The 72,089-nt window shown below is 37.9% G+C and overlaps 1 long non-coding RNA gene across 1 annotated transcript; it reads right to left on the bottom strand.

The window, feature by feature from the left end:
- Positions 1 to 26,628: 26,628 nt before the first annotated feature.
- LOC132534069 (uncharacterized) lies at positions 26,629 to 52,792 on the bottom strand. The gene is made up of 3 exons (XR_009545770.1): positions 52,617 to 52,792; positions 27,253 to 27,323; positions 26,629 to 26,958 (listed from the first exon to the last, which is right to left on the bottom strand). It is a non-coding gene; the product is annotated as an uncharacterized LOC132534069 (long non-coding RNA).
- Between the last annotated feature and the right edge of the window lie 19,297 nt (positions 52,793 to 72,089).

Genomic DNA, 72,089 nt, shown 5'->3' with positions numbered 1-72,089 from the left:
CCACTCCAAAAGTAAGGAATGGAAAATTGGTTATCACTCACAAAATGTGTTTAATGAAATCCACATTTCTTTTTCCTTCTGACAGTTCTCCTCTCTAGAAAGTTTTAGAGTTACTATTGATTTGTATTTAGTTTACAAGAAAAGTGGTGAAAAGTTATCAATTGTTCCCTACTTTGTTAATCAGCATGGCTTCCCACTCAGAGTGTATGCATGTGAATTAGAGTCTAGATTACTATTGATTGAACAGGCAACTGTTACTAAGGAAAACAACTCATCTGCCTTGACTTGGTTGAGCTAGTGGCAGTCCTTCTGCCTTTGTCCACCATGACACACAGGATGTCACAGGGGCACTGTGTATGCATGGCACTAATAACTACCTTATACAGTTACTTTCCAAGTTCTAGATGCCACGGATATTTGACTTCAGCAATACACCCCAGAGTGTCTCTCAGCCATAGAAATGAGAAACCCCTTCCTAGAAGAGAAACTCTTAACATAATTAAATAATCAGAAGAACTATAAAATAAATTACATTCGCATCCTTCTTTTGATGGTAAAAACCAAGGGTCATTTGAAGGACTCAATCCAAATAAACCTTCCCTAGTTTTTCAGATATTAATGCTAGTATTTCACATTACTAGGCAGAACAAGACCTCTATGCTTACCTAATTATAAACACAATTATAGCAATTGCATAGCACACTCATTCTTAAAGTAGATATCATATCTATTTGTAGAAAGAGACTATTAAGATTCCAAACTGCTAAATAGCTGAATCAGAATTCACAACTATTAAGTGGTTTGGCCAAGTTAGGATCTGCATTTTTTTTTTTTTTTTTTGCCTCCAGTGTTATTGCTGGGGCTCAGTGCCTGCACCATGAATCTACTGCTCCTGGAAGCCATATTTTCCCCTCTTTTGTTACCCTTGTTGTTGTAGCTTTGTTGTGGTTATTATTGTTGTTATTGATGTCATCCATTGTTGGATAGGACAGAGAGAACTGGAGAGAGGAAGGGAGGGCATAGAGGGGATGAGAAAGACAGACACCTGCAGACCTGCTTCATCACCTGTGAAGAGACTTCCCTATAGGTGGGGAGCCGGGGGCTCGAACCAGGATCCTTATGCCTGTCCTTGCACTTGGCACCACATGTGCTTAACCCACTTCACTACCGCCCGATCCCCAAAATACGCATTTTTATATAAGGATGGGAATTAAAATTGTGATTGCAGGCAGAGGTTGATTATAAACCCCAACTTCTAAAAGTTAGTGTTTAGATTTTTACAAGTCTTTTTCTTTTTTATATATTTATTTATTTATTCCCTTTTGTTGCCCTTGTTGTTTCATTGTTGTAGTTATTATTGGATAGGACAGAGAGAAATGGAGAGAGGAGGGGAAGACAGAGAGGAGAAGAGAAAGATAAACACCTGTAGACCTGTTTCACCGCCTGTGAAGCGACTCCCCTGCAGGTGGGGAGCCAGGGGCTTGAACTGGGGTCTGTGCACTGGTCCTTGCGTTTTGTGCCACATGCACTTAAACCACTGTGCCACCGCCTGACTCCCTCTTTTCTTCTTTTTCTACTAGTGTAATGTCTCTTAACCACACCACTCAAGTCCATTAATAGGACTCTAGGAACTTGTGGAGGCTTCTGGGTGATGATATGAGAGGCAGGGACATCTTTGGGGTCATGATGGGGATATGAGTGATCCTCAGGGCATATACTGAGGGACTACCCAGAAAACAAGTCATTATTGGAGAGCTCATGAGGGACACCTCTGAGAGAGAAAGGTGCCTTTCTGAAGCCTCTTCTTTGCCTATCACACTGCTGGCTGATGCGTATTCGGACTTACTGGTTCATTACAGGATGTCCTTGACCCAGTTCATGCCTGACAATCTCTCCTCCATGGAGTCTCCCTGAGAGCACTCTTGTAGGTAGGTTTGCAGACTGGGCAGATGAAAGAATGTTCTTTGGTTGGAACAGGGTGGGAAAGAGTCATTGTGGCTCAGAGGATGGCTCAGTGATCTCCCGACAGGGTTTGCCTGTTTTGTGTCTTCCTGGCATGTGTGTATCAGTCATGGGTTCTTCTTGAAGCAAGTAGATATTTTTGGTAAAATCCGGGAATTTGAAATTCAGGCAGACTCTACGCACTTTCCTTGCAGCTAAGGCTCTTTTTGCAGCAGCCACTTTGTCCGGGTGTCCCAAGTCATCTCCTCAGGACCAAGGTGGGATTTAAGTTCTCTTCTGCCAAACTTACCCTGCATTTCCACATAACTTTGCTTGAACATTGTTATTTGCTCTGTAGCCAAAACCACCTTTTTCTTCTACAATTCACATTCATGTGCTTTTGCAGGGCCTCCTGGTGAACTGCACTCAGACTCTCTACTTCTTTCACTAATCCAGTTTGGGCAGATTTCAGAACCTTCCAAACAGTTTCTAATTTCTTTAAAAAAAATTTTTTTTGCATTATCTTTATTTATTTACTGGATAGAGACAGTCATAAATCGAGAGGGAAAGGGGTAACAGAGAGGGAGAGAGTCAGAGAGACACCTGCAGCACTGCTTCACCACTTGCAAAGCTTTTTCCCTGCAGGTGGGGACCAGGGGCTCAAACCTGAATCCTTGAGCACTATATCATGTTCTCAACTAGGTGCGCCACCAACCAGCCCCCAGTTTCCAATTTCCTTAATTTCATCTTCCACTGTAGAATTGGTGAAGAATATAGTTCTCAGTTTATACTGTCCAAATTTTAGGTCCTCTTCCAGAACTGGAGTCACAATTTTTTTGGTGGAGAATCACTTGCTTAGACTTTTCGTGTAGTGATTAAGGTCCCTTCTAAGTCTTCACTTGCTGATTCATCTGCCTCATTTCCTCCTATATTGGCATTTGCTCCATCAGATGCACACTTAAATCAAATCTATTCTACCATGAAGTTGGTACAAGCATTAATGTTGTCCTCCGTGCGAGTGAGAATTACTTTCAAGTCTTCTCGAAGCTTCTAAAGTGATTTGATCTGCTCATTCTGCTGGGAGTGTCATTTACCAAAGTCTTTGATTTTCTGCTACAACTTCTTGCTTTTATCCTGAGATTGTTTTGCAGTATCAGCATTGATCCTAGTACCTTTTTTCTTGTTTACTTGAGGATTTTTATTTTGGCATTTCTTCACCATTTTTTTTTTGAAAACACGACAATCTTCTATGAAATCATGCACTGTCATTTATGAAATTCTTCACCATATCATATTTGTCGATTTGATATATATGTATTATTATTGAAATTTATTATCTTTATTTATTTATTGTATATACACAGTAAGAAATCTAGAAGGAAGGGAGTGATTGAGAGTGCATGATAGAGACACCTGCCGACTTGCTTCACCACTCGCACAGCCTTCCTCCTGCAGGTGGGGTGGGTCTCGAACCTGAGTCTTCGTACGTTGTAACATGTGTGCTCAACCAGGGTTGCCCTACCTAGCCCCTGATATATATAATTAACAATAAGGCATGCTTTCCAGAGGTAAAATACAAAGTGAGAAATGTTGAAGAAAGCAACCACCAGTACAGGTATCCATGGAAGAAGTTCAGGAACTTCAGGACTAGGTTCAAAAACATAAAGCCAATATATCCGTAGCTCCAGCATCCAGGCTAGGAGGGTGAGGAACAGGGATCTAGTCATGGGAGTTTCAGAACCATGACAGCTATGGAGACAAAGGGTACCCTGACCTTCCTCAAGTCTATAGGAAGGGGAGCATGGGGCAGAAACCATACACCTGTCCTCCTCTTCCACAGCGTCCTCTTTCACACAGGTACCTTCTCAATCTGATGGAGGTATTCACAACTCTCAGTCTCTTTACATCCCACATGAATACACTTGTATGTATTGAGTATTTTACAACAAAATACAGTTACCTTAATATTGCATTTTCTCCACTTAATGGGTGTTTTAGCTTTTTTTTTTTTATTTGAAGAATTTTCTTTCTAAGTAATGTTGTAGACCACGAACTGTTGTTGGCAGAGTATGGTTTTACCTGAGAAGGCACAGATGATTTCCATTATGTAAAGGTGTCTTTTATGCTGGGTGTATGTTTATCTGATGTATGGTCTACTTGGGAGTTAGAACAAAAACATAGAAAAAATTCTAGGATTGTCAAGTAGAAAATAAAACAGTATAGTTGCAGAAGACAAAATAAAAATAGTTATTTAGTTGGTATCTTCTGTTGGTTATTAACTTGATGTGGAAAATGGAGATAGAGGGGGATCCAAAGCAACTCAGATCTGTTAAATGAAGCAAAATTAAAGATCTATGCGCTCATGGAAGGACAGTTAACTTCCTTTTGGGAGATTAACTTTGTGGTGATAATACTCAATTTAACAATCCTAGAAAAAAAGTCCATGCAAGATTCTGACTTTGAGGAGAGAGCTCTTGTCAAACAGTCGTTTTAAGACCATGTAAGTGAATCAGGTTGCTTAAGGAATGTTTAGAGTGTAGGAAAACCTAGAAAGTTGTTCTAGGAGAAAATACCAGTACTTAAAAGGATATTGAGACAATGTAAGAATAAAGCCATTACTTCATGATGCTTCTTGTTTGCATTTGAGAGGCCTTGATATAACAGCAAACTGTGATCCCTCCTCTTGAATAGTTCTTTTTGGTCAGGTCCATGTATTTTCAATAGAGTGACTTAATCTACTATTTTAAGTTTATTTATTTTAATTTTATTAGTGATTTAATAATGATTAATGAGATTGTAAGATAACACAGGCAAAATTCCATATAGTTCCCACCACCAGAGTTCCATGTCTCATCCCCACCATTGGGAACTTCCCTATTCTGTATCCCTCATAGAGTGTGGACCAAAGATTTTTATGGAGTGCAGAAGATGGGAGGTCTGGCTTCTGTAATTGCTTCTCCCCTGGACATGGGTGTTGGCAGGTTGATTCATACCCCTGGCTTGTTTGCATCTTTTCCTAGTGGGGTAGAGCTCTGAAGAGGTGGGGTTCTGGGCTACATTGATGATTATAAATCTCTTTTACTGGTAGTTAATAAATAAAGAAATATTTAAAAATCAATATGTTTAAAGAAAAATAAAGGAAGTGCACTCAGTGTAGTCATACATGTATTTGTGACTTAAAAATTAAGTGAAGCGGATCCCAGAAGTAGCTTACTGGGTTATGCTCACATAGTGCTAAGTGTAAGTTTCTGCACAAGGGTCCTGGTCCCAGCCCCCTGCTCCCCACCTGCAGGGGGGTCACTTCGCAAGCTGTGAAGCAGGTCTGCCCTTGTCTATATTTCTCTCTCTCTCTGTGTTTTCCCCTCCTCTCTCAATTTCTGTCTTATTCAATACCACCATGAACAACAGTAACAATAACAATAATAACAGCAACAATAACAATGGAAAAATGAATGCCACCAGGAGCAGTGGATTCTTAGTGAAGCACTGAGCCCCAACAACAGCCCTGGAGGCTAAAAAAATAAATAAGAAGGCAGACAGATAGAAAAAATGGACAAAATTACATATATATATATATATATATATATATATATATGTAAAAATATAAAGTCAACAAATATTTGTGTCCTTGGTATAATTATTACAGTTTCCAATGAAATGTCAAACTCGCCTAATTGTACAAAATAAATTTCAAGTATACAAGTGGTTCTGACAGTCATCTTATAGATGGAAAACAATACTAACAAATGAAGAAAGTAAATATCTTGTATTATAGAAGCCATAATATTTCCAAAGACCTTTAAATTTTATTTAAATTATCATGAAATATGATTTCTTTGCAATAGTAGTCATGTATATTATAAAGTATAGTAAAGCTATTACAAAGTATAATGCTGACTTGAAATGAGAAAAAAAAACAGAAAGTTAGCATGAGTCATTCTTAACTGGGTAGTTACAGGGTAGTCATTATTAACTGGTAGGTGGGGCTTCAGAATGTACAAGAAACCATGGTCAACACACATCTATGATTCTCATGTTCTCTCCTTCTTGTCTTCAACATTTTGTCTTCCTGGGAAGTGATCCTCTGTGTTTACGGAAGCATGATTTATAGACACTAAGCTAATTGCATAGCTTTCTTTTCCCTTTATCTTCTTGAAGTTGGGTGGAAGTTGCTGTCTGGACATCACAAATTCCTATCAGTTCTTGTGCTGTGCTGGCTGGTTATGAGCTGTGATGATTTATTGCTTAATCTTTTCGTAAGTGGGGGTGGGGGTTATGCAACAGGCTCCTATTTACACAGGAAGTGGCACATAAATATGTAAACAGAAAGACAAGTAGATAGGCTAAAAGATAAATCCGTTATAATAACACTGATTAAGATACAGTCTTACAAACAAGTCCTCTTGAGTTTTAGTTATCACCCTCTATGGTGGCTTTCTGAATATTTGGCTGTACCTACATAGACCAGAACGATCTATGACCTTTCACAGATAGACTCTATTTGCCAATGCAAGAATCTCTCAATTCATGCAAATGAACAGTCTTCACTGTTAATCCTGTAATGTCAATTTTACTGCAATCTGAAAGGCATCCAGAAAACCAACTGATGGCTGTCTTTGTATTACTTTTGCTTTACTTTTTGTAGTCTGTGTGGACCAGTTGGGAGAAGTGAGATCTGACAAAGCTTTCTAAAGTCAGATGTAATCTACTGAAACTGGAGAAAGTTCACAGTCAAAACTTGGCTATGAAAAACCTAGAGGAGGCAGAAGAAAACATAGGTGTATGTATCAGGGTAGGGTGGTGGGGTGGAGGGTAGCTTGTGAAGTGATTTCAAGCTGCAAATGGATGTGGTACTGACAGAAAAGGAAGGAGAGTGAACACACACAAGCCCAGGTGCCTGGCAAATGGAAGGCAAAGAGAGAGAGGAGATGCTATTACACAGTTGTGGTAAGTTTGGAGGCTGAAGTGAAGAACATAGCCTTGCCCTCACCACAGTGAAGGAACCTAAGTGCTGTGATATTTGTCTGTCTGTCTCTAAAAAGGATAAGGAGGAGAAGAAGAAAAAGAAAGAGGAGGGGAAGGAAAAACCGAGGGTCATAGATTTGAAAAGCAAGGATAGGGAAATAGCCTGACTGGTAGAGCACAGACTTTTATGTCTAAATTCCTACTTGGATGCCTGGCATCACTTAATTCAGAGTGATGCTAATGATCTCTCTCTCTCTCTCTCTCTCTCTCTCTCTCTCCTTCATGAAAGAGTTTGGGGGGAAATGTTAATGCATCTGGTTAATCACACACATTACAGTGTACAGGGACCTGGACTCAAGCCCCTGGTCCCCACTTGCAGAAAGCTTCACAAGTGATTAAGCTGAGCTGCAGATCTCTCTCTCTCTCTCTCTCTCTCTCTCTCTCTCTCTCTCTCTCTCTCTCTCTCATCTCCCCTCTCAATTGTTCTCAGTCTATATCCAATAATTTTAAAAAATAAGTAAAAACATTACAAAGATTAAAACAGAGAGTTTGAATAAAATAAGTCAAGAAGTTAATGTTTTGAGGAAACCCCCCCAAAAAATTGTGATGTTTCAGTAGATATAACAAATGCTTCATTTTACCATACTTTTGATATTTTGCAAGTACAATCTTTTTTTTTTTTTTTTCTCCAGGCACTCGGTGCCTGCACTATGAATCTACAGCTCCTGGAGGTTTTTTTCCCTTTTGTTGCCTTTGTTGTTTTATCATTGTTGTCATTATTGTTGTTATTGCTGTGGTTGTTGGGTAGAACAGAGAGAAATTGAGAGGATGGGAGGACAGAGAGGGGGAGAGAAAGATAGGCACCTGTAGACCTGCTTCACTGCTTGTGATGTAACCCCCCCTGCAGGTGGAGAGCCAGGGACTTGAATCCGAATCCTTATTCTGTATAAGTACTGCACACTAACCGATTGTGCTACTGGAGCCCCCCTGAATCTTTATTCTGGTCCCTGCTCTTTGTGCTATGCGTGCTTAACCTGCTGAGCTACTACCTGGCCCCCACAATCCAAAATTTTAAGTTATCATAGGAAAAGGCAAGCCATACTGGACCTTGACAGACACTGTACATCTGTAACTCCCACAAATTGTCCCTGATATTTTTAGCTTCTCTCATCCAAATACTAATCAAGTCTGACCCTGCTTGGCTTCTAAGATAAGCCAAGATAGGGCACATTTAATGTGGTTTGTATTTCTGACTGTGAAGAATTTTGTCCAGGAGGCAAGACTAGTTATGGTTGCCGAGTTCTGTTTCTACATCTTTGATTTAGACACAGTCATTCAAGTTTGATAAGTTTTGGTATCGTCATTAAATCTAAAGTTTCCTAACTGCCAAATATATCTACATATTCTTTTGACTAAATGACATGTCTAATACCTAAAATTTCCTAAGTATTTCATATTAGATGAACCACTGACTACTATCACTCATTTTTCTAACCTGAGAAGTGGTGATGGTGCTACCTGTTTTGATTAATGAGTACTTTGGTGAAGGATCTGCATGGAAATTAATAGATCTGAACATGGCCATTGCTATATAGACATAAAGCATCATTATAATAAATCAACACAGATTTCCTGGCTAAGGGTCTGCACAGTAAATGAAAGGAGTCAAGTTGCTAATTGAGAAGAAACAGGGGTAACAGCCTTTCTCATAGAGCATACTCCAGAATTTATGTTCTCTAAAGCTGTGGCTAATTGATTGGGGTTGGAGCTTGTGAGTAATTAAGTTTAGTAACAGTCTGCCAATAGAATTTTTTAAATTTTCTGTCACATTGAATCACTTATAATAAATTCTGATCCAGAAAGGTTATAAACTATTATATGACCAATAGCTACATAAAGAAGACATTGAATACTTAGCTAATCATGGAGGAGAAAAGCAAGCATTTAAATATTGTAAAAATAAAGAAAAAAAAAAGAAAACGTGGAACACAGATTTTGAAGATGGGTTAGCTACAGAGTTAAGTACTCTTTTTTCATTTATTGTATAGAGGTAACTCTTTTCTAATTTTCAACATGCAAAATGCATGAAATAGGTTCCTTTCTGTTCCCTCTTGGAGTTCTATTAATCTATACAGTTATAAGTATTTTTTTTTCTTTTTATCCTAATTCTCATTTGATCTGAACACTGATAAATTTAGAGTGATGGTGTGAAAAGAGTTGCAGGTGAGATTTCTAGGGCAAATAGAACAACTCAGATTTCTGGTAAAGAAAGGAGCATCACTATCTGAAGATGAGTGATTCTACATGGACAGCAGGAGAAGGAGGGGGAGAAGGAATCAAGCAGAAATGTTGCATGGCATTGCTAGTGGGCTCCACATTTGCAGTCACTTCAAATTCACATGGCATACATAAAAGATTTTTTTGGGACCTCTCAGGGATTGAGTTGCTCTAAAAAAAGGGGAAGACAGGGAGCTCTGGACTACCATGTAGAGCTGTAGAAGCCACAGGCTCCTTAGAAAATTCCAGGGAATTCCTCAGAGGTACCAAGAAATGGAACACAGCACTCTTGTGTCATCAAGAAAGCCTATTAAATTGTAATGTGTCCCAGCTGTCACAGAGAGCCTAGTGACTGGAGTCAGATTGCCCCACAGGAAAGAAAAGTAACTTTGACCTCACGACAAAGTTTCTAGTTTCAGCAATTATTCTGGGAACAGTAGGAGGATGTGATCATATCAATTGATGTTGAAAAGACATTTGACAAGATCCATCACCCACTTATAATAAAGATCCTAGGAATTAGATGAATTGTTACTCAGCGTAATAAAGGCCATATGACAAGCCTACAGCTAATACATATTTTTCTTTTTTTAAACTGTGATACTTTATTTATTTATTTATTTTTTAATTTTTTATTTAAGAAAGGATTAGTGAACAAAAGCATAAGGTAGGAGGGGTACAACTCCACACATTCCCACCACCCAATCCCCATAACCCACCCCCTCCCATGGTAGCTTTCCCATTCTCTATCCCTCTGGGAGCATGGACCCAGGGTCGTTGAGGGTTGCAGAAGGTAGAAGGTCTGGCTTCTGTAATTGCTTCCCCGCTGAACATGGGCGTTGACTGGTCGGTCCATACCCCCAGTCTGCCTCTCTCTTTCCCTAGTAGGGTGTGTCTCTGGGGAAGCTGAGCTCCAGGACACGTTGGTGGGGTCTTCAATCCAGGGAAGCCTAGCCAGCATCCTGGTGGCATCTGGAACCTGGTGATTGAAAAGAGAGTTAACATACGAAGCCAAACAATTTGTTGAGCAATCATGGATCCCAAGCTTGGAATAGTGGAGAGGAAGTGTTAGGGAGGTACTCACTGCAAACTCTAGTGTACTTCTGCTTTCAGGTATATATTTTGCAGTAGTTTATGGATACGTGTGCACATAAGCTCTCTCTCACAGAAAATGGTGTATATCTAGGTTATGGGACTTTGTTAGAAAGTGAACTACCTGAGATGAAATTAGAGTGTACTATTAAAGGAAAGGTCTCACCCGAGTAATGAAGCTGAAGGGTTGTCATTCCACACATGAAGTCTCTGGATACAGTCTGAGGTGAAGCATGTTGAGATGGCAATCGTTGCTTTGGTTAGGTTGTGATCGGCGGATGCAATATTATTTGGTTTGGATTGGGAGATGCATACGGGAAAGTGGGCCCTATCCAAGGGTGCCAGGACTGGGGGAAGTAGGGGCTCTATAGTGAAGATGTGAGGTTCCTGCTGTCTTAGGGTTCAAAAAGACAATCAATAGTTAATATTATCATCACATTATTTGTTAATTGGGTTAACTTTGAAAAGTCCCTTTGTTATGGTTTGCTGTACAGTACCCAGTATCTTGTATATAGCTGTGCTATTGGAAGCTTCTAATCTACTTGGTCTAGGCTTTTGAGAGAGTCTGCATATCAAATACATAGCCTATATATTGAAGAGATTCAGTTTGTCTTTTGAGAAACTTTGAGACATACAATTGATTTCCCCCTCTCATATTAATTAACTACTCATGTATATGTCTACATTTTGCTAGGAGTGTACATAAACACCATTCCCACCACCAAAGGACTGTGACCCATCCCTCCCGCCCACTCCCACCCCCCACTGGCCCAGGAAGCTACATGTCTACCCCTCACCAATGGGTTTTTACTTTGGTGCCCTACTTACTTTATTTATTTTTAACATTTAAAAATTTCTTTATTGGAGGCTAATGGTTTACCATTAACAGTAAAATGCAGGCTTAACATACAGTAAAATACAAACATTTGTTTGTACAGGCTTAACATTTCCCAGTTTTCCACATAACAATTCATCCCCTACTAGGTCCTCCTCTGCCATCATGTTCTAGGACATGAAATCTCTCCCCTCCACTTATACCCCAGGGTCTTTTACTTTGGTGCAACACAACAACTGCAGTCCAACTTTTGCTTAGAGTCTTCCCTTCTGGTCTTGTTTTTCAACATCATTTTCAGTGGGGAAAATTTGGAAGATTTCCCCCATAAAATCAGAATCCAGACTGTTATCCAACTCTCTCCACTGTTATTCAACATAGTTATTAAGGTCCTGGCAACTGCAGTCAGTCTAGAAAGAGATATCAGATGCACACAGACTGGAAAAGAAGAAATCAAACTATATTTGATCAAATTTGTGTTGAATCACAAAAGACCATGAATTACCAAAACACTTATGAGAAAAAAGGAAACATATAGAGGTATCATGCTTCCCAACTTCGGCTTATACTACAAAGCAATAGATATTAAAACAGCATGGTACTAGACTAAAACTGGACACTTAGATCAATGGAGCAGAATCACAAACCCAGAAGAGAGCCCACACATATGCAACCACCATATGACAAGAGGGCCAAAACCACTCAACAGGACAAAGAAGTTTTCTTCAACAGATGATGCTGGAAAAATTGGAGTGAGATGTAGAAAAGTGAAACAAAGTCAAATTAAAGTGAATCAAAGATCTATATATTAGGCCAGAAACTCTATAATTCAGGTGAAACTTGTAGGACATTCACATCAAAAGTGTGTTTGGAGACTCAGCGGCCCTGGGCATGGGAAATGAAAATAAGAGTAAATAAATGGGATTACTTGAAATGAAAATATTTCTACATTTTAGAAACTACTCATCAAAAAACAAAGTGAAGGGGAGAAGATATTTGCACATCACAAATAATATAAGAGACTGATATCAAGTGTATATTCAGAATTGATACAGATCTACAAACAAAGCAAAAATTATCCAAAAAAGTGGGCCAAAGAATTAAACAGACAGTTTTCTAAAGAAGAGATGCACATGACCCATATATACATGAAAACAGGTTTCACTTCACTTATTATTAGGGAAATGCAAAATAAAACTGTACTGAGAGACTATCTCACACCTGAGAGAATGGCTTACATCAACAGACCAGGAAATGGCAGGTATTGGAGAGACTGTGGACAAAAAGGGAGCTCTACTTCATTAATGCATATTGGTGTAGCCTCTTTGGAAGACTGTATGGACAGTACTTAAACAAGTAAAAATGGAATTAACTTATGATCCAGCAGCTCCATTCTTAGGCATTTATCCAGTGAACACTCAAACACTTAATCAGAAGGGACATATGCACCCCTATGTTTATAGCCTCATTATTCACAATAGCCAAAGATTGGAAGCTGCCTGAATGTCCAACAACAGATGATGGGCTAAAGAAGTTATGGAATATATATTCCATGGAATATTACTCTGCCACCAAAATAGATGACATTGTGTCCTTAGAAACAAAGTGGATGAAACTAGAGATAATTATGCTTAGCAAAATAATAAAGAGATGAAAAACAACTACCAGATGGTTTAACTCATATGTGGGACCTAGAAATTTGATTTACATGAACTTGCCAAAAAAAAAATCCAAACATAATAGAAGCAAGGAAACTTTGTAAGTCATGTGAAAAGTATAATGTTTTTCTTTGGCAGGTGAGAGTTTGGGGATACAGTACTTTGGTGATGGGTGTGGTGTGGAAATTTGCATTGTAATCTTATGATCTTGTAAGAAAGTATTAATAACAAAAATTATTTAAAAAGAGGAAATAGTAGAGTATGAAAGGGGAAAAATAAATGGAGAGATATTCAAGTAAGGAATGATGATAAAAAGAACAGTTTCAGAAAGACTTTTTTAGATGTTTTTATAAAGGATATATTTATATGTAGAGTACATATATAATACTCCTGTATATAAACATATTTTATTTTGTTATTTTATTGGGTGAAATACAGAAAGAAAGATACAAGAAGAGGGAGAATGAGAGTGACCAGAGCACTTTCCAGTTTATGGTAGTGCTGGGGATTGAAACTGGGACCTCGGAGCCTCAGACATGAAAGACATTTTTAGCATGACCATTACATTCTCTTCCTAGCTCCTGTATAATACATTTGCATGGCTATACTTTTCTATATCTCGTTAAAAGTGGCTATTTTCTCTTTATGGCTTTTCTATCTTTCTTACAAAATGTTTTTGTTTGTTTTGCTCATTTTTATGTTTACTATATTGAGGTTCTTTAATTTGGTGTTTGCATTCAATAATGTTTGTTGTTATCGTTTATATCTGCTACCAAATGACCTGCATTTCTCTGAAATACAACTACTATGTGGTTTCACTCATGAGCAATATGAAGAACTAAAACACAGGAACTTGTTTTAAAATGTCCAGCTGTCATTAAGACTTGGTAAAACTACTCCCCTGCAACCTTGATCTATAAACCATTATTAAATCACTAATAAAATATTTTTAAATGCTTTTATTATTTTTATTTATTGGATAGAGACAGCCAGAAATTGAGAAGAGGTGGAGAAGTGAGAGACACCTGCAGCCCTACTTCACCACTCTCAAAACGTTACCCCTGCAGGTGGGGGCCGGGTCTTGAACCCAGGTCCTTGAGGACTGTAACGTGCATTTAACCAGGTGCTCCACCACCTAATAAAATAAATTGTAAAAAAAATGTAAAAACCAGTTGCAGGTAGGCCTGGAAGTTGACTCAGTGAATAGAAGCATTGAATCCCAAATCCCATTCCTTTGTATCTTATGTGCAATAATTGCTCAGATTTCTTTCTCTGTCCATATTGTGTTAGTAAATAATTTTAATAAAGAAAATAATTACAGATGTAGAAAGAGAGATACAGTAGGGTTTAAAATTTCCCTCAATCATTAACTAGATAGAATTTCTATTCTCCATGTTCTTCTCTGTGTAGCTGCTTTCCTAACTCCTCCCGTTTAATGTCAAAGTAGGAAAATCACATAGAACAGTTTTCAATTCAGTTTATCAGTTCAGTAAAAGAATTCCCTTGCCACTGTCTCCATCTTCAAGGCATTTCAGGTCGTATTCACCATGTACACTATGTTTGATGAACATTACTTGTGTTTGACTCTTCATAAGCACAAGCTGACGCTCTTGTAGCTCCTCTGCTTTATTCACTTTATTCACACTTGTCTCAGAAACTATTCTGTCATATACTTAGGAAGTTGGCTAACACTTTTTTGATATAAAATTTGCCTACAAATTATTTGACTCAGGTTGCTTATTTCGGAAGCCATGTGGTAACACTGGATTAATAGTAGTTTATTGTACATTATATGAATCCGAGTAAGGAAAAATGGGCAGGTTTATAAAATAGTCAAGTTCTCATGAAACAAGAGGGATATGCAGCCACATTTACAATGAAATACATGTCAGAAAGATAATGAAACAACTTTACTTTTCTTGACACATCCACAAATATTACCCCACTCAAGACAAGGCAGTGGTGACAAAGCAATGGTAAATTAATATTCCCAATCACTGCTGGGAGCACTGAAACTTGGTTCAACAGTTTTTATTAAGGGGAATTAAGTATGGAAGTTCGATTGGGCAGGGGCTAAGGATTTATGTGTCAAAAATATACTCTCTTAACAAACATGTTATTTTTTATTTATTTAAGAAAGGAGACATTAACAAAACCATAGGATAAGAGGGGTACATCTCCACACAATTCCCACAACTGATCTCCATATTCCATCCCATCTCCTGATAGCTTTCCCATTCTCTATCCCTCTGGGAGTATGGACCCAGGGTCTTTGTGAGTTGCTGAAGGTGGAAGGTTTGGCTTTTGTAATTGCTTCCCTGCTGAACATGGGCATTGACGGGTCGATCCATACTCTCAGTGCCTCTCTCTTTCCCTAGTAGGGTGGGGCTCTGGGGAAGTGGAGCTCCAGGACACAATGGTGGGGTCATCTCTCCATGGAAGTCTGGTCAGCATCTTGCTTGTGTCCGAAACCTGGTGGCTGAAAAGAGAGTTAACATACAAAGCCAAACAAATTGTTGAACAATCATGGACCTAAAGGCTGGAATAGTGCAGATGAAGTGTTGGGAGGGGGGGAGGGTACTCCCTGCAGACTCTTGTGTACTTCTGCTTTCAGGTATATATTTTTTCCTGGTTTATGGACATGTGTGAACATATGCACTATCTCAAGGGACCTGGACTATATCTAGGTTTGGGGACTGTATTGGGGAGTGGACCACCTGGAATGGAATTAGAGAATACTATGAAAGGAAAGGTCTTACCCAAGTGATGAAGCTGAAGGGTTGTTATTCCACACCTGAAGTCTCTGGTCACAGTCTGAAGTGAAGCATGCTGGGGTGGCACTTGTTGTGTTGATTAGGTTGAGATCCAAAGATGCAATTTTATTTGATTTGAATTGACAGCAGCATGCAGGAAAGTGGGCCCCACCCTAAGGTTCCAGGACTGGGGGAAATATAGGCTTTATAGTGGAAATGTGAGGTTCCTGCTGTCTTAGGGTTCAAGAAGACAATGGTTAGTTATCATCTCATTATTTGGTAATTGGATTAACTTTGATATGTTTTGAAATGTTTTGCATATTATTTTTTACACAGATTATATATTTATGTATGAACATTACAGACATTGGAGAAAAAACTAAAGTACTCTTTTGATTAATAGGTGTTTTTGTAGATGTACATTCTTAGTACTTACAGTAAGTAAGAAGGAGAATACATAACTTGTATTTTAGGAAAGATTCTGCAATATAGTCATATTTAAAGCTGTCTCTGAGAAGGACTTGCCACTTCTTATATTTGTAATATACTACACAGAATAGACAGTATACTACCCTGTTTAGGCTTAATACCATTAAAAAAGGAACATATAGATTTAACTTTCAAATAATAGACCTACTACATGATTGAAAATTACTGAAATGTATATGAAAAGTTTAAGATGCAATGTTTAAATTAGTATACACTCTCTTATACCATCAATGCTCAATCACTTTAGCTGGAAGATACATTTCAGACCTATACTCTCATTTAAATGTTAATAAATAGGTTATCTCTACATGTTCTGCGTGTATCATGAAAGTGTAGTGGTTTGTAAGCAATGAAAGTACAGATGGAGTTATCTAATTCTGAGCTCTGGTTGCCTTTGAAGGAGGAACAACATGCTTGCAGATGCATTTTTTTAATTATTTTTTTTCTTTTTCTTTTATTTTAGGAATAAGAGTCAGTTTGCATAACCATCATGCTATCTTCCCTGCCCTAAAAAGTATTTTCATTTTAACAGGTGGAGTTATTTTCAGTCGAATGTGTTTATTCACTACTTCTTGCCAAGCAATTATTACTCTAGGGCAGCTGATCTTTTTATGTAAATTGGCTAGAATTAGGAAATTTGGTACACACATATTTAAGTGCTCATAATTAGGAGATATTAACATTTTAGTATAGCTGTGCAGTTGTAAATTTAAAAATACACTAAAATGGCTTCTATAGTCATTTCCAGCGGTGAACATGAGTTCATAGTATAGAGGAAAATAAATTAAGATGAAATGTCTGCATTCCTAATATATAGCTTGTTTATTTATATATTAATTCCCATTCTGAGTGTGTGTTTGTATGTCTGTTTGCTCTTCAAAACTTAACCACTTGAGGTTAAAACTAAGTATCCTGTGTGCAGAAATTTTGAATCATAAATCACCACCCACAGCTGACTAGGTGTTCCTCCTCTGATTTATTTATTATAACATCCTGAGTGACTCTGAGAAATGAAATAACCTTTTGAAGGTTAGACTTCAGAAGTGTGTAAAATCTGGAGTTCCTTTGAGTCAAATACTCATAAAAGGAGGAGCTTTCTAAGGGTAAGTATATTAAAGTGAGAAGATCCTTGGAGGAGTCAGTCTGCATCAGTTAAAGGCTTCTAAAAGTGTAAACACCACATTAGAAGTGACAGAGATAACTTCCTGCAGCACTGTGAGAATGAAGAGGAAGGGGTTGTGCTGGAATACATCACATACTTTCCAAATGGAACATGAATCTAAGCTATCAACATAAAATTGCATTTTTGCATGAGGTAGAAAGTCATACCCTAATATTACAGGAGGTATTCCTGACTTATTTAGGAGCTTGGATGGAAGCATTAGTATTTCTAGTAAGCTCCCTGGGGAGGAGGCTCCAACACTGAAGAGCTAAACCCTGAGCTCACATATAATGTATGATGAATGTGTGCTGAATAATTAAAGAAAGTTAATTAAAGAACTTAATCAGTTTCTCCCTTAGATCCATCATCTTTGTATCCATCCACTAAAGTGGTTGTAAATATATATTTAAATATTCTTAGGTGTAGTGTACTCCATTTAAATTTGCATAGATATGAGCAATGGTATTTGATTCCTACCTTTATTCCTATCATTTATGTTATTTACCTTTCCAAAAGACTTTTGCCTTTATGAATCTCACTATCTCACTATAGTGTGAATCACTTTCAGAACTCTTCCATTAAGGTTTCTCATTCATCTTCAATCTAGTAAGTGCCTTCTCTGTCCCAGGCATTGATTGCCCTAAGTTTTATGTGTTCCAAAGTGCTGAGCCATAAGGAAAAAACCATAATTTATGGTCTCCATGCCTCACTGTCAATTGTCCTGTTTAAGTGTGATCATGTTGAGTCTTAATTCTCCTTATACATGAATAACTTGCTGATTATTCTGATCTTGATCATGGCATTTGACAGCTTGAATTATAATTGCTATTGAGTTCTTAGTAAGTTTGTGAAAGTTGGGATTCTCTTTTGAACCTACTCATGTCTCACAGCTATCTGCCAGATATTATTTAGTGGTAACTTACATCTGTTGAGGAAATGACTGCATTAATAAGTAATTAGTGTCTTGACAGTGCCGCATGTTTATAGTATAAAAGGTGCTTTGACTATATAGTTGTAACAGGGGGGACTTCAAAATATAAGAAAGGAGAAGAGATACATTGAAGATAGAACTACAGGGGAATGGAGGTTTCACTGAGGAAGCCAGTGTTAAAATTATTGGGGTATGAGAACAACAAAATATGGTGATGTTGATGAGCAAAAACAAAAGAACAAAGTATAACTTACCAAGTAGGTACATAGAAAGGAGAATAATATTTGAAAATGTTATTTTCAAGTCCTAAATAAAGAGAAATGGGAAGAAGCAGAGAGTCCCTAATAATCTTTATATATTCATTGACTACTCAAGCAACTATTTTCAGCTGAAAGCAGCTTGACTGAGTCATTCTGGTATAATGTCTTCTGTAATCTTAAAACCAAGATGTAGTTCAAGGATGTGGTTGTTGAAAGTTTGAGTAGGGCTGCAGGAGTAATTTACATGCTGGTTCATTCCTGTGGTTCATAAGATGTTGCTGGAGTGGCAAGCTGGCATTAAGTATCCATATAGGCCTCTCTTCAGAGAATATTGAGTGTCCTTGTGACGTGTTAAGGAACCTCAGTTTGGTTGTGACTATTCCACCATTTTCATGCCACGAGAACTCATAAGGATTTTTTTATAAAGGTGCAGGCAGTGATGCCCCCAGTTAAGCTCACCTAGTGGTAGGCACAAGGACCACCACAAAGATGGGTTTGAGCCCTTGGATTCCCACCCTCAGGGGGTAAGCTTCTCAAGTGGCAAAGCAGGTCTACAGGTCTCTACCTTCCTCTGTCTCTGCTTCCCCTTCTCTCTCAGTTCTCTGTCCTATCTAATAAAATGGGAAAAAAAATGACTGCTAGAGCAGTGGATTCATAGTGTGGACACTCGAGCTGCAGCAATAACCCTGGAGGCAAAAAAAAAAGAAAGAAAGAAAAGAAAAAGATTTTTAAATTTTTAAAAATATATTTATTTGTTTATTCCCCTTTTTTGCCTTTATTGTTTTATTGTTGTTGTTATTGATGTCATCATTGTTGGATAGGACAGAGAGAAATGGAGAGGGGAGGGGAAGATAGAGAGGGGGAGAGAAAGATAGACCTGAAGACCTGCTTCACCGCCTGTGAAATGACGCCCCTGCACTTGGGGAGCCTGGGACTCGAACCAGGATCCTTATGCCGGTCCTTGTGCTTTGCGCCACATGCACTTAACCCGCTGCGCTACCACCAGACTCCCGAAAAGATCTTTTTTTTTTTAATTATGAATTAAGATACTGACTTAGTAAAACTCTGTTAGGTAGAAAACCATGGTGGAGCTAAGTTAAATAAAGGGCTTCAGTTGGTACTTCTAGTGCTTACTCAAAATATGGTTTAATCTAGTCAATCTTTTTTTTTTTAATATTTATTTTAGGGACAGTTAAGTAGCTCACTTGGATAGTGTGCTGCTTTACCATGTGCGTATCTCAGGTTCAAACCCAGCCTTCAACATACACAAGGAAACTTTAGTATTTTCATGATTTACCCTCTTTCTCTTCTTCTCTGACTCTCCGTCTATCTGTGAGAAAGTTATCCTGGAGTTAGAACTCCTAGTGATAGTGAGAGAAGGAAAAAAGGAAAGGAGAAAAAGAAAAGGAGAAGAAGTAGGAAATTTTCTTTGTTACAAAGTGTATATATATACATATACATACATACATATAATTTTAAAGAGTATATACATATATACATATATATATGTATATGTATATATATATATATATGGAGAGAGAGAGAGAGAACGAAGTTAATGTTTGTAATTCTAGAGCTTTACCACATTCCAGGTTCATAATGCAGCTCATCTTCAGTGAGTTGTGTTCTTGATCACTTAATACATTAATTAATACACAAATGACCTATGTTGGAACACATGTACAAGGCATATTTTCATGTTATAAAATTTATTTTCATTTATTTAATAATGAATGTGAAAGGCTCTAGTAAAAGTGTTGTGGCTTTGTCTTGTGAGATAAAAAGATGCATGTTTGAATGATTTTAGTGTAATGAGGGGTGAGAGAGCTGGGAGCAAGCATAAGATACTGTGGAATAACTGATATTCAAAGTCAGCACAAGCAGGCTTCCCACATGGAATGCATTGTTTACCATGTGCAAGGATCCAGGACTAAGCAGCCATCACTTTAGAGGAGTACCTGCAAGGGAAAGTTTCAAGATCTGTAGAGCACTATTGTGTTCTTTCTCTTCTCTTTCTGTCTTTCTTCCTCTCTGTCTCTCATTCCCATTCTTGGGTACAAATGAAAGGAAATAAGAAAAGGAAAGGAGAGGAAACAAGAGGAGAGGAGAAGAGAGGAGAGGAGGGGAGGGGAGAAGAGGGGAGAGGAGGGGAGGGGAGGGGAGGGGAGGGGAGGGGAGAGGAGAGGAGAGGAGAGGAGAGGAGAGGAGAGGAGAGGAGGAGGGGAGGGGAGGGGAGGGGAGGGGAGAGGAGAGGAGAGGAGAGGAGAGGAGGAGGGGAGGGGAGGGGAGGGGAGAGGAGAGGATGAGGGGAGGGGAGGGGAGGGGAGGGGAGGGGAGAGGAGAGGAGAGGAGAGGAGGAGGGGAGGGGAGGGGAGGGGAGGGGAGAGGAGAGGAGAGGAGAGGAGAGGAGAGGAGAGGAGAGGAGAGGAGAGGAGAGGAGAGGAGAGGAGAGGAGAGGAGAGGAGAGGAGAGGAGAGGAGAGGAGAGGAGAGGAGAGGAGAGGAGAGGAGAGGAAAGGAAAGGAAAGGAAAGGAAAGGAAAGGAAAGGAAAGGAAAGGAAAGGAAAGGAAAGGAAAGGAAAGGAAAGGAAAGGAAAGGAAAGGAAAGGAAAGGAAAGAGAAGGAAGGAAGAGGAATACTTTGGAGTAGAGAAACTGAGCAGGGTGCATGAGCTTCAGTGATAACCACTATAGTAGAATAAAGAAGTAACTAAATAGCTCATTTGGAGAAGGCTATAATGTTAGTGGAAGAGGGAAAGTGGTAATGGCTAAGATGAATCTGATTCTATTGTAAATATTCACTGCACAGTGTTTTTGAGGAAAACATTCAAGGCATAGCATAAATGTGTGGACATCATGTTGTGTCCAGGAACTGATTGGTGGCTTTGCACTGCTGGATCATAATGTAAAAAGTGAAAAAACCTTAAGTGATACAGCAGAGTCAGAGTCTCAAAGTTCTCACAACTGAATTATGACACATATGTTACAGAAATGCTTTCTGGATAGGATAGGTTTGAGCTGTGTTTTAGACCCCTTTGTAAGGAAGAGTTCAGTAGCAATGGGGAGAAATTTAAGCAATCATATCAGATTAACACAAGATTCCTGACATTGAAGATTTCACTATTTAGAGAAACTAAGAATGCTACCTGTTTCTAGTTTTGTGACTTTGATAAGTTACCGAATTTTGTGAACCTCAAGTCCATCTATTACTTCTGATGTGGTAAAGATTGCATTGACTTTAGTAGACTTTTTTTTTTTTTTATAAATTTCCTGATGCTTTCCATGGTTGAGAAGAAGGTGATAGCACAGAGGAGTTAATGAAAAGAAATTTTAAATGTCGTAGTCATCATAGAAATATAAATACACACATGAAAGTATGAATTTGAGATCCAAACTGCTTATAGTTCTCTCACCGAATCTTGTTTCCCATGTGGGCATAGGAAGTACAGTCTTATACTCATGCTTTAGACCACAGAGGCAAATCATTATTGAAGAAGCATGGAAGCAATAAAAACATGTTACGATGTAACTAAATATGGCAGGGGGAAATGTCACTTCAGAACCCACAGGAAGTCTGCCATTTCCACTAAGTACAGTGATTTCCAGAGTCAGTGGGATACTGTGACCGCAAGCTTCTGTAAAAGTCAAGGTCTTAATGTGTATTAAGGAAGGTCAGTTGGTGGTTTTCTTAAGTCAATGAATTGACCAGGCAATCATAGCTTGTTTTTCACTTTAGATATCTCTACTGTGAAAAGGAGTGCAGGAGATATTTATCTAGAATCCCGAGCGGGTAACACAAACTAAAATCAGCATTTTTCTGTCACCTGAATAATAAAATTTGTGTAGTCAACAAGGTGACTATAAGGGAGAGATCTCAGAACTTGTCCTCACACAGATTTGAGATCTGGCACCACATATGCCAGAGCTGAGCAGTGATCCAGTTTTTGCATTTCATACTATGTGCACTTAATAATAATCCTATTTTTAAATGCATTTGTTTAACTAAATAAGCATGTTTTTAAAAAAGAATAAAATAATATTACTATTACAACTATTTATCTATTTTTATTTATTTATTTATTTATAAAAAAGAAACACTGACAAAACCAATAGCCTTCCTATTCTTTATCCTTCTGGGAGTATGGATCCAAAGTCATGTGGGATGCAGTCATCGAAAGTCATGTGGGATGCAGAAGGTGGAAGGTCTGGCTTCTGTAATTGCTTACTCACTGAATATGGGTGTTGACAGGTCGATCCATACTCCCAGTCTGACTCATCCCTAGAGTGGTGACACTCTGGGTAATCAGAGCTCCAGGACACATTTTTGGGGTCATCTATACAGGGAAGTCTGGTTGGCATCATGCTAGCATCTGGAACCTGGTGGCTGAAAAGAGAGTTAACACACAAAGCCAAACAAGTTGTTGAGTAATCATGAACCTAAAGGCTAGAATACTGCAGATGAAGAGTTGAGGGGTGGTGGGATGTAGATAGCTAGTAGGTACATTTTAGTTATATTCCAAAGGATCTGTTTTTTTTTACTATTGAGTTTTTATTAGTGGGTCTTCACCGCTCCAGACTCACTTTCTCAGATAGAAAGACAGAGACAGAGGGGCCTGGCTCTAGCGCACCAGGTTAAGCACATATAGCACTAGGCTAAGCACAAAGACCCACACAAGGATCCCAGTTCTCCACCTGCAGGAGGGTCGCCTCACAAGCTGTGAAGCAGGTCTACAGATATCTTTCCATGTCTCTATATTCCCCTCCCCTCTCAATTTCCCTTTGTCCTATCCAATAAAAAAAGAAAAAAATGGCCACCAGGAGTAGTGGACTCATAGTGCAGGCACCAAGCAATAACTCTGGAGGAGAGAGAAAGAGAGAGAGAGAGAGATACACAAAGGCATAGAGAGAGAAAGAGAGAAAATAACACCATAGCACCTGAATATAACCTGGGTAACAAAGCAGGTGCCCTATCCAAATGAGCTTCCTTTTTTTAAAATGTTTTTTTAAAATTTTATTTATAAAAAGGAAACACTGACTAAAACCATAGGATAAGAGGGGTACAACTCCACACAATTACCATCACCAGAACTCTGTATCCCATCCCCTCCCTGATATCTTTCCTATTCTTTATCCCTCTGGGAATATGGACCCAAGGTCATTATGGGGTACAGAAAATGAAAGCTCTGGCTTCTGTAATTGCTTCCCACCTGAACATGGGCATTGACAGGTAGATCCATACTCCCAACCTGCCTCTCTCTTTCCCTAGTGAGGTGGGGCTCTGGGTTGAGCTTTCTTATAGGGACAAATAGGGTTATCTTGATCTCAGCCTCATGGAAGTATCCACTTAGAATTTAGGCAGTTTCTAAGACTTGTGAGAACTATGGTGGGTATCTTTGGTAAGTGGGTGGGTAGAAACACAGAATTTTGGTGGCATATGTGGTATCGAACTATTCCCTGTAATCTTAGAGTATTGTAACCCCCTGTACCTACAAATGAAAACTAGAATTTAAGTATTATAAGTATAATCCAAGGCATAATTAATGCTTGAGGTATTTTAGCAGAACACATTTTAAATTCTCTTATCCAATTTTACTTTTGTCTTTCCACCATTTTAAGCTATTTTCATTTTATTTTAAATAAGTATTGCATTTTACTTACACAAAAAGAATGGCATTAGGTAATTTTATTTCATTTAAATTTCATTACTTTTTAAATATTTATTCATTTATTTATTCCCTTTTATTGTCTTTGTTGTTTTATTGTTGTAGTTATTATGGTTGTTATTACTGGTGTCATCCTTGCTGGATAGGACAGAGAGAAATAGAGAAAGGAGGGGAAGACAGAGAGGGGAAGAGAAAGATAGACACCTGCAGGCCTGCTTCACCACTTGAGAAGTGACTCCCCTGCGGGTGGGGAGCCAGGGTCTCGAACCAGGATCCTTATGCTGGTCCTTGAACTTCGTGCCATGTGTGCTTAACCCTTTGTGCTACCGCCCGACTCCCTTAATCATGTTTCTTTATCATACCAGAACTTGATTTCTTTGTTGTTGCTGTTGTTGATGTTTGTTTGATCACCTTTTTAAAAATTTTATTGGAACATTTAACAGTTTAGAGTATATTTCTTAACATTTAGGCACAGCTGCTCATCCTCCTTTGTTTGGTGTTTAGGAATTTCACCAGGACGCCAATGCACCTTCATCCTGTCCCTTTCCAACCTTCTCCAGAGCCAGTCCTCCTTTATGGTTCTTTATTCTTAAGTTCCACCTATATATGAAATCAACTCGGATTTGTATTTCTCCTTTTGGCTTATTTCACTCAGTATAATGCTTTCCAGTCCTGACTATGCTATTATTGCAAAGGAGATGACCTCATCATTTTTTAACATCTGTATAGTAGTACACTGTGTATATGTATTGCAATTTTCTTTTTAAAATAGTTTATCTATTAGTAGACACAGACAGACAGAAAGCAAGAGGAAAAAGAAGACAGAGAGAGAAGAGAGACAACTGCAGTGCTGCCTCACTGCTTGTGAAGCTTTCCCCTTGCAAGTAAGGACCAGGGGCGTGAACCTGGGTCTTTATGCATTGTAAAATGTGCGTTCAACCAGATATGCCACTACCTGGTCCCCATACTACAATTTTCTTCACCATTCATCTATTACTGGGCATCTGAGTTGCTTACAAGTTTGGGGTATTGCAAACTGTGTGGTTATGAACGTTGGTGTGCATAGTTATTTTTGGATAGGTACTTTTGTTTTCTCTGCATAAATCCCTAGAAGAGAGATTTCAAAAAATATATATACAAGATCTAACATCTCTACTTTACAATCTCTTCCAAAATACTGAAGCCACAGACATACTTACTTCCACCTTCTGTGAAGCCAACATCACCTTCATAACAAAAGCAGAGAGAAAGAACCAAAAAAGAAACATACAGACCAATATCCGTGATGAACACGGATGCTAAGATCATAAACAAAAGCCTAGCAACCTGACTAATAGCGGTACATCAGAAGTTCTTTTCTTCATAAGAGTAGTTTATGTATTTGAGCTAATGCTTTACTATTTCTTTAAATGCATTTTCTTCTTATTTACTGTGATTTCCAAAGGAGAATAATAACTTAATGGAAAATTAATTGATTTGACTTATGAAACATTTCAGATCTTTTTGTACTAAATGAGCTAAATTTCTGTAAAGAAGGGCTGATAATATGACTCCCATGTGTTTTTCTTTAGACTAATGTATAATAGTACTGCCTAGAAATCCATCAAATGGTAAAAATAGGCTTCTAGCTACTTAATATATGCCATTCTGCCATAGTTTTCAAAATATGACAGCTCTAAATGTTAAACAAAACCTACATTGTGTAATTATTTTTAAATATCTCTAAAAGTTTTGCATTAGCTTTGATGTATTAATGGTCATTTCTACATGCAATGTCTACATTTTCCCCCAAATCAGATGGGAACTTCCAGTTTGAGCAGTTTGGGCTCAATTTATATATATATAATTTTTTTTCAAATTAATAGGAGTGTACATAAACACCATTCCCAACACCAAAAGACTGTGTCCCATCCCATCCAGCATCCATCCCCCACCCCCACTCCCACAACCCCACCCCAGGAAGTCAAATATCCACTCTCACCCTCACCCTCACCCCAGGGATTTTACTTTGGTACCCTACTTCAAATTCAGTCAAGTCCTGCTTTTAGTTTCCCATTCTTTTCTTCTTTCTATTTTCATTCTGCCTTTGACTCACAAGAAAATTTGGAGCTTATCTAAATATTCCCTCCATTTCATTAAATGAGAGATATTTAAATTGAGTGATATGCCAGATATGGCACTAGGCTATGTTCCTGCTGAATTGCATTTCTGTAATGGTTCTAGCCACAGGAGGGCTTCTCTGCAAATTAAATCACTGTAATTACATAAAATGCCATTATAATGACACTCCCTAGAACTACTACTTAAGAAGTAGACTCGTTGGTGTTCCCATTTTATAAATAAATAAATTTAAAAGAAGTAGAGATCATATTGACATATTGTTTAATATAATTCTCACAAGAGTGTCAGTTTGCATTCATCAAAATTTTCATACGTTTTTCTTTTGCGCATAATAAGGTTTCCCCATATCATATGACGAACACTAGTAATCTCACATGACTGAGTACTTATGTACAGAAAAATGAACAGAAGGCCACACAGTTTAGTTTATTTTCTGACTTCTCACTTTTTAAAATTTATTTTTTATTTAAGAAAGGATAAATTAACAAAACCATAGGGTAGGAGGGGTACCACTCCACACAATTCCCACCACCCAGTCTCCATATCCTGTCCCCTCCCGTGACAGCTTTCCCATTCTCTATCCCTCTGGGAGCATGGACCCAGGGTCATTGTGGGTTGCATAAGGTGGAAGGTCTGATTTCTGTAATTGCTTCCCCGCTGAACATGGACATTGACTGGTTGGTCCATACTCCCAGTCTGCCTCTCTCTTTCCCTAGTAGGGTGGGTCTCTGGGGAAGCGAGCTCCAGGACACATTGCTGGGGTCTTCAGTCCAGGGAAGCCTGGCCGGCATCCTGATGGCATCTGGAACCTGGTGGCTGAAAAGAGAGTTAACATACAAAGCCAAACAAGTTGTTGAGCAATCATGGACACAAAGCTTGGGATAGTGGAGAGGAAGTGTTAGGGGGTTACTCACTGCAAACTCTAGTGTACTTCTGCTTTCAGGTATATATTTTGCACTAGTTTATGGATACGTGTGAACATATGCTCTCTCTCACAGAATCTGGTCTATATCTAGGTTAGAAAGTGAACCACCTGGGATGGAATTAGAGAATACTCTTAAAGGAAACGTCTCACCCAAGTAATGAAGCTGAAGGGTTGTCATTCCATACCTGAAGTCTCTGGACACAGTCTGAGCTGAAGCATGTTGAGGTGGCAATCGTTGCGTTGATTAGGTTGTGATCTGCAGATGGAATATTATTTGATATGGGTTGGGAGAGACATGAGGGAAAGTGGGCCCTATTCTAAGGTTCCAGGACTGGGATAGAGCTAGAAGGAATTATGTTAAGTGAGCTAAGTCAGAAAGATAAAGATGAGTATGGGATGACCCCACTCATCAACAGAAGTTGAAAAAGAAGATCTGAAAGGGAAACTAAAAGCAGGATCTGACTAAATTGAAAGTAGGGCACCAAAGTAAAAACCATGTGGTGAGGAGTAGACATGCAGCTTCCTGGGCAGGTGGGGGGTGGGGGTGGGTGGGTGGGATGGTACACAATCTTTTGGTGGTGGGAATGGTGTTTATGTACACTCCTAGTAAAGTGTAGTCATATAAATCACTAGTTAATTAATATGAAGGGGAAAATTAATTGTATGTATTGAAGCTTTTAAAACACAGACTGAGACATTTTAATATATAGGCTGTGTCTTTGATATGCGGACTCTCTCAAAAGCCTAGACCAAGTAGATCAGACGCAGCCAATGGCACAGCTATATACAAGATACTGGGTATTATACAGCAAACCCTAACAAAAGGACTTTTCAAAGTTAACCCAATTACCAAATAATGTGATGATAACATTAACTATCCATTGTCTTTTTGAACCCCAAGACAGCAGGAACCTCACATCTCCACTATAAAGCCTTTATTTCCCCCAGTCCTGTAACCTTAGGATTTCTCACTTTCTAATCTCAAATCCTATGAATTTCTCACCTGACATTGGTTTTAAGTATTTTATTTATTTATTTATTTATTTATTTTGAATAAGAGAAACAGAGATTAGGACAAATAAAGAAAGAAATTCTATAGTACTGATCACTTCTGGTTTATGATAATTTTGGGGATTGAAGCTGGGACTTCAGAGGCTCCGGTATGTAAGACTTTTGTATAACCATTATGCTGTCTCCCCAGTCCTCATCTGCTGTTAGTTGCTTAATCCAGGTCTGTAATTATTTACATTTTCATCAGCAGTGGGGACAGTATTTCCTGATTACCAGAATATTTTATATAGTAAGTCTAGTAGTATATATATATATATATATAATAATATAGTGTCTGTGTGTGTGTGTGTGTGTGTGTGTGTGTGTGTGTGTGTGTGTGTAGATTTCTTTTTTCCTTCCGTCCTTCCTTCCTTTCTCTCTTCCTCCTGCACTAGGGAGTGGATAAAGGGCCTAACCTACATGTAATACCAGTGAGTGGGACTCCTGTACTGATTTTTTTCATTATTTTCTTTGAGAATGAAAGGAGAGATAGCACCGTACTGCTGCACAATTCATGGAGCTCCCTCACTACCACTCATGTATCAGAGAAAGATTTGTACTCTACCTGTTATGCTATCTTCTTGCACTTATGTTTCTATTCTGCCTTTCAATTATATTCCCTTGTACAGTATTTTAGTTAAGCTTTTTCTAATTTACATTAAAGTCAGGAATTTGGGGGCCACGTTGTGGCACACCCATCAACCACATATGTTACCATTCTCAGGGACCCAGGTTCAGCCTCCCAACCCCTACCTGCAGAAGGAAAGCTTTGTAAGTGGTTGTGCTGTGCTTCAGGTGCTTCTGTCTCCCTCCTTTATATCTTACCCTCCCTCTTGATTTAGCTTTGTTTCTAGCCAATAAATAAAGACATAAGTAAAATTTTCTGAAATATCAGAAATTTTATCTTAAATAATCTCCAATGACATCAAGAGCAAATTTCACCACCAATAATGAGTAGTTTACAACAAGAATGTAACTTTATTTGTTTTAAGTTCCCTCCTTCTTTCCTCTCTTCCTCCCTCCCTTCCTTCCTTCCTTCCTTCCTTCCTTCCTTCCTTCCTTCCTTCCTTCCTTCCTGCTGGCACTAGTTTATGATGGTGTGTTGGATTGAACTGGAGACTTATAAACCTCAGGAATAAAAGACTTTTGCATAACCATTGTGCTATGTTTTCTAACTTTGTTTCATTTTAAAAATATTTTGTAGCTCATTTTATTGGGAAAATGTTGATTCACATAAATATTATTATCACAGATATGTAATTTCACATTCCCTTGTGATAGATATCAGTAAACCAGACACTTCACTTTCAACCCTCACCCACAAGACACTGGGTCCCTACCTGCCTTTTCAGTGCTCACCCATCCCCTTCCTTCACATATCTTAGATATAGCTAACTCACATCTGAAGAATGACCTAAATGTTCTGTTCTTAACATTCTATTTATTGGGAGGAGATTTTAAAATGTGGACTCTTTTCCCTGAAGAAATAAATTTGTAATGTGTAATGTGGGAGCAAATGTGTACAATAACCAATAGTGAGCTAGTGAATGAATAACAACCAGAGTGCACAAAATGATATAGTCCAACTAGCAGAAATGCTTAGTTTAACATATTGTCCTTTGTTAACTTGTTAAAATGTTTTCTATAATCCTTAGAAAATTATTGCACACAAATTTAGACTGTTTCCTTTGTTATGACAAGGAGAGAAGTCAGGGAGAAGTTCTGGCAAAGCATTTCTTGGTATTCCTCCCACAAGGGATGGATTACACATAGCCTTCTGATATTTTTATAGATTTATCATTAATTTATCATACAACAGAATTTCCTAAGCATACTTTCAAGTTTGGAGGTATATGCTGTAATTATCAATAGGTCAATTTCAGTTTATTTGGATTTCCTCAACTATGCATGCAAGAAGTCAATTACTACTTCTAGTACATTTTAAATACAAAAACTTCTTCACTAAGGAACTTAGATCTGCTTCTTTATTTTCTTAGATTTTTTTTTAAGTCATGCAACAATTTATTCATCTGTGCCTTGTTATAGATAGGGATAGGATACTGTATTTTTCAGACAAAGCATTATCTATAACCTTGAGTATCTCCTACTCTTGTTTAGGACATGTATATATATATATATATATAAAGATAATGCCAGGCTTATATGGGAGAGAGGACGTAGCTCAGTTTAGAAAAGAATCAGAGAAGAGTGGACATGAACAACATTTTGAAGAAAGTTTACACCATTTCCTTATTGGAATAAATGTTCCAGGTAGGATAAGCAATGAGGAAAAGCATGGCCAACGGGATGTACAGACAGTGGAACCGGTTAAGCAGTGATGATTGACAGGGGACAAACCAGGAAGGTAGAGAAGACATTGGGTACGTATCACATACCTATCTGTGTGGCACAACTAGAAATCCATCCTGCTACTGCTAAGGATCCTGACAAGAGAGTTTCAGTAGAGGAGTAACTTTTTTTTTTTTTTTAATATTTATTTTATTTATTTATTCCCTTTTGTTGCCCTTGTTGTTTTATTGCTGTAGTTATTATTGTTGTTGTCGTTGTTGGATAGGACAGAGAGAAATGGAGAGAGGGAGGGGAAGACAGAGATGAGGAGAGAAAGATAGACACCTGCAGACCTGCTTCACCGCCTGTGAAGTGACTCCCCTGCAGGTGGGGAGCCGGGGTTTGAACCGGGATCCTTATGCCGGTCTTTGTGCTTTGCAGCCACCTGCGCTTAACCCGCTAACTTTTTTTTTTTTTTTGTAAGAAAGACCTGAGCACTACTCACACCTGGCAAATGTGGTGTTGCTGATGGAACACACACTTAGCTCTGATTTGAACTTATCTTTACACATATAATAATAGGATAGATTTAAGGGATCTCATAAATTTATTTTTAATATTCACTTTATTTATTTTATATAACATGGAAATTAAGATGAGAGAGAAAGAGAGAAGGATCTAAGATATAACTCTCGTGCTTGTAGTACTGGGGGAGAAGTCAGGAGTCTCAAGCATACAAATGCTGTGCTCTGGGGGCCAGGTAGTAGAGCACCTGGTTGAGTGCACATGTTACAATGAGCAAGGACCTGGGTTTGAGCCTCTAGTCCCCACCTGCAAAGGAAAAGCTTCACAAGTGATGAAACAGTGCTGCAGGTATCTCTCTGTCTCCTTCCCTACCCCCCCCAACTCAATTCCTGGCTATCTCTATCAAATAAATAAAGATTTTTTAAAAATTTGAAAACCATTAGAAAAAAAAAACAAATTCTGTGCTCTGCCAATCGTTTTATTTCTACCTGTCCAAAATTAGTATCTTCTAGGAAAACTTGTAGGTGTATATATTTTTATAAATATATAAAGTTAAATACATAATATATATTTATACAATATATAAAGTTTTGTTCAAGAGAAATAACTGAGAGATAAGTTAAATCAATTTTATATGCTTATTAACTAATTATAAATAAAGTGGAATTTTAACAATAGGAATTTTACTTGAAGATTTAGCATCTTTTGGAAGCGATACCAATGCAATTCAAGGAAAAGAATATATATATATATATACTCATATTATTTGTCGGTTTAGCTAAACTATAACCCAAAGTTTATAATTTTCTAGTAAGGCCCCAAGGTGAAATTAATACATAGAGAGAGGAATAGGAATGCATTCACTGGGCTCTTGGGAATAAAGTGATACCTTAGAGCTTCAGTGAATGACAAATTATGCTATAGATACAGTTCACTAATAGCTTCTGGAATAACTTTCCTAGAATTAGTTCTAAGACTCCTTCTTACATTCAGCTGTGTCACTGTGTCTAGAGTCATATTAAAACCTCCTGTGGTTATGCTTGTGTGTGGACCATTCTGGTAGCTCAGAGAGCTTCTGAGCTGAGAAATAAACACATGCAAAGTATTTCCTGGTAGGTTCCATAAATATTCCTGTGAATTTCCTTATGTTCTTAAGCAAGGACAATCAGGAGACATTTTCTCTTAAACGTTTACATTTTTCTTATGAGTTAACCTTTTCTACCTGTATTTTTGAATTCATGTATAACTTGACCCCTTATGAGAGTGGATATTTTGCCAGTCCCTGTTCGGGCGCCATTATGCTGGGCTAGCTTCGCGGGAGGGAGAGAGAGACGAACCAGGGACTCATGGCTGAGTGGTATGCAGTTCAGTCTTTATTCATGTGGAATGCAGAGCAATCTAAGCTATCTCAATCACAATCTTGTCCTTATATATCCTGAGGCAGAAGAGTCAGGTCTGAAGAGGATGTACGTAGGATGGGGGTGTGGAGATGGATAAAGCATGCAAAACAGTGAGGATTAAACCAAGCCCTGGAGGCAAGGTGGTGCTTAGTTAACAGTGGTTATGTAAATAGAATACAGTGTTAAGCAGGGGGGATTAAACCAATAAAACAGAAGGGGTCTTAGAAGCAGAATTTAGAAGCATACCAACAATAGCCTTTAATGCAAAATTAGCTTAATTTGGCTTTGCATTTGGAAAAGCATTCACATTTTCATCTATGTGACCATGCAGTACTATTTTGTCTCTCTAAACTGATTCTTAATGTATTCCATGATGTCGGCATCTTGCACATTACAAAGTAGCAACAAAAATAACAATAACTCCAACAACAATAAATTAGTACTAGAAGCACATTGTGTGTCTAATATTTAAAAACTGAGATCATAAACAAAGTTGCTGTCACTGACAGACACAGACATGCACATGCATATGGACACATTATTTTTTTGCTTTGAGTTCAGTAGCTGTGTTTCTATGGCAGAAGATTTCTATTCCACTAGTATTATTGCCCCCTGGATGTATGATATTACCTTTTCCAGTGACATTTTTATAGAGGATGAGAGATGGGAAGAGAGAGAGAAGATAAACCATAAAGTAAGGCACCTACTGCACTGTTCCATGACTTGTGTGGCTTCCCAAACCTGACAATCAGGGACTTATTATTCTGAGCACTCTACCATATGAATACCTAACAAACATCATGTTACACAGTTTTTAAAGATATTTTAATGAAATAATACAGAAAATGGACACCACAATTAATGTTCTGCAAGATAACTTGACAGCTCTAAGTCTGGAATAAAAATAATTTACTTAACAAGTCCCCAGTTCTGGCATAGGATGGGTTCTCAAAAGTGAGATATTGTGTGAAAGAAAAAGTAACTAAATATTCAGTAGGTAGGTGGATACAAGACTTAATGAAAAATTTACTTATTTATTTTTGCTTATTTATAAAATGGAAACACTGACAAGACCATAGGATAAGAGGGGTAAAATTCCATGCACTTCCCGCCATTGGAACTCCGTAAACCATGCCCTTCCCTGAGAGCTTAATGAAAAAAATTTAAGTGCCTTCTATGGAAGTAATTTCTAATAAAATCACCAACTCAGTGTTTTTTCTCATTAATTCTATCTATCACTTTTTTTTTTCAAAGCCAGGCAATCAATGCTTTGGACTGACTTTTTTCAGATAGATGATAGATAAATTGACAGATAGATGATAGATGATAGATAGATAGATAGATAGACAGACATATAGATGATAGTTGGTAGATAGGTTGATGATAGATAGACTACAGTAGCAAAAGTACTTCCAGTGTTTTAGTAATCCCATGTGGTGAACTTGGGTCTTGAATCTGGGTTATATACACAGCAAACAGGCATCCTTCCAAGTGAGCTAGCTCACTGACCCAATTAGGGCTCAGCTTAAAAAAAGCTTGAGAAGAAATATCTTTTACACTATTAGTAGCCAGAAAATATTCAGGATTGTTAGCTTGACAAGTAAAAGCTAAAAACTGAAACACAATTTTTCCTATCACATCTTATATTTTTCATATTTTCTCCGGTGCATATATCTATCAGCATTGGATACATGTATATACATGTAGATATCTATTAGATATCTATATATGTATATTAGATATCTATTAGATATCTATATAGATATATATACCTTTGTATCTATAAATAGATATCAATACTCATGTCTATTTTGACAGCATTATTATGTATAGTAGTGCTCTGAGATATATTTTAGAGTAGCTAGTCACATTTTTATTTTAAAATATATTTTCTGGGGTAAGGATGATAACTCAGCTGCTAGAATTGAAAGCTTGGTTCCCTTCACATAGTACTTTATGTTACAATGGTACTCTGGCTTTTCTCTCTCTTATGGAATAAATTATATAGATTTGTGTGTTTTTTGTATGTGTAAATAAATGTCATATATATATATATATATATATACACACACACATATATATATATATATATATATATATATATATATATATATATATGATTCAATGTAGAAACTAAGAAATGCACCTGGATGCTAACTATTTGGGCAGATACTAGAGATTCCTACCTGATTCCAGTAAATCTGTTTTTGTTTTAGAAAATACCGTCCTTCATTAAAATAAAATATTTCTGTCAATTCCTAAACAGTGTAACAAACTTTTAAAATAAGGTTATAAACTTCCATAAATCAACTTAACCTTCAAATGCAGTAAATACTAGTATAAACCACATGAAACTAGCTTCTTGGGATCTTAATTTATGGAGTATAATAGAATTCCTATAAAGGAAATATCTGAAAGTCTCTGTAATAAAGAGTACCCCAACCACTAAGTGTTCATAGTAAGAAAATACAAGCCACACTTTTTAGCATTCAGTGAACTGAGGAAACCATATAATATTTACAATATGTTAAATGTGACCCGTATGTTTGGCACTAAATTGTGTGGTGTTCTTTTTTATCAAACCCTCACACAATTCCCAGGAGCTAAGAGAAGGACAGAATCACCACTGCACAGATAAGAGAAAGCAAGTTTGTAAAGGTTAGGTAATGTCCTGGGGCCACTTAGCTGTTAGGATGCTGAGTTGGAATCAACAACAGCCAGAAGTGATACCAGCTCATACTAATTTCCTCTTAGAAAATGCAAGCAATTTAGAGTAAGTAAAGGAACTAAGGTTAAAACAGAAGTCAAAAGAAGTTATTCTAACCTCTCAATGAAGCTCTGCAGGCTAAGCTGGCAGTCTGATAATAGTGGTGGCAATTGAATTTATGCAATCTATTCAGTTAAATCCCCCCCTCTAATTATCACCAGAAGACCATTTGGTGTCTTTTCTGGAGAATGGAGATCTGTTTTTCATACCAGCTATAATCATGGCCATCGGGATTAGCAGAGCGGATAGATAGAAAGCTAGAGCTTTCATTCTTTATTTATTTTACTTTATGGTTGTTGTTTACTTTTTCACTCTTGACTGAGAAGAATTTCGTACTTATCCCTTTGGCTGCCATCTTGTTTAGTCATTAAATCTCATAGTCACCCTCATTTCCTGTCACATTTTATAGGAACTTACAAGGTTTTTTCAACTTTGAAGTTGATTTTTTTTTAATTTTATTTATTTATTTTCCCTTTTGTTGCCCTTGTTGTTTTTTATTGTTGTTGTTATTGATGTCATTGTTGTTAGATAGGACAGTGAAATGGAGAGAGGAGGGGAAGACAGAGATGGGGAGAGAAAGATAGACTCCTGCAGACCTGCTTCACTACCTGTGAAGGGACTCCCCTGCAGGTGGGGAGCAGGGGGCGGGAACCAGGATCCTTCTGCCAGTCCTTGCACTTTGTGCCACTTGTGCTTAACCTGCTGTGCTACTGCCCGACTCCCTGAAGTTGATTTTCTAACTTGAGTCCTTGACTTTTTGAAAGCACAGAACTCTTCTCCTTTAGACAAGATCCTTTACAGAGTTAACCAGTTTATGAGGGGAAATGTGAGCTTCTCTTACTGTCTCCAATAAAAGGAGAAGACCTTGTAAATGGCATGGCACAGGGACCTTATAATTATGAATGTGTTTCTAAAATTTGTCTGCATTCTTCTCCAAAACTCTGCCCCATTAGGGAAAGATAGTAACAGGCTGGGAGTATGATCAACCTGCCAATGACCATGCCCAGCGAAGAAGGAATTAGAGAAGCCAGACCTTCCACCTTCTGCACCACATAATGATCCTGGGTCCTTACCCCCAGAGGGATAAAGGATACGGAATCTTACAGTGGAGGGGAGGGGATATGGAACTCTAGTGGTAGGAATGGTGTGGAATTGTAGCCCACTTATCCTACGGTCTTGTCAATCATTACTAATTCATTGAATAATAAAATAATAATAATTTTAAAAAATAAGTTTGAAGAACTACTAACCTTCTCTTCTTTTGGAGCAAAGGATTTTCATGTCTGAAATCCCATATTCAATCACTGGCACTGCCATATGGCAGAAATGAGTGTTGTTCCAATCTCCCACCCCCACCCCGTATTGGTATGCTTCTAAAAACCCCTTCTGTTTCATTAGTTTAATCCCCACTGTTTAACACTATTCTATTTACATAACCATTTCATTCTATTTACATAACCTCTGTTAACAAGCACCACCCTCCCTCCAGGGCATTGGTGGTTCAGTGGTAGAATTCTTGCCTGCTCCGCCCCCTCTCCTTGTCACACCCTGATTTTCACCAGTCACTTTTCTCTCCACCCTCTCTGCATCGCATCCTGTTCCCACCCGACTGGGCTAGTATATTTATAAGGACAAGATTGTAGTTTTTAGTTTAGTTTAGCTCCGCTTAGATTGTGCTGCGTCCTGTATGAATAAAGAGATACTGCGTACAGCTCAACCATGAGTCCCTGGTCATCTGTTACCCACCCGTGAAGCCAGCCCGTCGAAAACAACAACCCCGCAGACACACAAATAAATAAATACATAAACAAATATACATTTTTGTAATTAAGAAAAATTTGGTCAACAATTGGCAGGAAAAGATCTTGTCTCTTTCAGTCCTAGTGTCACTATTTAAAACTAGGAGAGAGGTGCTGGGAGATAGTGCAGCAGGTTAAGCACACATGGCACTAAGCCAAGTATCAGAGTAAGGATCCGAGTTTGAGCACCCCGGGTCCCCACCTGCAGGGGAGTTGCTTCGTAAGTGGTGAAGTCTACAGGTGTGTATCTTTCTCGTCTCCTCTCTGTCCTCCCACCTTCTCTCAATTTATCTCTTTCCTATCCAACAACAATGACAGCAATAATAACAATAATAATAATAACAACAACAATGATTTAAAAAAGCAAGGGCAACAAAAGGGGGTAAAATAGCCTCCAGGAGCAGTGGATTCATAGTGCAGCTACTGATCTTCAGCATAACCCTAGAGGCACAAAAAAAAAATCTAGGAGTGATCTGGGGAGATAGTATAATGGTTATGCAAAAGACTTTCATGCTTGAGTCTCCTAGGTCCAAGGTTTAATTCCCTACACCACCTCAAGCCAAAGGTAAACAGTGTTTTGGTAAATAAGCAAACAACAATAAACAGCTAGGAGAAAAAAACAAAACACATGAATGTTAAGATTCAGCATTACATCATGTTTGGGAACTCAGGCTCTCCCTTCAGACAGCCCAACTCTATCACTTTTGCCATCTATGCTTTCTAGTGCAGTCATCCATGAGAATGAACTTGGAGGAGTCTGGCAGGGCAGTAGCAGCAGTGGGTTAAGCACATGTGACACAAAGTACAAGGACCTGCTTAAGAATCCAGGTTCCAGCCCCCGGATCCCCCACCTGCAGGGGCATCACTTCACAGGCTGTGGAGCAGGTCTGCAGGTGTCTATCTTTCTCTCCCCCTCTGTCTACCCCGCCTGGCTCCACTTCTCTCTTTTTCTCTCTTTCCTATCCAACAATGAAGACATCATCATCAACAACAACAACAACAACACACACACACACACACACACACACATACACATGCACACAAAAAGGCAACAAAAGGGAAAATAAATAAATAAATAAAATGAACTTGGATGACTATATTTTTCCTCCTGATACTTCCCTGTGCCTCTGTGCAGATAGAGAAGTTGGAAATTATAATAATGTAAAATCAAAAAAAAAATGTTCATGGCAACTTACACCCAGGTAGTAAGGGGTATTAGAGCTTGAGGCAGCATGGACAGCCTGGAATATTCAGTAAGGTGCTAGTTAATAGGCCTGGACCAGGAAGAATGCTCTCTGTTAATGCAAAGGACCCCAAGACTCATGAGACCCCAGGTTCAGTTTTTGTTTCTTTACCTTCCCCACATCTTGCCATCTGAAGTTTTGCTTATGTAACAACCTACATTTTAAAACATGCTCATTTGTTTTTAAGTTTTTATTTATAAAAAGGTAACACTGAGAAAACCGTAGGATAAGAGGGATACAACTCCACACAATTCCCAATACCAGAATCCCGTATCCCATCCCCTCCCTGATGGCTTTCCTATTCTGGGAGTATGGACCCAGGATCATTATGGGGTGCAGAAGGTGGAAGGTCTGGCTTCTATAATTGCTTCCCCACTGAGCATGCTTGTTGGCAGGTTGATCCATACTCCCAGCCTGTCTCTTTCTTTCCCTAGTAAGGCAGGGCTCAGGGGAAGCAGGGCTCCAGGACACATTGGTGGGCTTGTCTGCCCAGGGAGGGTTGGCATCATGCTAGCATCTGGAACCTGGTGGCTGAAAAAAAAGTTAACATATAAGCCTAATACATTGTTGTCTAATCTTGAACTTAAAGGCTGGAATATTGCAAATGAAGATTTGGGGTCTTTATTTTGGAAAAAGTCCATTTTAGTTATATTCCAAAGGCCCCATGACTATATTAGTTTTTTTTTTTTCCTGAGTTTGACATCTGATATGCAGGTGGACCCAATTTATTGTCTGGGGAAATGATGTCATAGCTGGAAGAAGAATGCTGGATCAGGGAAGAGAGTAGGTACCAAATATGGGAAAGGTATATGAGTATTGTTGATTGTAGACACCATCGATTTGATCTGGGGCCCATATTCAGCTTAGGACCCTATGTGACCTCTGCGTCCTTTTAGGTCTGTGCTCATATTCTGTGGTCATAAGTAGGAATGTTCCAAGCTGCCCCGATTTCAGGACCCATCTTCCTCAGGTGGTATCAGGTAGATAGAGTACGCTATCCACATAACATAAGGTTGTCTTAACTTGTTTGTTTTTACTGCTTATTTTATTAGTGATTTTCTATTGGTTTATAAATTATGAGATAACAGGGGAACAATTTCAGTACCATTCCACCACCAGTGGTTTGTGTCCCTATTCCCTCCAATGGAAACTGCAGTAGTTTTCTTAAGGTCACAGGTATGGGTCCATTATAAGATACTATCTATAACTATTTAGTATTAGATACTATCTATAGATATTGCCTATATATATTTATATGTAAGTATTCATTTTTTTATGTTTCTATCTTCTCTTCCTTTCTAAGTCACACCTACACCTATTACTACTTTGCAATGTCCTTCCTGTTTCCCTCTCTTTTCTCCAGATCCTGATGGAATTGGTGATCAGAGCCCTCTGATCATCATCCATTAACATACCCCCTCTAGGAGTATGGGCAAACATTTATTATGGGGTACAGATGGTAGAACCTTTGAGTCTCTTTAAGTCTGAGCTCACAGTCTATGATCACAGTTAGGAACATTCTAGGGTGCACTCACTTCAGGATCAGTTTTCCTGGAGTGACATAGTAGGATGACCTAGCCTCTCATCAGAAAGTGGGGCATTTCTTAACATTGCTATATTATAGCAAGGACAAGGTTCTGGAAATGCACACAAGAAGGACTGTGATAACATTCCTGATGGAAGTGACTAGTGATGGTGGAAAGAGTGCTATATTAGAGGTCTAGGCCCATTGGGTCTATAGGGAAATTCACTGACTAGGGCCCCAGATGATAGAGTAACTTGGTATTGACTTAAAAGGCCATCATTAAGTGAGACTATCTCTTTCCCTTATCCAGCTTTTATAGTTCTTTCTTTTCTGAATAGGTTGGACTTTCTCCCATTTGTTAAATGGTTGAGTGTTATTAGTTGTATCTAAACTGATATTGATTTATGGAGTCTGGTCTCAAGTTAGATAGGGAATAGACCTAGGGTTTTAGTGGGGTCTAAGTTCCTTAAGTTTTCATATTTACTTGTTTGATAATTCTAATTAAGGTTGTCATAGGACCAATTAATCGTCCTTTAGTATATATATATATAGTCTGTATAACTCTTCCAATTATATACAGTGTTTCTTCTAAAGATTATCAAGGGGTGACAATAATGCTGATGTTCTCAAAAGAGATGAGGACATATATTTTGCCCATTTTAATTAGTTGAGTAGAATTATTGATGAAGTAGGGTATATGAGAGAAGGGTGTCTAGGATTAAGTAGTTAATATTTGATTAGACTATTTACAATGTCTTCTTTAGGCCTTTCTACTTTCTTATTGAATTTATTAGGTCTGAGTCTAATCACAATCGACCATTAATCACTTTTACTTTGAAGAATATAGTTGCCCCTAACTTATAGATACCTATATGCACTTACCTAGTCCGCTAGACACAAGATACTATATCTAGGGTCTGTAACATTGTCAAAAGTGCGCAATTTGAAATGGAACTAGGTAACCCCATGTGTTAGGAATATATTATCAGATGGGGGGATAAAAATGAGCCTATGAAAGAAAACATGAACTATATTGATGTAATTAGAGAGCTAAAATCAGAAATAGCTGAGTTAAGAGCCCAACAAGCTCATAGTATAACTGAACAAGGTAACAAAATTGCTGAATTAAGGAATGAAGCTGAGGGAGGTGAGAGCAGAATAACAGAAGCAGAAAACAGAGTTAGCAAGATTAAAGATGAATTAAAGCAAACTAAGGAAAAAGTAAGAGAACTTAAAAAGAGATTTAGAGACACTAAAAACAATAGACATATAAGATGTCCTTAATTTTTTTTTCCCATTAAATAGCCTGTTTTTCAGTACAAACCTATTTTCCAAGTTTCGCTGATCCCTCACAAGGGTACAGAAAGAATACTCAGATTGTATTTTCACCAGTGGTTTGAGTAAAAGCTCCGAATTTTAAGAGGTCAAGAAAGTTGGAGCTTCATTGAAACTTGACTTTTAAACAGCTAGGCTACATCAGAGTCAGAAAGTGCAAGTACACTCCTCACAAGGAGTATTTCTTTGTTGACATCAATTCCTCATCACATTTTAGTCTTCCTTCAAGTTTTATGTTTTTCTTCCCTGACAGTGCACAATCTAGATGCTCCCACTCCATATAAGTGTCTGCAGCCAATTTCTAAGGATTGGCACCATACTGGACATGGGTGTCTATTCTATCTTCTTCTTTTAATTGAGACAATTACTGTTTTACAGTAAATACAAAAAATTATTTTGCCCAGTATAGATTTTCCTCCACCATCATGCACCTGGAACTGAAAGCCCTCTGTGCCCCAACTCAACAAGTGTCTTTTACTTGGCTTGCAATACACTAAACCCAGTCCAAGTTCTACTTTGCATTTCTCTTTTCTGTTCTTATTTCTCAACTTCTGTACAAGAATGAGATCATCCCAAATTCATCCTTCTCATTCTGGATTATCTCCCTTAACATGTTTCATTTAAGGGTCACCCAAGAGGAGATGAGGAATGTGGATTCATCAATCTTATTAGCTGAGTAGCCTTCCATATGTAGACCACAACTTTCTCAGCCACACATCTGTTGTTGGACAGCTAGGTTGCTTCCAGGTTTGGGCTATTACAAATAGCACTACTGTTAACATAAAAGAATGAGTTTTTTGTGATATATTCCCAAGAGATAAATTTCTGAGTCACAGGGTAGGTTCATTTCTAGCCTTTTGAAAGTTTTACAAACAGCTCTTCACAGATGCTCGATCAATTTACATTCCCACCAGTATTTGTTGTTACTATCTTTTTCTTTCTTTCTTTCTTTCTTTCTTTCTTTCTTTCTTTCTTTCTTTCTTTCTTTCTTTCTGGCATATGATGGTATTGGGGATTGAACCTGAGACTTTGGAGCCTTGAGTATAAAAGTTTTTTGCATAGCCATTCTTCTATCTCCTCAGCCCCTGTGCAGAAGCTTTTTAATTTGATGCAGTCTCATTGATTTATTGTTGTTTTTGTCTTCGAAGATGCCTGTAAAATTTAGATGGAAAAGAGTACTGCCAATATTTTTCTTTAAATATTTGATAATCTCCCTTGTAACATCCAAATACTTGATCCATTTGGAGGTTAGTTTTGTGTGTGGTGAAATTTAGTGATTCATTTTCATTCTTCTGCATGTTTCAACCCAATTTTCCCAACACCATTTGTTGAAGAAACTCTCCTTTCTCCATTTAATAGTTTGGGTACCCTTGTCAAAAATAAGGTATTCATAGGTGTGGGGACTTATATCTGTGATCTCAATTCTGTTCCACTGGTCAGTGTGTCTATTTTTATTCTAATACCAGGCAGTTTTGATTATAATAGCCTTACATTATAGGCTGAGAACTGGGAACATGATGATGACTCCAGTCCTGTTATTTTCTCTCTAGATTGTTTTGGCAATTCAAGGTATTTTCTGGTTCCAGATAAATGTTTATAGCTTTTGTTATATTCTGTTTAGAAAATTTGATGGACATTGATGGAGATTCTTTTAAATTTCTATATGGCTCTGGGTAGAATATTCATTATGATGATGTCAATTCTTCCAATATATGAACATGGGATTTTTTTTTTACTTCTTTGTATCTTTTTCTATTTTCTTGAATAGTTACTCTAATTTTCATATATAACTCTTTCACTTATTTTGTTAGGTCTATTACTAGATGTTTTATTGATTTTGATGCTATAGTGAATGGGCCTGATTCCTGGAAGTAAGAGAACTAAAAATGATATTAAGGACACTGAAAAAAGGCTGTCAGCTCTTATCTGTTTGATATGTTCTTCAAGTGAACCACTCCCCCAGGCTCTTTACCCTTGGCATCTCTTCTGGACACCATTTCCCCTATCACCACAGATAAACACAAACACTACTGTGTTGGCTGTTCCAACTGTTCTGAATATTTTCATTTTAAACAGATATTTTCAAAGACACATTTACTTGTCAATGAGAAAACAAATTTGAGCATAGCACTTGCATATATTCTGTCAGGGAAGCCAACCCATGACTTTATTTGTGCCATTCCCAGCCCTCTATGGCAGCAATTTCATAATTGCTAAGATTTCACTCTCAGGATTTTATCCACTCACTTGCAAGATTTTCCCACCTGACATTTTACTTGTTTGATCCCTTGAAGCTTAATTTTCTTCATTTGAAAGTAGATGGAATAATCGCCTCTATCACTTAGAGATGCTTTGAGGGTCAAGTTGAGTTTTTTAATACAAGGACAGATTTGTGAAAAGGATGAAGAAAATGAAAGGGGCTAGAGAGACAGCACTGTGGTAAAAAAAAAATAGAATCACGCCTGTGACTGAGATGTCTCAAGTTAAATCACCAGTGCCACCAGATGCCAGAGCTATGAGTTCTCTTTGTGGAAAAAATGCATACATACACATACTGAGCTAATAAAGGCTCAAAGAAATGAAATCAACCTAACAGGGATAACCCCAAAAGTAGCAGAAGTAAACACTGAAGACTGTGTTGTCTGAGATAAAAGCGCATTCTTTTCCCTGCCTCCTTTTCTGGGTCAGATTGGGATGCTACTTTCACTAGAGTTAATATTCAGTTCCAAGTTCTGTCCTTTCTACCAAAATAGAATAAAGTATAAATGTATTTTTTCCCGAGGCACAATTTTTTTCTGATATTTATTTTTAACTTCAGTAACATTGGTTTATAAGAATATTTTTATAAAGATCCGCAGCCCCAAACCCTCAGTCAAATGACCAAGCTCCCTCCATCACAGGTGAACCTCCTATACCCTGCTACCCACAGCCCTACTTTGGTCATCTTTAATCTGAATTCAGAGATCAAGAATTTTCAGTTTCTTTGCTTTGTTCTAATACATCACATCTATGAGTGGGATGATCCAATATTTGTCTTTCTACTGGACTGTTTTATTTGGCATGAGTCCTTTTAATTCCAGCCATATTGTGGCTTTTTTTTTTTTTAATATGTGCCACAGTAAGATCTTAGTTCAGTGCTTAGGTTCTTTCCTAAACCTCAAACTCATAGCTACCATAACAATGAGCTGGACTAATGAGAGAACTGTACTGGAAATGTATTTATTCTTGAGGCTTTTCATTCCTCCTAATGTTTCACCCCTGGCTGAGTGTCCTTCTCTGCTTCTTTATATAAACCTTGGTCACTTTGACTTATATTTTCTATGAGTTAGTCATTTGTCTCAATCTCTAGGAGTCACTTGGCTGTCATTGCAAATACCGTGTATTAAAAGAATAAATAAAAGATTTTTTTTAAAAAAAGGAAATAGAAAAAACTCCCCACAGGGACTGCCAGGGATTTGACATAGAATGCATAGGGGTTGATTTTCAAAATCCCATGTTCCCTGACCTCAATGGAAAATAAAAGAATAAACAGTTTCTTTAGTAAGTCATTGAATAAAATTTCTTCATCAAGTGCAAAACTCAATTTCAAACCTGAAGATGGGAATGTTGGCTTCAGAAATAGAGGCTCTTCCCTAAAATTTGAGCGATAGAGAAAGGAAAAAAAAGGAAAATAAAGAAATCTATTAAAGGGAAACTTGCTTGTGAAAAAAGGCTGGTGGCTTGTGAACAAAACTCCATTATGTTACTGCTTTCTCCCTAGTGTGAGAATAAATCTAAAAATAGGAGCTCTCATTTTTATTAACTGGAAAGATTCTGTGTCTCCTACTGGGCTGGGGTTTGTTTTGATTATCGATTTGGAGAACTGGTTGTGTGTCTTTGCTTACCCCAGGGAGATGAAAAGGCTTAGTGTTCTAAATCACCTACCTCATCTTAGAAGTACATTGTTAGTTTTTCCATTTTTTTTAAAGCATGGGGATTTTTTTTTATCTAAAGTAGGGAATTGAAAGCTTTGTTCCATCAAGGGCTATTTGGATAGTTATAACATCATTTGTGAGCCAAACAAAATTATAAACGAAAAAATGAGCACTCAGAGGCTGGGAGGTGGCACACTCAGTTGAGTATATACATTACCATGTGCAAGAACCTGGGTTCAAGCACCAGGTCCCTGCCTGCAGCAGGGAAAGCTTCACAAATGATTAAAAAGTGCTAAACTCTCTCTCTCTCTCTCTCTCCCTCCCTCTTCTCTCAATTTCTGCTTTTCTCTATTAAAAAAAGCTCACTTAATATTGCTATGAAAAGAAGTATTAACTGTTTTATCAAGACCAGACCAAATGATTCTACTTAAAGCCTGGTGATCAGTTGTTCCCAACCCCTGATCTAAACCATCTTACATGAACACACAAGCACATACCTTCCTAAAAGCCAAAAGGCAGCGCTCTGTATTTTAAAGCAGGCTGGCTTGTTCTCTTGGACTGACAGGGAAGGCTTGCGCTAATGAAGGAGACTCTGGGATTGCTGCCTGTTGGCAAGTGGTCTTTGTACCCGGCTTCCCCTCTACATGTCAGACTATGTGAGGCTGGTACACATTAGAACATTAAACGTGTAGAAACAAGTGCAAGTGAAGTATTTTATTTTGATGATGTACTGCTTTGGTATGTGCGTGACCCAGGTTCAAGGCCAGCCCCTACAACACGAAAGGAAACCTCCGTGATGTGGTCCTGTCTCTCCCTCTCTCTTTGCCTCAGAAACATCTTCCCCAAGTGTATTCTCATCTAAAGTCTGTGTAGTATGGAAAATGTTCATTACACTTTCTTCCTTTAATTACATTGACCCAGATGTGCTTTAATCTGTCCCCATGCCTCACATAATATGGATTATTCACTCAAGATGTTTTGAATTTGGGGTAGATATTTGAATTCTCTTTTTTTTTCTTTTCTTATTTATTTTCCCATTTGTTGCCATTGTTGCTTTTTATTATTCTTGTTATTGGTGTCATTGTTAGAGCAGAAAGAAATAGAGAGGGGAGGGGCAGGCAGGGAGGAGAAGAGAAAGATTGACACCAGCAGACCTGCTTCATCACCTGTGAAGTGACTCCCTGCAGGTGGGGAGCTGGGGTTTTGAACTGAGATCCTTATGTGGGTCCTTGCACTTCACACCACATGCATTTAACCCGCTGCACTACTGCTGGACTCCCGATATTTGAATTTTCAATAATTACTCAGGAAGGAAAAACTCAAAATAAAACTTTGTTTCAAATTAATTCTAATATAGGGATACACTTTAAGTAAGGGATCTATAAGGAATCAGACTAATAGCAGAATCTATTACAGTATTGCATAAGAATTATGTCTTTGCTTCCTTTTTTATTCACTCCTTTCATATTTTGTTTCTTTATATCTTTTTTAATCTCTTGAATTTTTACCCTTCTTTATTATGTCAGGGAAGGAAAACAGCAATAAACTGATTTCAAACCAACTTCTATACCACAAAATACATGGTAAAGGGGACTTCAAACAGACTCTGACCTGAGACCTTGCATATGCATGCAGCATTATTATTGCAATCCTGCCACAACTGTGTGTCTTTCTGCAAAAGCACTTATAATTTGCCAATCACATTATTATTGTTACTATTATTATTATTATTATTATTATTAGCCTGGTTCAGAGGTGAATGGAGCAAAGTTAATTTCCTTATGAAGAAAATAGTAACCTTAATTGTACAAATAAAATGTGATCCAAGTGAAGAAAAGAGATATACAGGGAAGGTAGGCCTCACTCAATTTAGAAGTCTAAGGGAAAATTTTCAGGTGGAGCTAATGTTTTAAGTCTTCAAGGATAAATGCTCACAAATGGAGAATATGACCAGCAGTGAGAGATGACTATAGAAGAGAGTGAAAGGTGGTAGAACAGGATATGCAACTGGAAACAGTAAAATGTGAGAGTGTGACTGTTGTGATGAAGCAGGCCAGCTCCCAGTAAGAATTTGGGCATCATTAGCAGACAGATGAAGTCAGCCTGAATACAGAGCATACTCACAAGAGAATGTGGGTACAAGGGATTATATAAGCAAAGACATGGAGCAACTTGCACTCTTTTTGGAATGCCTCCCTCACAGCAATATTCTGTGGAAATAGTTCCAGATTGATCTTCCTCCTTATATCTTCATGCTGATGTTTTGGGTAGCTTAGTTTTATGGACTTTTGACTTCCGCCAATTCTCTTAGCTAGATTTTTTTCCCCTCACTTAGGTTCACATGATTTTTTATGAATAAATCTCTCACTTGTTTAACCCTGAATGGAGCCACATGTTGATTTTATAAGATGTAACAACAGAAATCCCTTCAAAGTAGTGTCTCTGTAGACAGTCCTAAACTGAACAATCCTGAACACTGTCCTAACAACTTCCCTGGATTCCAGCATGCTGTTCACTGACTACACCATTTGGTGTTGACTGTAGTCATTCCACAAAGTCACGTCTTTAATGCAGATCTTAAATACATGGGGAAAATGTAGACAGAGTCATTTTCCTGGATGTCTTAACAATATATCCCATCATGCTGCTGTCTCGCAGGCCATCCTGCTCACCATGTGGCATTTCCTGTAGTACTGACACCACGTAGCATGTCAGCTTTATCTGTAGATATCAGTCTTTTCTTAGAAAATGCACTTATAGGGAGACAGGCAGTCTCTCACCTGGTTGAGTGCACACACTGTAGTGCACAAGGATTCAGGTTTGAGCCTCTGGTCCCACCTGCAAGGAGAAGCCTCATAAAAGGTGAAATAGTGTTACAGATCTCACTTTTCTCTCCTCAATCCCTGCCTCTTCTCTCTCTATTTTCTCTATCTTTATCCACTAAAATAAAAATATTTTTTAAAAAGGAAATATGCTTGTGTCAAAAAATATGCTAAATTTCAAGAAAAGGGTCATCTTAAGTATATTAATATTGCGTTATAGCATTACAAAACATTTTACTTGAGTTTTTAGATACTGTCATATGTATTTACACACATATATACATGTATATATATATATATATGCCTCAGATATACAAATATTTTCATTTGTATAATGCAGAAAAGTAACTTTTAATTGTCAAAAACAATGTGAGTGAGCAGTCTAAGAGATGGTACAGTGGTTAAGCCTGAATTTCTCAGATAAATTCCTGTCTTCACATGTCCATGAGCAATGGTCTGCTTCTCTTTGTGTGTGTGTGTGTGTGTGTGTGTGTGTGTGTGTGTTTTATAAATAAATAAATAAATGTTTTTCTTTTACTTTATTTCATTTTTCTTTCCATTTGGGGTTTTTTCTGTGTTTGGTGCCTGCATGATGGAATCCATCATTCCTGGTAGCCTTCCTTATTTCTTTTTTAGTTTTTCTTTCTTTTATATGCTAGGACAGGACAGTTTTAAAGTGGTGGCAGGGAGACAGAAGTGGAAGGAGACAGAGAGACACCTGAAGCCTTGATTAATCTTTTGTGAAACTTTCCCCCTGCAGGTGGGAATATGAGGTTGGAACTAAGATCCTTGTGCACAGTAATATATGATCATGTGTACGAACACCTGGCCCCTAACATGTTTAAACAATATATAATATGAATAGAAACAAGGCTCATTGTGATTAATATTTTGGACATAAAAATAGGCATGGTAAATGAAGAAAAGGATTCCAACTCTATCAGTGACTCCCACCCTCTTACAGGGGTACAGTACAGGACTTCCAGTCATGAATTCTCAAATTCAATCCATGACATTGTACAAGCCAAAGTCCTGCTGTCTGTCCTTCTTTTTCTATGTCTTGTCAATAATACAGGAACAATTCACTGTTTAAAAGCCTTTACACTTTTCTATCCATAGAAATGTTAAAACCTCATTCACACCTGAGAAAGACAAATACTTCAACAATTTTCATATACATGTGAGCAATTGACATGATTGCCAAAGCACTTAGAGGTTTTTCTGTATTGCCCTCCTTATCTGACCACAAAGTCTAAGTACATATTGGTTAGACATTTCTAGAAGCCAGGAGTCAGGAGTCAGTAATGAGAGATGTTTAGCTTCATAGGGATAATAGTAATAAGAGAAATACAATTTCCCTTGAGATTATGATAAGCATTATCCTTATAAATACATCTGGACTTGAACTGCATAGAGAAAGAAAATCCAAATTACTCCTGAATGCACTAGAGAAAATTTCAGAGAAGGGATTGGGAATGAAATAAGTACTGATAATGTATCAAATTTGTTGAGAAGTGAAAACATAAAATCTTTCTGTCCAAATTCAAGAAGAGAATTAGGTGTAAGACTTATTGGCACTGTGCAAAATTTCAAAAGGTTTCTCATACTAGTCAACGGATAGAAACCAAATTCCATACTTTTGCACATAAAGAACTTAGTCTTATCCCACAAATCTCTCTAGAATTGACAACTTATCACACAGGAATGTTAGGATGGGTCTAAAGTTCTGCTGCACCTCACTGTCAAAACATCTGGTATAATTTATCAGGCATGTCAAGAACTCAAGAAATAATAGCTGAATAGATGCATATGAATCTAGCAGTAAACAAGTGCCTTGTTTTACAGTTACTTGCATATGTTGATTTCTCCCCCATTGCAGTGAGAGTATCTTGCTAGAAGGGGGGCAATTGTCAGAGCATAGCAGACCTTTCTATACAGCAATATTCACATATTGAAGTGTGTATGGATTTCAAAGGACTTCTGGCAGCCAATCTTGAATTTTGAAAGTTGAACTGTTATCAGTTCTTTTGTAAGCTCTTCCCCCTTTTGTCCAAGAGACTGCCAAACTGTGAAACCTCCTCTATCCCCCAACTGCTCACTTAGCTTAGGGAAAGAAAGCTGCCAAGATTTTTTTCCTCCTTCAGTTCCAGGAAACTGCCAATTCCGCATACAAGGTTTTGACCAAAGTACGTCAAACAGTGGGCTGCTCCATTAAAAGGCATAATCATAGTGGTTGTGCCAAAATGAAAATTGCCACAGAGTGGAGGAGCTTCAGCTGAAAGAAATAGATCATCCAGCTTTGTGAAATAGCTCACTTGGATAATGGACTGCTTCCCAATATATGAGGTCCAGGTCTGAACCTGACCCCATCTCTTTCACTCTCTCCCTCTGTCCCTATCTTAAAGAGAGAAATAGGTAAAATATAAATAATATCATTAGTATTATCAATTTTTTACTGATTTATAAAAATGCTTGCCTTGTTTTTGCCATTTTTACCCCTTGAGTAAGTTCCTGACTATGAAGGTCTAGATGAGGAAACAGAAATTTGTGCGACAGAGATGAAGTCTTTTATCTTGGACCACGTATCTCATATCTGGCAGAGGTGGTTGTGACTTGAGCCAAACATCTACCTTATTTGTTTGACCTTTCTTTAAAGTCCCTACCCTTCCCCACAGATCTGCTGATTTTTTTTTTTTTTTCTGGCGTTTGCCCTTCTTCCCTAGGCAGTCAACGGCGTCAGGTTGAGCCTGATGTAAAGTTTCGAGACCTCCTTTGAATCTGGAGAGGTGGCAGTCGTTGACTATGTGGGTCATAGTCTGTCTGTAGCTGCAGGGGCAGTTCGGGTCGTCTCTGGCTCCCCAGCGATGGAACATAGCGGTGCACCGGCCATGGCCTGTTCGATAGCGATTGAGGAGGGCCCAATCATAACGTGCTAGGTCAAAGCCGGGTTGACGCTTGCAGGGGTCTGTGATGAGGTGTTTGTTCTTTACCTCAGCTGACTGCCAACTCTGTTTCCAAGAGTCTGGAACAGAGAAGTTCAGTGTAGGCATAGGGGACCAGATTGGATGACGAGACGTCAAGCGTTGAACAGGGTGGGCGAAGATATCCGTGTATATTGGCAGGTCCGGTCGAGCGTAGACGTGGGAAATGAACTTAGACGATGCCACATCCCGACGAATATCTGGCGGGGCGATGTTGCAAAGAACTGGCAGCCATGGAACCGGGGTGGAACGGATGGTTCCAGAAATTATCCTCATGGAGGAATATAATTTGGAATCGACCAAGTGGACATGGGGGCTACGGAACCATACTGGGGCACAGTATTCTGCAGTGGAATAGCATAATGCCAGAGATGATGATCGTAGTGTGGAAGCGCTCGCACCCCATGAGGAGCTGGCTAGTCTTGCAATGATGTTATTCCTCGCGCCCACCTTTGCTGCAGTTTTTATGAGATGTTCGTGAAATGACAGAGTGCGATCTAGAGTAACGCCAAGATAGACTGGCTGGGCTTCATGCCGGATTCTGCTGATGATAAGCTACCACAGGAAGGGGCTGTTTGTAGGGAAAGTTTGTAGGGAAAGTTTCAGAGATGCTATGTTATACCTGGCATGTGCTATTTAGATGGTTTGTAGTAGAAAGAGCTGTTTCTATGCAACTTATAAGGTGATTGTCTCTAAAATACACAGGTATTTGAATGTGTTCACAGACACATCTTCTTGGAGACTGACCCGATGGGCCCAATGTCTAGTAAGACACTTTCTTCTATTCACCTTCTCTAATAAGATACCTCGGAACAGGGGACTATCTGAAATACTTGAGTGGATGACAGCAATTATAGAGTGTTATTGAGCTCTGTTTTGATTGTTTGCCTAATTTGGTTTTAGTCATGTGAGGTTTTGTTTGTTTCTTTCTTTTTTCTCCAGGATTCCACCACTCTGGACTGACCTTTCCATATAGAACAACAACTGAGAGAGGGAGTCAGAGGGAGAGAGTGAGGGTGTCACCATTGGACCAAAGCTTCCTTCAGTGCAGTGGGGGTTGAACCCAAACCTGAGTTCAGCATGTGCCAGTCAGAGCACTATCCAATTGAACTTTTCTGCCAGCCCAGGGTCATGTGAATTTTAAACAATATACTGCCCTTCCTGTAGCCATGGAAGTTTCAAAGGATAACTACTCATAGATGAATACCCAACTTTTTCTCTAAGTAACACATTGTAAAGTCATTTAACATTGTATATCTAGTAGAGCTTTCATTCTTCCAAGTATGGTACATTTCAAACTCTCCTGTCAAGGAGTCAGAGGAATGTTCAGCATCATTATTCTTTGAACTTTATATGAAAATGATAATGGTATTTATATTCAATACAACAAAAGATAACATAGAGACTTTTTATTAGATGGACTATGTTTTTATCAGGAAAATACAAGACTCAACAGAAATTAATACAATAACAACCAATATACTATAGAAGAAATTGACAATGCAAAATGATTTCTTTTCCACCGCCCTCTCTACTCATCCCCTTTTCCCTTCCTTCAGAGATATTTTTTGCAAAGTACCACTCACAATCTAAATGTCATTCTGTTTTTCATTTCTTTTCTTGTTTCTTAAATTCCACCTATGACTCGGATCATATGGAATTTGTCCTTCTCCTTCTGACTTACCTCATTTAACATGATTTCTACAAGTGTGGGGAAAAATTCTTTTGATCAGTCAACCTCTACAATGTGTTTCACTTTATTCTAGTCACAGTCTAATATAAGAATTGCTCAGAATTCTTTAGTTTCCAGGACAACCATAGTTAACTATCCTGATTTCTGTTTAATACAGGGTAAGTTACTGACAATGAAAGAAAAAAAAAAAAACCTTCTCTCTTACCTTCACATTTCCCTTGCAGACTTTCCACTGACTTCTCTTGTCTATGGAAGACTTCTGTGTCACAGTGACAGTGAATTCTGACTTCTGGGATCTGGGAGAACTGAATTCTTTCTCATCAGTTCATGTGCCTTCTTCTCTATACTTTTCCTGAGGTTTATTAGGGACTCTACTTAGCTATCAGCATTCTAGTTCATGCCTAGTTACCATGATGTTACTTACATGTGTTTTGTGAGTAAACACAATCTGTAGTCTGGTTGAATAATGTAATTGCTCGGATCCATGTTTCTCAATCGCCAATTACTTAGAAATAAAACAACAGTGATTCACTTTAGTTCAGGAAATCTCTAAGTGACTCTTTAGTTTTCTTCCTGGCATTTCTCTTCCACTGTTTGCTTTTTGAGAGTAATCAGAGAACCAGCCTCAGAAACTGAACTACAACATGCATTTCCCATCTGTGTTGACTCAGAAATGGTGTCAAGCAACCCATCCATGAAGAGTTAATTTGGAGAACCTTTACACTCCTGTGCTAAAGGGAGATTTATTTGTTCCATGCACATGCACATGAGAGACTGGCTTTATTTTTTTAAATAGCAACAACGAAAAAATATATATATCCCAGATAAATTGTGGCTGATTTGTGAAAGGGCTGCAAGTAGCAATTTTGAGATTTTATGTTCCCTGTGATATTTTTCCACAAAGCAGATAAAGTATGCCTTCCAGAGCCTTCCCCAAGCAATTAGTGCCATTAATGCCTTCAGCAAGCATATGGCCACAGTGGAGGGGAAATTAGCCCCATGCCATATTGCCATTGCTGCCTGTGTACATTTGGACACAGTTCATTAGTGTGTCTTTCTTTCAAATCTATCTTCCTTAAAGAGTTTGTGTTGTGTGTTATCTTAATAGTCAATTATTTAGTATCCCCTAGAGGCTACCTTCCCAAGGATGACTGCCCATCTCTCTAGTCACCCTCCAGCTCCTCCAGCTCCTAATTATTATGCCCTGGAGAGCTCCACAGGCTTCTTAGCCTCATCATTCTAAAACAGTACTCCTGTCTTATAAAAAATCCTCAGAACTGTGTTTTTTTTATATTTTCTGAGGCAGTGCTTTCTTGAAATTCGTGGAAGGGGAATTTTTTGGCCCTCACTTGTGTGGATCCCATTCAGGGTCTCAGTGTCTATATATGTGTATGTGCATCTATATGATGTGTCATTTATAAACGTTTTCTCCTTTAGCACAATGTCTTGGGTCATCTTTCTATGCCACATTCCTTTTCCTCATACTTATTTTCCTTTATGGATTTAGGTTGCAATGACCAATAACAACACTGAGAGTTTAGGTAGAGTTAGAGATACATTTGCTGCATATATTTTCTGTATAGGGGAACATGTAGGTTGAAAATTATTGTGATCCATGCCACTCGCAGGAGAGCTCCCAGGATAGACCCCAAATCCACAGGGCTAACTCAAAGGCAAAGAGATCAAAGGCATGCATGTGTTCAGAGTGCCCTAAACAGCCAGGAAGTACATGTATAGTAAAGAAAATACAAGGTTGGAAGTTAAAGGTTAGATGTTAATGGAAAGATTCTTTCAAATCTGAGCCAGGCAATGGCACACCTGGTAAAGTGCACACAGAATGAAGTGAATGGACCAGCACAAGGATCCTCTGGCTCAAAAGTCTGTTGTTTAACTGCTGTGCTTTCAGCCCAGGAGTGACTCATTTCTCTATGTTCTAGGTTCCTGGTTTGAACTCTGGCACCACATTTGTTAGGGTCCGTCACATAAATGAAAAAGCAAGCATAATCTGAAGCCATGAAAATGTTATACTTATATGTGTTGATTAAAGTAAACTAAGAAAATGGTTTTAAGGAGTCACTTTTGATGAATTTTGCACTGCTTATGGTCTTATTCACCACATAATTTAACTTTTACTTAGAATTCCAGATGAATATTCATTTTCAAAACCCTTTAATGCTGTTTTTGTCATCGTGGGGGTTTTCTGTATGCTTAAGTCAGTTCCTGACACTTTACTAAGACCTCACAATATGCTATGTCACTAAAATGCTTGCCTAGCCCAATTTTTATTTTATAATATTTGAGACAAAGAGGAAAGAAAGAGGAAAGAGAAGAGGGGTAGGGACAAGAAGAGAGGGGTGAAAGTATACCAAAGCAATGTTTCACTACCTACAGAGTTCCATTTGTTTTGTCTTTGATGTTCTTGTGTGGTGCAGAGAATCAAACCCAGTACCTAGCCCATGGAAGGTATGCACTCCATGATCTACCCACTGAGCCACTTCTTCAACTCTATGCTCACTATTTCCATTCTTTTCATAAAAGAGGTCTTGACCTCTACAATTTCTGAAAGTTTATTGTTATCTTCCTACCTGATCACTATTATAAAACTGGGGCACTCTGCATGCAACTTTTGTGTTTTGTTTTATTCCTTAATAGCTTTTCAAAAACCTTAGTGTTCTCAAACAAAAGATAAAATGAAATTTTAAAGAGGCCATAAACAAGCCCACATATATTGTCTTAACTAATCTTGAACTAGTGCCATAAGTACATAATGTGAAAAATGACAGGCTCTTCAATAAATAGTACTGGGAAAGATGTGTGTCTACATACATATGAATAGAAATAGAAGTGACTCTATTAGCCACTCTTGCAATTTTAATTGTGGATGCAACCTACATAAATATGCATGGACATGTACATTCACAAACCCATAAGTTTTTCTCTGTGTGGTATCAAGAGAAAATAATATCTATATAAATAAAATATATAGTAGAAAGATCAATTTTCCATAGCAAATAGAAATTTAAAAAATTAATTTGTTCATATGAACATAAGCATATAGTTTTATTTGAATTTAAATTTGAAAGGGCTAGGCAAAATGAGTATATTTTCCAATTTTTAAAAATATTAAATAAAAGGCCAAATTCTCAAAATAGAGGTCAGATTATACAACTGACACAAATAGAAATTTAAAACTTAAATAGACTGGTAGTCATTGAAGTTCATTTTGAAAATGCCTTCACATTTCTCAGCAATCTCTACACTAGAGGAAGTTCAGTTTGTTTTGGGAATATCACATGAAAATGATATTTTCTAACCAACTCTTTTTTTAAAAAAAGTAGTGTTATAAAATATTTCTTATATAAAAAACATTCAAAGCTGTGGTCCGGGAGGTGGTGCAATGGCTAAGGCAATAGACTCTCAAGCATGAGGTCTTGAGTACGATCCCCGGCAGCACATGTACCAGGGTGACGGCTGGTTCTTTCTCTCCACCTGTCTTTCTCATAAATAAATAAATAAATAAATAAATTCTTTAAAAAGTATTCAAGCCCAATCACTTTTAATAATATAAGTATAATCTTGGTTCCATAAGAGAATGAAGGAAGAATTTTCTTAAAAAGTAGAATTTTCTCTGAGCAGAGCGATTGTTCACTGGGCTAGTACGTGCCTTGTCCCCTGTATGACCAAGAATGTAACCTGGCAAAACATTGGAGGTTATGTAGTAATAGAGGAAGTTCTAGTTTTGTGTTATCTCCTTCTTTCTCTGCTTGTTTCTGTTTTTCTATCTGAATAAAAAATTGGACCACAGCAAAGAAATCGCACACGTACAGGGTCTGCTTCACCCTCCAAACTGTAGTCTCATTTGTGTGTGTGTGTGTGTGTGTGTGTGTGTGTGTGTGTGTGTGTGTGTGTGTGAAAAATAGGTTTTACTCAGAAATACAAGGTGGTTTATTCATATCACAGGTACATATCAACATAAATGTGTCAGGGCTGTTACTCTGCTGTGCATTGGCAGGCGACTGTGGGGGGGGGGCGGATGGGCCACCCTGGTGGTCCTGGAAACCCTGCTGTTGAGGGAGAGTGAGTGGAGAAGAATCACACAACCTCCTCCTGTGGGAGAAGCTTCAGAGGCAACTCATTTCTTCGGGTGTACAAGCAAGCGGATATACCCAAGCTTAGGAAAAGGTTAAGGTAATCATTAAGCCACACACAATACAGGGTTAAGTCTTGACTTATCTGGTGTATGTTCATTACTGGGAAGTTACCATACAAGGTCTGGTCATGAACTCATCATGCATAGGGAGGCTTCTCTCTAAAAGTGAATCACAAACACCTCAGGGCAGGGGGAGAAGGGAGCTGTTTGGCAAAACCAGGATATTTGCAGTTGGTTTCAGTTGGCCATATATGTAACTTATGGCCTTTGTTCAAAATACGAGGAAGTGTGTACAAGAAAGTTCCCAGTCTATAAAACTGGATGGAGTTTTCTAGACTGGGAACTTTCATCATCAAAAGGTCATGAGGTCAGGTGGGGACCTGTCAACTACCCCTCCTGTGTGGAGGGGACTCAGGGTTGTCCCTCTCAGACCCTCAAGGAGATGATGGTCTGGATTTCCCAGACAGTGGGCTTTTCCTCACATAATTGATCATTTTTATTTAACTAAATGTCATATGAAACAATCATAGATTTGTTTGTATTTGAGCCTATGTACAAAAGATTATAAACTAGTAGGAATATAATTCTACACCATTTCCACCACCCAATTTCTGTGCCCTTAATCCTTTTCAGCAGTAACTGCTATAGGTCTCACAGGATCATAAATATAGGATATATGTTTTTGTTTTTTTCAAGTTCATGTGTTTCAGGTCTCTATATTTCACTTATGAAGGAACGAATCTTGTAGTTGTCCTTTACTGCTTAACTTACTGACTAATAATAATCATTGCCAGTTTCCCAGTGTCATCCATTTATTCCCAAAGGACTCATTATAGACTTTTTAAATTTTAAATATTTTAAAGGTTACCTTCTATTATCCGGGTCCTTTTAAAAAAGTTTTGTTTAATTATCTTTATTTATTGGATAGAGACAGCCATAAATTAAGAGGGAAGGGAATAATATAGGTGGAGACAGAGAGATACCTGCAGCCCTGCTTCACCACCTGCAAAGGTTCCCCCTGCAGGCTGGGACCAGGAGCTTGAACAAAGGTCCTTCCCAGTGTCCTTCCATTTTCCTTTTCCCTCTCAGATAAGAAGAATAGCACCTAAATTCCTCAAGTGTTCTAGACTGATACTTTTTTTAATTCATTAAAGGTCATATAACAAAACAAAAAGGAAAATATTAAGTTCAAAGTTGACTAATTTCCAGTAAGTTTACCCTGCTATCACGTCCATGAGAAATCTCTGGCTATTGTAATAAATAAAGAAAAAATTACAAGATGTACAAGAATAGAAAGGGACAAGCCTTTATTTCATATATGAACATATATGAAAAATAAATGAAATCTACTTATAAACTACCAAAACTCATGTAAGGATTAGACAGTGTTCAAATACAATTACTAAAGTATTAATGTTTTTCTATTCTTAAGACCAACACAAACAGTATAAAAGATATATAAAGGGGTAGAAAATGATATGCATATGTATGTGTATGTCTTTATGTATGGCCTAAAACTTACCTTGGGAAGGAGTATATGTTTGGGTAGTAATTTAGTAGAGAATACCTAGGAGTCTTGTCCTAGGAGATTGAGTAACCATGGAAGAACTTCACTGTAGAGTACTACGGTGCTATTGAGAAATGGTGAACCAAGTGAACTAGAACTCTAAATAGTAACAGAGTATTGGGAAACAAACCATCAGTAATAACATGAAATCTGAAGCAAAAAAAATTGTGTAATTAAAGCCACTTATGGTATAAATTTGTCACTTGAGTAGAGTCTGTTTTATCAGGTACCAGTGGTGGTGCCCATAAGAATGGGTGTATCAGTGACAAAATCACAGATGCAAGCAAGAAATTAGAAATTTAATTCATTAAACTTCTCAAAATGAAGTCTATAAGTTGAATTTCATGATTAAGTGAGTTCACTGCATATAAACGGCCAGTGAATAAATACCAAACATTCAGAGGCAGTCACTCTGAGTGTTAATGATTAGAACTCAACAAGGAACATTACAACTTCTCAAATAAGCCATTCTATTTAACAGATGAGAGGACTTGAGCCCAGAAGAGCTCAGTCAGTTGTGAAGGTTCATGCCTCATTAGTCACTGGTCTTCCATTCCCCACTCATGCTGTCTTTTCTGGTCTGTGTAACCTTTATGCATGAGAAAGTTGCTTTATCCTATCCTCTTCCCATGAAAGTCCCTTCCCTGGGTACCCTCAATGAATTATACATTCACATTTTCAAGTTCATTAAATGAAATGCCTCCCCTAAGAGATGGATAACTGTTAACTGATTCTTTTACTGCTCTGGTGAGACTTTTGTTGAAATACTATGGTTTTAATATATTTGAAACAAAACAGAATCTGTGAGAAAGCATGTGCAAAATAAGTTATTTAATACAATACTACTTTTAAAAAAATCACTTGTATGGAAACTGAGCATTTGGGATTGATTTACTTATTTACTTATTTATTTTTAGTGTAATCTCATGGCCAAGTGTTTTTTGTTTGTTAGTCTCCCCTCCTCCAACAACTTCTTTCTCTCTCTCTCTTTTTAATTCTGTTCAGATTATTTTCAGAAAAATCCACCTGATTTGAGTTGGTTTATTTTTAAGCCTCCATGTGTCTCAGTGACAATATTTAGGGTGACATTTGTGGCAATTTCTTTTTGTTTAAAGAAAAATATGATCTTTGATTGGATAGCAACAGCTAGAAATTGAGAGCAAAGGGCATGATAAAGAGAAAGAGAGACAGAGAGACAGGCCTGCAGGCCTGCTCCATTACTCCAAAGCTTTCCCTCTTTAGGCTCAAACCAGTGTCCTTGAACATTGTAACATGTGCGCTCAACCATGTGTGCCACCACCCAGCCAGCAATTTTTTTAAAGATTTTATTTATTAATTATGCGAAAGTAGGAGGAGAGAGAGAAACAGCCAGACATTCAGACATCACTCTGGTACATGTGCTGCTGGGGAATTAACTCAGAACATCATGCTTGAGAGTCCAACTGTATCCACTGTGCCACCTCCTGGACCACAGCAACTTCTTTTTGTAAGATTTATTTTGTTTATTTTTATGACAAAAGACAAGAGAAGAGGAAAAAAGAGGCCAAAGGTCTGCTCTTAGTGCTAGCATTTGCAGTTCCAATAATAGAACCTGGGACCTCAGATCTGTAAGTCCTGTGCTTTAAAACTGAAATATCTCCTCAGAACATAATGATAGCTTCTAATTCATCATTCTCTACCTTTGTAAAGTGAAACAAAAGTATATTCATGACTTCCCAAATCAATAGAAATCATTGCTTTTTATTTTAATAATAGCCGTTTATTTTAACTTACATTATGCAGTCATAATAACAATTAATGGATAAGAAAAATGGAACTCATCAGAATTTAATAACTTGCCCACAAGGGTCAGGCAGTCGTGCATGTGGTTAGGTGCACATAGTGCATAGCTCAAGGACTTGCACAAGGATCTGGGTTCTAGTCCCCACTCCCCACCTGCATGGGGTATGCTTTGTGAATAGATGAAGCATGTCTGCAGGTGTTTTTCCCCTCTCTATCTTCTCCTCCTCTCTCAATTTCTCTCTGCCCTGTCCAATAAAAATAAATTTAAAAAATGGCCACCAGGAGCAATGGACTCATAGTGCTCAGCACAAATCCCCAGTGATAACTCTGGAGAAAAAATAAATAAATGAACAAACAACTTGCCCACCATTGAAGGAATTAGCAATGCAATCAAATCTTAAACAAAAATCCCCAACTTTACTCTATATGACATTATATAATAAATGTTCTAATACTAATATTAGGCTTAATGTAAATGAAAGTAAAAAAACGGTCAGCCCTTTTCTTATGTGACACCAGAGGTATCTAGGTCTGAAGAATCAGCACGAAATGCAACTGAATTCATCTACAAGGAAAATAAGTGCAACACTATCAGCTATAAATGGAAAGTAGGCTCTACTGTTGAATGCAGAGTTGTCAATCTGTGTAAATTGATGTCCTGATGTTTCTAACATCTGTGGTATAATGTAACATAGGAAAAAGGCAATATTAATGATTAAAAACAGTATGAAGCAATGTCTTATGTGTCCCAGGGGATGCCATTTATATAAGAGAATTTGAAGAGACATAAAGTTAAGGTCAGAGCTGAAATAGTTGTGTTAAAATATATACCACCACAAATGGAGAGCTGATTTTATTGTACAGAGATTTCCATTGCAGAGGAAAGTGAATGGATCCCTTCTAAGGATGTACTGCTCAATGGTGTTTTTTGCCCAGGTTACTAGTATTGATGAAAGTAGACTCGGGCGGTAGCCCAGCGGGTTAAGGTCACACAGCGTGAAGCACAAGGCACAAAGACTGGTAAGAATCCCAGTTCGAACCCCCGGGTCCCCCCCTGAAGGGGGTGGGGTCGCTTCACAAGTGGTGAAGCAAGTCTGCAGGTGTCTATCTTTCTCTCCCCTTCTCTGTCTTCCTCTCCTTTCTCCATTTCTCTCTGTTCTATCTAACAATGATGACATCAATAACAACAACAATAATAACTAGAACAACAATAAAAAACAAGGGCAACAAAAGAAAAAAATAACTATATATATTAATTTTTAAAAAAAATACAGTTGCTCTAGTGAGGAGCTATATTGTTTGTTTCACTGGCAAAAATTGATTATGTATTCTAGTTTATTTCCATTTTAATTGCTAGGCACTGTCAGACTGTTTAAATTCTTTGAATGTAAGTTATCTCAGCAATAAAATGGAATACTAAATAGTACTTCTTGGTGGCCCAGGAGGTGGTGCAGTGGATAAAGCAGTGGATTCTCAACCAATGATTTCAGTCCCAGGCAAACATGTACCAGAGTGATGTCTGGTTCTTTCTCTCTTTCCTCCTAACTTTATCATGAATGAAGAAATAAATTATTAAAAAGTAATGATGTTTTGGATTCCATATAATTGTATATCTCACATGAAATAATGCCTGCAAACTTTGACAACTGAATTTTGAAGTTGTTCTTTATTATCATGAATAGCATCATTCATATGACCGTAAGTATGCGATAAAGAGGGAATTGTGATTTCAGACGATCATTCACCCGGAAACACGTGTTTTACAGTATATATGACACTGATTAAACTACCACATCACACTGGAGCAACATAAAAATACCAGGGGATTCCTGGGCTCCTTCACTCTCTCTTTTCTTCCCCTCTTCAAAAAAAAAAAGAGATAAAATAAATAAGTAAATAAACAACTAGATTGTAGAAGCTGCTGGACAGTATTTTGCTTGCCCAAGATCATCCATTGCTCAAACAACAGCTAAAGGGACTCATTAGTACTACACCAACCCTACAAGTAATAGCTGAATGACTTACCAAAAACAAATACATAAATGGCCTCACCCAGGGTGATCAGCATTAAAAAGCAAGGGAAGCCCTGCAGAGATAAACTTATACACTCAGATTGCTCAACTTAAGTTTACCACAAAGGGGTTTAGGGTGTGGAGACTGGACTGCAAGGGCTTAGGGGTAATGAACTTTGGTAAAAGATGAATGGAGTTTTATTGATGGGTGTGGTATATATAGTGTCATAGATTGAAGAGGTAGACATTGTACTTCTACAACACTTACAGTCTTGTAAACCAACGCTATCCCAAACATGCACACACAAACACACATAGGTACATATACACATGCAAGTATATGTAAATACAGTTTAGGTAAACTTCTAGCACAGTGGCAAAAAAAAACATACAAGAACAAAAATATTCAAATAGAACAAACCTCTAAACATTCTTGTAGAAGACTGACAGCATCTATCCTATTTGAGATCCAAGTAGGAGCCAGTGCTGGGATCACTATAATTTAGAATTTATAGTTTGAAGACTGATGATATAATTGCATATTTTGAATTTAGTTGAAGACAAAAATATTTTAGGTTGATATGCAAATTTAACTCTTGGCTGGCCAACCTTCTGTCAATAAATATCCTGTAAATGTAAATCATCAAATATAGGAGACATTTGAGTTGGTTCTATGTGGCTAATAAGGGAAATATCTGAGCAATACTAGAAGGGGAGATCATCTCGAGGCTGCTGTTTCTGACAGACTGTGGAGTTGAGAGGATGAGGGACTGACATAACTGAAGTTCACTAAAGAAAATTGCCTTACTCAAAGTAAAAATTGAGTCAGAGGTAATGGTTAACTGCACATGTTCTCCATGTTGATACTGCTCTGTCACCTTCTTTGGAATAGCTGTGTTCATAGGAATGAGTCTACAAATTCTCAAAAAGCTATCAAGGGTTTTTCAAGCATTGCTGGGAGATGAGAGTAGATGCAGAGTAGGGAAGAGATGTACCATTATGAAGAGTAGGGTGATGCTGTCTCTAAGGCATCCTTACCGATAGAGTCATCATATGTGCAGCTTAGCCAGTTTGCATATGGTCTCAGTTGTCAGGTGTGCTATTAGTCTGATCAAATTCTTTATTCACTCTCAAATTTATTCATGACTTGATAATATATTACAGGGTGGCTCCATCAAATGGAAAACTATCTTTCCCAATCATGCATAAACTGATAAGGTTTATGACACACTTGAGATAACAGAAACTTGTAGTGTTTGCTAATCTCAGAAATAGCTGAGTAGCAGAATGATTATTTCCTTTTCCAGAGAACTGCTCAGCTAAAGATTGAGCCTAGGACCTTTGGTATCTTAGGCATGAAAGTATTTTTGCATAACTATAATGCTATCTCTTCAGCCCAGAAACTGTTGGTTACACAGGGCTTTCTGCTGATTTTTCACATCATTCACTGTTTGCTTTCTTTCTTCTTCTGTTTTTATTTAAAGAATTTTTAAAATATTTATTTTTGTATTATTGGGACCAAGGAAGAGCTAGAGAGAGAACAAGAGCTGACAGATATGATGCGGGGATTGAATTTGGGACATCATGCTTGAAAGTCTAATAATTTATCCACTGTGCCATCACCCAGGCTGCTCTTTATTTCTTTAATATTATCAAATATGCTAGTGAAACAGAAAAAAATACACTGTTGATAGAAACAATAGGAAATAAATGTTCTAATGGGAACTATCCTTGTTAAGGTGGTGATGGTGATAACATATGAAAGTGGTCTCTTCAAGAGTTTATTCTTTCAGAATATGGTTGTAATAGCCTTAAGCTATTTGAAGCAGGCACATTCAGTTTTAGAGTGGTACAGGGAAAATCAATTACTCTTCAGTGTAATTGTATCTCAGGTTTCAATTTTAAGATAGCAATTCATTTGATACACTTTACAATCTATTTTGTAGGAAAACTCGGGATAATAAGTGCCCCTTTATGGATAAAAGATAAAACTGAGCTAATGGCAAAAAAATTAATTCACAAATGCTCACATAAAAATCCATATGACTGATAAGGGAAAATTATCTAATGGTTAATCAAACAGACTCCCAAGCCTCTGCCTAAGGTCCCAGGTTCAATCCTCTCTACAACTATACACCAGAGCTTAGTAGTGCTCTGAAGGAAAAACAAAAGGAAATAAAAACTTTAGACCCTGAGTGACAAATAAAAATAACAACATCATTCTTTTTTTAAAAAATAATTTCTGTAAGTCATGTAACACATTTCCTGGAATAGTATCGATACATGTTTGCTTCTGCCTCTCAGAATAATGAAATGCTGAATTTCAAGTATCAAAAACAGACTTGCAGGAGTTACAACTTAAACAGTTTATTATTCTGAAAGTTCTCAAATAGATGTTATACACCTGTCATTAGCCCTGTTAGGACTGGCTTGTGTGTTCTAATAGCATCACAGCTATACTTCTATTTATGTGGGACTTTTCTGTGAAGTGTCCTTTGCATGGGTGATAAGGCATTTTTATGAGTGACTTTTCACAGAACTGAAATGGCCCTGAGGTATATAGTTAAGGACTTTAGAAGGAGAGTTCTAGTCCCAAATATTGACATTGTCAGCAGCTTAATTTGTGCTGTAGGTAGCAAGCTCTAACTCAAGCACTCAGGGGTTGCCTTCTGGGTACTTACTTTTACATCAGCAAAAAAAAAATGTAATTAGAATATTGTGTTCAGTATACTTACAAGTAAGGAGAAAACATCCCAGAGAGACAAGAGAGGTTTTCACAGGAGTGCTGATGGGAAGACTAGATTAGAAAGAATAAGACACTGTTAATTTTTTTCCATTTGTTAATTATGACAAGATTTTAAAAAAATTTCTTATTAGTCATTTACAAAACTTTTAGATAATAGGTAAAATTCCACGGTTTTCCCACCACCAGAGTTCTGTGTCCCCAACCCTCCCCAGTAGTAACTGCAATAGTTCTCCCAAGGTCACAGATAAAGGTTGACTATCTATCTATCTATCTATCTATCTATCTATCTATCTATCTATCTATCTATCTATCTATCATCCATCAGTCTATCTATGTATATTTTCTGTTTGTATTCACTACTGTGGTCTTGCCTTCACTTCCTTTCTAAATCACACCCATATCTATTACTACTTTCAACTGTCCTTCCTTTTTTCTCTTCTTTTTCTCAATAAGAGAAACACTGCCTGATTTCCTTTGGTGTTATCCATATTTGCTTCTCTTTCATAAAAACAAAGATTCCTGGTGAAAAACATTGCATGTCCTGCTGGGACTGAGGTTCAGATCCCTCTAGTCATCTTCCTCTATCATGTCTCCCCTCTGAGAGAATGGCTAAACTTCTTTATTTTATTGGGGGGGGGGGTTCTGGGGGGGTTTCAGTATGAAGGAGTTCTGGCTACTGTAATTGCTTCTCCATTTGGCATGGACTTTAGCAGTGAACCCATACTCCCAAAATTTTTCTATCTTTCACTAGTAGTTAGAACTCTAGTGAGGTTCTGGGACACACTGGCAAAGTCATCTGCTCAGAGATGACAAGAGTTTTCTTTGATCTACTTGGGTTAGAAGATCAAGCGATATCATTATAGTTGTTCCATTCTCTTAAATAATTCTTTATATCCGGGTAGGTCAATTTGCTATTAGGGGAGTGAAATGATTATAATTAATAATAATATGATAATAATGGAGTATATCTATTTAAAACTTCTAGAAGATTTCATAGAAAACCAGAACCATAGTATTGGATTTCTTTATGAATAAAATGTTAATTCAAATTAATTTAGTGCCAAGCGGTGTCATACCTGGTAGAACACACATGTTACCTATGCACAAGGACCTTGGTTCAAGCCCCAGGTCCACTTTTTGTTGTTGTTGTTTGTTTGTTTGTTTGCTTGCTTTTGCGTCCAGGGTTATTGCTGGGGCTTGGTGCCTGCACTACAAATCCACAGCTCCTGGAGGTTATTTTTTCCCTATTGTTGCCCTTGTTGTTTATCGTTGTTGTTATTATTGTTGTTGTTGTTGCTGTCATTGTTGGATAAGACAGAGAGAAATCAAGAGAGGAGGAGGAGACACAGAGAGGGAGAGAAAGATAGACACCTGCAGACCTGCTTGTGTGGCGACCCCCCTGCAAGTGGGGAGCCTGGGCTCAAACCCAGATCCTTAACTCCAGTCCTTGTGCTTCCTGCTTCCCGCTTCCTTCCAGGTGAGCTCAACCTGCTGACTACTGCCTACCCCTCTCCCTGCCCCCACTTTCTCATTCTCGATCTCCTGCTTTCCTTTCAATTTCTCTGACTCTCCAAAAAACAATAAAGAGAAGGAAAACAAAAGAAGTAGATTCAAAAATGAATAATTCATCATATAGAATAGCTTTTCTTTTCTTTTATGGTCATGTGGGGAACCATCCAGATAAATGCCAGAGATTCATGGAGGCTGGGATTGGGTTGACTCTCTAGTAATCCTCAGTGGATTTTTAAAAGCTACTTCTTGGCACAGTGTAATAGTTTACTTTTGTAAAAAAAAAAAAAAAAGGACATATATATATATATATATATATATATACATGCATATATTGTGTAAATATGTGCTTTGACAATTTTTGTCATATGCCATTACATATATAATATTATAAACTTAATGGTAAGTCAACATAATTTACATTTTATTTTATAATGTTCATGTATGTTATATTTAGTGTTAAATATAACAGGTAGATTAGATAGATAGATAGATAGATAGACAGACAGATAGAGAGATGATAGAAAGATAGATAGAACTGTTTGTATTCTTTTTTTGTCTTTTCCCAAAGCACTACTCAGTTCTTATTCATGGTGGTCCTGAGGATCGGACCTTGGTTGGACCTTTGGTGCCTCAGACATTAAAGTCATTTTGCATAATAATTTAGTAATCATCCCAGCCTGTATTCTGTTGATATATATATCAACACTATATATATGTGTATATATATATATATATATATATATCTCAATACTAAGGAAAAGGCATATTACCTCTACATATTTCATATACTTTATTATTTTCATTTGTCCATTGTTTGTCAATTATAGTACTATTTATGATTTACAGCTTGGGTGACATCTGGCCTGAAGGTCATATTATTTGGTCTGGCCCTGCCAAGGCAGCTAGAGCCCTTTTCATAGCAACATTAAGTGTCAATATTTAAGTCAATAATTTTGCATGGCCCTTAGCAGAAAAAAATTCTGGCTGCTTGACTTTTGGCAACTCTGACTTTACTTATAGGTTTCTAAGTCAATATGTACTAAGAATATCCTTTGTGTTTAAAACTATCTCAGCTACTTTTATAGAATACACTGACTATAGGAAAAAGCAAGTTGTCTTTTTGTTTCAGCATGGAAACCTTTGTTGTTAGAAGGCTAAGGACACACATCAGTCCATTGACACAGCACTTGACTTTAGAAACTATCAAGAAAATCTTGTGACTCCTTGCATAGATGTTTCATGTGCGCTTTAACCAGAATATGCATCAGAGAAAGCGTTGAGTGCTTAATCATTTTCAGACAATAGGCTGCTGCCTGACTTCTGCCAGGAGTCTAGAACAAGTTTTAACTTCAATACTTCGTGTCTCTGGACCCTGCAGCTATAATTATATTGTGCTTTTACGTTGTGCAAACTTAGCTTTGAGCTCTCAGAATGAATTGAATCAGGTGATCTAACTCTCCGTGTATTTATTGGGCTATATACCTACACTACCAAGCTGAATGAGGAAAGGAGGGGGTTTGATTAATTGCTATAAAGTTAGTGCAGAAGTTCTTGTTTTTCCCACTGTAGAACAGACTTGTTCATGATGTGGCTAGAAAGTAAAATGATCGCATTCTATTCACATAATCAATGTCTTTGATTGGATATAGGTTATCGGAGCCTCCTGTTGATATCATAATGGGGATATCATTTGAGTAATAGTATTATAAAAATATCTGGAAAGATCAGGAACATCATCATTGTGATAGTGAAAAAAAAATGAAAATGAAAATCCATTGTGTATATAGTTTGTTCCATGATGTGTAGCTTTTAACTCTTCTGTTCAAAATATAAGTGATTTTTTTTCCTACAAAGATATTTTTTAGCAAAAAATTACCTGTACTTCATTTACTGCAAGGGGGGAGCTGAGAAAATGAAGAACAGCACAATCAGCTGCTCCTTTTTCTATACACAGTGATAGTGAAAACAATCAGTTAAAGAAAGGTTTAATTTAAAAGAATCTATTCTTAGCCTACATTCAAGGCTTGTCTCACAGGACACATGCACTCATGGATATCATACTTGAGAAAAAAAGATAAGATTAATAATAGCAGGGTCTAAGAGAATGCATGCCACATTTTTTATACAATATTTTTGACTGCAAACAAAGAGATATGGCAAGGTATGATGGAAGAATATCAAAATATCGTCCCAGGTAATACAACCTATACCCTAACTGGAGAAAGGAAAGTAAGCACTGGTTACACAAAGACATTTCACTTTGAGTATTTGATTTAGGAGTCATAAATATAAGGTTACATGTATTTACTTGGAATCTATTTATATACTAGCTGCTGGGCTGGTGAATATCTGCCTAAAGGCTGCCACAGTGATAAGGTAGGACTGGAGGGGCTAGGCAGTGGCACACCTGATGGCATGCCTAGTGAAACACACATGCTACTATATGCCAAGGCCTGGGTTCAAGCCTCTGGCCCCCACCTGCAGTGGGGGAAACCATGAGTAGTGAAACAGTGTTGCATGTATCTCTTTTCCTCTTTCCCTCTTCCCTCTCAATTTCTTTCTATCCTATAAAACAAAAACAAACAAGCAACAAGAAGTAAAGAGAAAATAATATTGGCTCCTCTTCACATTTCTCATCACCCCCAAATTACCATCATTTAAACTCCTCTTGCCTCATCAATCCATTGTTAGTGGTTATGGCTCAAAGTGTATCAGACCATGTGCTATACAGGTTAATTAATTAATCAACTAATTAATTAATTAAATTTTTGCTTTCAGGGTCATTGCTGGGGTTTAGTGCCTGCACTATGAATCCACTGCTCCTGGCAGCCATATTTTCCAGTTTTCTTATTGCTGTTATTGTTCCTGGATATGACAAAGAGCAAAGAGAAATTGAGAGAGGAGGGGAAGGCAGAGGTGGGGAGTGAGAGACACCTGCAGACCTGCATTATCACTTGTGATGCAACCCCCCTGCATGTGGGGAGTCGGGGGGGCTTGAGCCTGGATCCTTGTACCAATCCTTGCTCTTCACACTATGTGCGCTTATCCCACTGTGTTAGTGCCCTGCTCCTGAAAATTTGTTTTTTATCTTTTATTTATTTCTTTAGGTATTTGTTTGTGTGTTATTAATATTACGTTACAATATTGTAAGATTACAATATGTACTTCCACACCACACCCATCACCAACGTTCTGTGTCCCCAACTTTCGGCTTCAGAAATATAACCACCATAGTTCTCACAAGTTTTACAAAACTTCTGTTTTTGGATTTTTTTTTTCAAGCTCATGTAAATCAGACTTCTAGATTCTATATATGAATGAAACCATTTGGTTGTTGTCTTTCATCTCTTATTTAGCTAAACGTAATCACTTCCAGTTCCATCCATTTTGTCCTAAAAGACACACTATCACCTTTTTTGATTGCAGAGGAATATTCTATGGAATATATATCCTATAACCTCTTTATTCATTCATGTCTTGATGGGCATTTAGGCTGCTTCCACACTTTGGCTATTGTGAATAACGCAGCTATGAACTTAGGGGTGTATGTGTATATGTGCCTTCTAATTAGTGTTTGAGTGTCCACCGGACAAATACCTAAGAGTGGTATTACTGAATCATGAGCTACTTCAATTTTCAGTTGTTAAGAACTCTCTATACAGTCTTCCAAAGGGGCTACACCAATTTGCATTCCCACCAGCAGTGCAGCAGAGTACCCTTTTTTCCTTAAGCTCTCCGCCTGTCATTACCTGGTTTGTTGGTGTAAACCATTCTTTCAAGTGTGAGATGCTATGTCAGTATAATTATAATTTTCATTTCTCTAATACTAAGTGGAACATTTTCTCATGTGTCTGTGGGCCATGTGTACCTCCTCTTTAAAATATGTTTTCTTTCCTTCTGTGTTTCTTTCTCTCTCTCTCTCTTTTTTTTTTTCCTTTCTCATTACCAGGTTTTTAACTTCCTTGGGTTGACTTTTACAGATAGAGAATTAGAAGAAAAGAAGACATTAAAGATACCTGGATCAGGAGGACTGGGCAAGACATGCACGTTTTAGACCCAGCTCTGACCCTTACTATTGCTTATACCAGAGAGGTACTCTAGGATCCCCTCCCCCTCCCACCATCGCACATAAAAATAAAGTTAATAATTATGCTGAGATGAGGAGACAGCTCATCTGGTAGGTTTTGACCTTTTCCATACCTGAGGCCCAGGGCCCTGAGCCTCCAGTGTCATAGAAACTATGGTCAAGACTGGGTCCTGTGCATGCTAAAGCAGAAACACTGTCGACGTGAGCTATCTTGCCTAAACAAGTGAATCCTTTAAAGAATTAGATAAACTGTCTTGCAGTACTGTCTACCCAAGGGGTAGGGTTAGACATGAACCCAAAAGATTATACAGTGAGACATAAATTGTGTTTCTGAGACCCTGAAGTTGTCTTCATTGAATATAAACCCCTAAAAGATGGGGACGATCAATGGAACACACTTTTAAGGGACAGGATACTTTCAGAGCATGTTTTACAATACTTTAAAGAATTCATTGAAGAAGTTGGGCCATAGTGCAGCGGGTTAAGCATACAGGGCTGAAGCGCAAGGACCTGAGCAAGGATCCCATCTTTAGTCCCCCCCACACTCCCCACCTGCAGGGGGGTTGCTTCACAAGTTGTAAAGCAGGTCTGCAAGTGTCTATCTTTCTCTCCCCCTCTCTGTCTTCCCCTCCTCTTCTACCCAACAACAAGGACTTCAATGACAACAATAATAATAACTGCAACAGTAAAAAAAAGGGGGGGGAGCAACAAAAGGGAGAAAAAAATGGCCTCCGGGTATAGTGGATTTGTAGTGCAGGCACTGAGCCCCAGCAATAAGCCTGAAGGCAAAAAGAAAAAAAAAAGAGTCCATTGTGCAGCAGGAAGCAGGGCAAGCAGTAAACAGCTTCATGATGCAGGAAGTGACTCTATATCAAACTCAGCATCTAGATTGCCGCTGTCTCACTAAGTTACTGATTTTCCCCATCCATATCTGGAATCCCCTAATCTAGGGACCTTTATATCCTGAATGTCTTTTCACGGCAACATTTTTATGTTTGAGAAGTCTGCAGATACCTTTACTGGCTAGAGTCCACTATAAACTGGGTTAGGTATTAAGTATACATTGAGTTTGAAGTCATGGAATACCTAGTTAGAAGGTGCTGCTAAGCTGTCAAAAATAAAAATCATGAGTGTGTGTGACAATAAAACAAACTCAAGGTTACTTTAGAAGAATGCCTCAAACTATCTTTTCTTTCTTTTTAAGCCATCAACTAAGAATAAATGTTATAAACTCGTAGTCAAGTACTTTTTTCCAGTAAATTTTTAAAAATTATTTATTCCCTTTTTGTTGCCTTGTTGTAGTTATTATTTTTGTTGTTGATGATGTAGTCCTTGTTGGATAGGACAGAAAGAAATGGAGAGAGAAGGGGAAGACAGAGGGGAGGAGAGAAAGATAGGTACCTGTAGACCTGCTTTACCACTTGTGAAGCAACTCCCCTGCAGGTGGGGAGTCAGGGGCTTGAACCGGGATCCTTGCACTGGTCCTTGCACTTTGTGCCACTTGTGCTGCTATGCTACCGCCTGACTCCCCTTCCAGTAAAATTTTCAACGAAACTACCACTATTAAAATGCTCAAATTCTTTTTTTTTAATTTTTAAAATTATCTTTAATTATTGATAGGATAGAGACTGTCAGAAATCGAGAGGAAAAGGAGGGATAGAGAAGGTGGGAAACAGAGAGACACCTGCAGCACTGCTTCACCACTTTTGAAGCTTTCTTCCTGCAGGTGGGGACTGGGGGCTCGAACCCATGTCACTGAGCATTGTAACATGTGCACTCAACCAGGTGTGCCACCATCCAGCCCCAGATTGCTCAAATTCTT

Source organism: Erinaceus europaeus, chromosome 17 (assembly GCF_950295315.1).
Source record: "Erinaceus europaeus chromosome 17, mEriEur2.1, whole genome shotgun sequence".
NCBI lineage: Eukaryota > Metazoa > Chordata > Mammalia > Eulipotyphla > Erinaceidae > Erinaceus > Erinaceus europaeus.
Note: the sequence above shows the minus strand (reverse complement) of the source record. Positions and strands in the feature narration are given on the sequence as shown.